The sequence below is a fragment of the Colossoma macropomum genome, unplaced genomic scaffold (assembly GCF_904425465.1).
Source record: "Colossoma macropomum unplaced genomic scaffold, Colossoma_macropomum, whole genome shotgun sequence".
In the NCBI taxonomy this organism is placed as follows: Eukaryota; Metazoa; Chordata; class Actinopteri; order Characiformes; family Serrasalmidae; genus Colossoma; species Colossoma macropomum.
In genome coordinates, this window is record NW_023494800.1 from 27,537,549 (window position 1) to 27,609,637 (window position 72,089).

The following is a 72,089-nucleotide window of genomic DNA, read 5'->3' on the forward strand; positions in this document are numbered from 1 at the left end:
ATTGAAGTGTTTTACCCCTCTCTCCAGCAGCATGTCCTTGAACTGATTGAGGCGGGCCTCCAGGGGTACCACAGCCCGATCCCGAGCCGCCTTCAGCTCGGCCTCCACGGCGGCCTCTTTTTCAGCATCAGCTTCCTTCACCTCCTCCTTTCTGTGAGGGGAGAAACAGCAGTGTGAGGTTCATAACCAAATAACAAAATGGGAAATGCCATTTTTTGGTATTGTTTAGAGTAAATGTTGGGAAGGACTTGATTCTTTTGAGTTACTCTATTTCTGTTTTTAAAAAAAGAGACTACCAAACAGAATGACTATTAGTAGCTGATGATAAATGTGCAGCATTTCAGAGCTTGCAAAGACCAGCACCACCCATCAACCCCCTCCCCCACCCACTATCCTCACTACGGAATTGCAAATATTCAGAGCAAACAAGTAGAAAATGACTTCTCAAGTGAGAGCGTTTCGATTGTTTCACTGGGGTTTTCCTAATGCAGGCTAGAGAGAGTCAAACAAGGTGTGTTACCTTGGAGGCCCATGTTGGCATCGCCAGAGCTTAGAAGCGTTCCCTGAAAAATAGTCCCCAGTGCAACACGACCACTGTTTGGGGTCAGGGAGAAGCAGGCTTGAAGGGCACTGATGGGAAACAGTGACTGATTTGACTTGGTAGACCTGGACAATATGGAGTCACCACTCATAACAGACCCAACTAAAGATCACCAAAGCTAAGACAGATCAGCATTGGGTGCATTCCGAAAAAAGAAACGTATGCCTCCGATTTCAGGACACTATCAATTAAAGTCTATAGTTTATTATGGATATTCTTTGTATGTTTAAGAATTTATCCTCTTCTTATGAACATAATGTATAATTTTCTTGTTCATGCTCTTAGTCTTTTCAACATACAGCAGAAGCTAGGTGTTCTGCAGGGGTAGGTAATTGGCCCCCTGCTGTGACTGTTGACAAAGGCAATGGTACTTACTTCCTCTTCTTAGCCTTAGAAGGCTCATCTTCTGGTACTTCTTCTGTGGCTGCTTCAAGCTCCTCTTTGCCAATGCCTATGACTAAAACACAGTAGTTGTATCACTAAATAATACAAACTTTTTAAACTCATAACCTCTCTCTAAGATCTTCCTGTTTTATTTATCTCTGCAATAAATAAACACAAAGAAATTGCATTTTTCATTCAATTACTCACAATGTCAGACTTTCTTTTATAACTGAACAAAAACCCAAAACATTAAAAATACTTGTTTGAAATATCTTGTTTAAAAACCTGAAAAAAGGTAAATTAAGATGATTAAAACCTGTTTTCTTGGCGTCATCTAGACCCCTCTTGTGTGGAGGTTCTTGGATGTATTTATCCACATCTGCCCGTCCGACCAACTCATCTGGCCGATCCCACATGGACTGTCGTGTTGTGGGATTGTAGAAGAACACACGGTCATCCCCAGTCCATACCACACACCTTTATATATATATATATATAAAAAAAAAACATTTCTCAATGTTGTGAGATGAATAAAATGAAATTATATATTTATTCATTCATTCATTCATTCTCCCAATAGCATTCCAAGTTATTTTGAAAAGGTTCACCAGGGTGTCCCAGGAATGGGGTTGGTTGCCACTGGTTTGGCCTTCTGGGCTGCTTTTTCCTCTTCGGTCATTTCTTCCTCCTTTGGTGCCTGAAAAGACAAAATAAGAAGGCCGTGAACAGACCATGAACTACAAATCCAAAACTGTGTCAAAATATTTAAATGTATGGCCTACATTTACCTCTTTGGCCAAAATGGATGCTTCAACTTTAAGATCCACATCACCAATTTCCATAGCCTCACAGTCACTGGCAGACTGGGCATCTTTTCCCTTGTCCACATCCTTATCTGCATGGCCAAATTAAAAGGTATTAAATTAGAAACATAAATTCTAAATTACCTTATCAATTGAATGTGGTTTTTGTCCTTAATGTTTTATGGTTTTTCTTTTAACAACAAATGACAAGCATACTAATGTACCTTTCTCCTTTAGCTCAGCAGGTTTGTCCCAGATGGATTCTTGAGTGCGGCTATTATAATAGTAGGTCTTGCCATCCACAGTTTTATACTCAGACCATTCCGGGAGAGGGAGGGCGCCAGCCAAAGCGGCAGGGGCAGCTGTGATGGCCAGTTGTGGGTGCATCATGGGTACTAAAGGAGGGGCCATGCCTGGCAACATACCTTGAAAATCACATTCCATGGGTTATATCACATATGAATCACAAGTCATCTACGCTACTGATGCCAACAGATTTAACATAATAAGCAGTTTATGTCCATGGGATCTTGGGATCTATCATGTATTTGACCATATGTATTTCACTGTTCTAAAAAGCCAAAAATAATCTAGGCAATGCTGCCATCTACTGATCATTAGACAACAAATCATGTTTAAAAAAAAAACAAAAAAAAAAAACACCAATATACAGCGAGAAATGTGTCAGAAATGTGTTAAGAATTGAATCATTTTCCAATTACGGTTCCATACAACACTATTTTCAGAGTGACCTGGAAGCCATGAAACAATTATGGTGGTATAAAAGTCCTGTTTAATGTACCTGGCAAGGGGATGTGCATGCCAGGTAGAGGCGCTCTGAATGGAGGCACCATGACTGGGGGGAAGGCTGGGATTGCAGCAGGTGGCTGGGCCACAGCATGAGGCAGTCCTGGCGGGAGGCTCTGGTGAAGTAATGGCACTGTCTGCACAGCTGTAACTGTAGCTGTGACTGTCGGAACACTGACCACGGCAACAGAAGCTACGCCCACGTTTGCAGGAGGAGTGGATGCCACTGGGGGCATCTCTGATACTGCTGGAGCTGGAGAGAGGAAATGAAGAGGAAGTCAAATAACTACTATTTCAAATAAAAGGTCCATATGCTACATACTGCTGTGCTTATGTTTTTCATTCAGGTTAATAAGGGTCACTTAACTTATAACGTACATATGTACCAAAAAATAGCAATAACTAATTTTTATGTGAATTACCTCTGTTCTGATGGGCTGCGCCTCATTCAGAAAGCAACCCAAGCTTAAAATGTTGCTAAACATGTTGCATTTTACATCATACATATTACATCAAACTTATTTAAAACTGACTAAATAATTGGTTTTCCAAAATACAGGTCCTTCTCTTGGAAATCCACTGTGAAACAAGTTAATCATAGTTGCATTTGTTAGGTTTTGAGAAGCTTAAAGTTGACTTAACTGAACATGCCTCGTTAGCCAGGCTCCAGTTGTCATACCATTGTTTAAGCAATTCTATAAAGAACCTCAGTACTCACAGGCCACAGGCTGGGGCACAGTAGGGACAGGACTAGTGCTGGGTTTGGGGCTGGCACTGAGGGTGTGAGTGGGGGAGTCAGGCTGGGTGGAGCCCAGGGAAGATGCCACTGTGGCTGTTGTATTGGCTGCAGTGGAGGCTGTGCTGCTGGTGGATGTGGCTGCAGATGCTGCTGCAGTGCCTGCCTGAGCACTCATCATAGGATTGAGTTCAGACTGCTGGATAATCTTTACTCCTTCTGGTTTGGTCCAGGCTGATTCACGAGTTCTGGCGTTATAGTAGTAGACCTAAGAAAAAGTACAGACTAAGGTGTGGGTAACTGGTTTTACAATCTGGACCGCAGATACTATTGTAACATTTCATAAATCATAACATATTTTTTGTACACAAAACAACACACACACACACACACACACACAACAAGAAAGGGAAGGGAAACCCCCTCCTTAAAGGAAAAAAACAGGACCTCATAATTTAGTACGTTATAATGAATTTTATTACATGTTACAACAACCCCCAGGCCAACACGCAGGCAAAATCCAGTGCTGTTCAGTACCTTTCCCTCAGGGGTGGTGTTCTCCACCCATATCTCCTCAGTGGTCAGGCTTCCAGGAGCCCCTGCTGCTGGCACCGGGGGCATTCCAGGTGGGAAGATCATGCCAGGAGGGGGAGGCATGTTGGCTATGGGAGGTGGCATGAAGGGTGGCCTCTGAAGATGCAAAAGAAAACATGAAACATGAGCCATGAATGAAACTCAATATAATGAGCCAAAAGGAAACTCTCCTAGCTTTTGACAGTCACAGGTCACTTAACCTAAACTTGAGCGCTTTACAATTCTTTGAGCACTGACAAAGAACATGTGCACATTAACACAAGCATCTTACCAATATTTTAAAAAATATAATCTGATTTTTGCGCAAAATTAAGTCTATTTCAGGAGTTGTGCCCAGCAAACATACCTGCAAATGTGGAGATCCAATTGGTGGGGGCATGGCACCAGGTGGTGGGATAGGTGGAATACTAGGATCAAAAGGTGGACGTCCAAAAGGAGGTCTTGGGGGTGGTGGCGGTCCCCTCATCATAGCAAATGGAGGTGGTGGGGGCCGTAGGAGTGGTGGAGGACCTCGCATCACTGTGGTGGGTGGAGGAGCAGGGCTACGAAAACGTAAGACTTGCTGCAGCGCCATTCTGAAGCAAAAGTGACACAGTCAATGACATGCTTAATTCAAAGGCATAGGCCTAGCCTGGCAACTTCCTCATCGGTAATTACGTTCATGTTCATTTGTTAATGCCCAGGAAGTTCAAAACTGTATAGGAAAGACGATTACAACACTTCATTGTACAGAATGTCGATTCAAAAGAAAGTGGCCTACAGTTTTTCTTTGTGAGGGGTAAAAAAATGGCATTTGAATGATTGAAAAGCGTTTGTAGTGACAATTTATTGTTTGTGTGGTATTTGCAGACTAAGTGAAGACTCTTTGCTTTAACAGCAGCAGGATCATGAAGCACCCTGGCAAGACTTCAGCTGAACCCTCTCACCCTGGCACTCACTTTTCTTTGTTAGAAGATTCAGGACCATCACAGCCAGCACAACTAAGCATGTTAACACACACCAGTATTAAGCTTCGGAAACAAGCACAGGCCTGTATATTGACAGAGAAGACAAAGATTAAACTGGACCACAGTGACAAAGTGTAGTGGAAAAAGGAACTGCTCTTTCTTTCCCTTCGGGATCAATAAAGTTCTATCTATCTATCTTTATCCAAAGCATACCAACTCATCTGTAAGACATGGTGGCACAGGTATTTGTGATGGCCAGTGGAATAATTTGTCTTAACGGATGACATGATTACCAACAGCAGTAGCAGGATGAATTCAGAAGCGGACGAACTAGAAGCAAATGTTCAACCACGTACGTCCAAACTCGAAGGGACGACAAATTCAATGGTTACGACTGTAACCTGGTTCACCCAATACAGATGTAAACACTACTGAAATTAAGCTGATGTTTTCCACACTTCAGCCTTGCAGTCATTAACTCTTCGCTGTCCGTTTACTTACAGACAGTATTGTATACAGCCTTTACTGAATATTAAAAAGTGGTTCTTCTCGTTGACTAAATAATGTTTGGACGCTTTAACCAAGGATTAACAGTTAAGTTTTTCTTTCAGGTTTTTACATCTTTGAAGGAAAATCCAGTTTGTAAAACAGTTGAAAGTGGTTCTTTTATTCTTATCATTTCATATAATGATGTCACCAGTTCACTGTAGTACAGCAAATGAATGTGTTGACATGGGCTTGGTCACTTCATCACTCGGCTAATGTAAATTATCACTCATTACAAGTCAGCTATAAGCTTTTTTACAATGTGCCTGGGTGGAACATTTTGGTGCAAACTATGTATACCAAGTTTTACATTATTCTTGATGAGGTCACTGAACAACTAGGCCTAGAACAAAAGTTAGCTAGTCTGTTACTCCATTTTGCTAACCACTAAGCTAGCTAGCTAACTTAACACTGCTGAGAGAACTAGTAGCTGCGATACGGACAGTTAAGTTAGCTAGCTAGCTAGCTAACTAGCTAACTTCACCCAACCACATGAACCCACGTTCAAGAAATCATTGCATAGCGCCAGGAAACCCTGAACACTTTTCTAGGTGACATTAATATGACCAGTATTCTTGCTAGGATGTAGCTAAACTTATCCAACGCAGACGTAAATTCACAGTACGGGTAGTTAGCCCGCCACTACCTTAACCTATAGATCTGCAACAATTTAACTTATCACTTGGGTTCAAAAGCTCACAGTAACCTTGCCATCTTCAACGTTAGGGCATCACAATATTTTCTAAAGAAAACGATCTAAAATACGTTTTAGAGTGAGATAGTGGGGCTTGTTTGGCTACCGTTAGCTTGGTCGCTAGCCAACAACAGTAACCCCCTAGCTAGCATTAGCGTTCGTGGCGTCACATAGATAGGAAGCTGGTGAAAGGGGAAATAGCCACGACGGGATACGCATTAAAAAGCCACTAACCGCTTGACTATTGTACACTTTTACGTGAATGTTTAAGTATTATATGGACTCACCTGTTGTCGCTAGATGCAGTGCTTTCTCCATCTACGTGCTCCGCCATTACTCCGAAAGTAAATCTAGCTGAATCCCTCTCTGCAGAACCTCTTTGACAGTTTCCTCTCGCGTGATTGGCTAAACTGCACGTCGATCACGTAGAGTTTTCTCAGAGACCGGTTCTTTCAAAAATCACTGGAATCTGAATCCTGGACCGAATTGAGAAGCCAACGGTGCTTCATAAATACGATTCAAGAGATTCGGAAAGAGACTAGTACATTTTGTCAGTGACTGCAAATTCAATACATTATATCACAAATTAGGCCAGTGTTAACATGAAAAATATTTATTCCAACAGGAAAGCTTCAACAGGAACTAGTGTGACTGAGAACATGTGAACTGAACACAGGCATGGCAGCAGGTACACTAAAGCACTCTCAGGGTTCGAATTTCACCACCATCGTCAACTTCAGAAATGTTGTTCTTTTGCCTACCAACAGAAATCTCTGGAGAAGGATTGTTGAATATGCTCTCCAAGGCACGTTTGTCCAGAGCTGGGACAGAATCTGGGAATTCTGCACTGGTGGAGGGACCTTGGCTGTGACTTTGCCTCCCAGACTCAGCATGGAAGGCATACTCGTGGTTTAAGGTAGAAAATAAGGCCTCATGCTTCCGCAAAAGGTTATCATAGGGGCCCATGAGGTCTGATATGCGATTACTGCATTCTGCATAAAGGAAGTTCCTATAAGGGAATTGAAACAGAATCCATTACCAGCATAACAAGCCTGGAAACTAAAGAGGGCTATTCCTTGGACAGACTGAATTACTTTATGAACAAAATGTTAATTTACCCTGCTGGGAAGAACTGTGGCCCAGGCATGAACAAAGTTGGCGGGAAAGCACAAGGTGAGGCAAAAACAGTGTTACCGGAATACAGCAGGGCTGGTGAGTACAGGTGGGCTATACCAGGCATCTGGTGGTCCCCAGAGTTCGATATCAGTACTCCTGGTCTTGGCGTGTCCAAGGCTGAACTGTGGTTTGGCTGTAGGTCAGTCCTCCTATGTGAGGTTACAGCCAACAGCTTACCTAAAACGTGGCATAAGTCATATAAAGATATTAGAAGACAGATCTTAATAAATCTAAGTGTGGGATTTGTTTATTGATCAACAGGACAGACGCATGCAGTTCAATTTAAAAACTTATGCAACTGAATCATGCCAAGTAATTAACAATCCTGGTCTATAGACGAGAGCATTTCCAAATATATTTGCAGCGAATAACAAGCAGCTTAATGAAGTTTACAATCAGAATCTGGGCTACATTTCAGTGTGAAAAGGATGTGGAGTAAGACATAGGGCTGTACAGAAAGAGTTTAAGGGTAAAAGTAACTTGGACACAATAACAAGCTTACTCACAAGGTTTCAAGTGTGAAGATAAAGTAGCAGCTGGTCACTGAATCACTGACATATTCTGGCTATGCTGGCAGGAGCCACTAATTAGGAGCCACTAATCTGAGTGACATCAATACCATTTCAATCATTTTTCAATCATGTTAACTCAATATAGTTTGTGGCTATGGCTAAATCAGAGAAGAAATGTATGATTCTTTTTCAAGTGATTGGTGCCTTGAATTTAGTACTAGTGGTATCATTCTCCTTACTTCAATTCAATTCAAATCTTTGGGCAATATCACTGTCAGTTGTGGTTATAGCTCATGTGCTTACCACGAGAGAATGACTCAGAGGGAGAGGCCTGCAGGAATACTGGAGCTGCGCTGGTTGCCTGGGACATATTAGGGACTGTAATTCTAGTCACCCTGGAGACTGATGGATTTTGTCCTGCAAAATATTGTGCATAAGTGGGAAAAAAAATCAAAAACTAAATGATGCTATTTAAATAGTTAAATGTAGAGAACAGAATGTTTTACAAATGTAGCTGGTGCACAAACAGCAGTACCAAAAGTACCTCATTCATTTTGGCAGATGAATGAAATACTACATTTGGAAAACAACATGCTCAACAAATGCGACCCTACTAATAATAATATTACTTTAGCTTAACATGAACCTCACCATGAACACAAATAATCTCCTGTAAACGTGTGGACGTCAAATCCTAGGTTCCTTGTGTCTAACATTAGACAGTGGCCTGTGGTCTAAAAGCTCTTCGTTTTAGACTGCAGGCCACTGCAGGATCTTCACATACTTTATTTTTTTAACGTGGTCTGTACCAGGTAGCATTAGGTTGGTCTTCAAAGCTGAGCTCATGCTGCTGGTGGACATGACAGTGGTGGGATTAGGGGCAGGACTCTGAGTCTGTGCTGGAACTGAGAGTGACCAGGACTGGGTGGTTGCCACTCCTGGGGTAAAACACTTCTTCTTCCCTATCCGTGGCTGATAGATCCAATCTACATTGATAACAAAAAAAGGTTTTGAAAAATACATCATCCAGGAATGACAGTTACTGATTTTAGACATCATATTGCAGTACAAACACCATTGGTAATTATACCATTTCAGTTCTCAGTCAGATAACTTCGATATTACCATCTTCTTAAAAAGTCATAGTGCACATTAAATAGCTTACTATTACAGAATAATACATGCCAGGACAATGGCTGTTTACCTAACATAACTATAAAAGGGTCATTTTTCTTCTATTTTAATGTTTCCTTGTGGTCCACTTATGACATTTGTGTGGGTTTATGTACCAGAAACAGTAATAATTCATTTACATGACCATTTTCCAACCTCTCTTTATCGCTTAGAATTAAACAGGTGTTTTTTTTTTCTGGTGCTTTAAGATTAATATATGTAAATTACCAATTTTTTAATCATCATCTGTCATGCCTTATTCAAAAACATTTTTGCAGCCTTATGTCAATATTTCTGTCCATTTTTGTTTTCCCATGATAAAGACTCTTTAACAATAGTGCTGGTAATAGTTTTATGTATTTAAACTAAAATTTATATTCCTTTTTAAATGAGTTCCAATAACATATTTTAGCAATTTTGCAATAATACCAAACACTGATTATTCTAGTTACTGATATTGTGACAGGACATGTTCATACCATACTATACCATACCATCCTACCCTAACTGCAAGACTGAACAAAAACCTTCAAAAACCTATTGTTTAAGGTATCTGAGCAATTTAAATTAATCAATATAATTTGAAAACACTAATCCTCCTTACCAGGAAACTCCTGCATGTGTCTGATTTTAAGTCGATGGGCTTCCTCATAGTAGGGCATCTTCTGTGTATCAGTCAGCTTGCTCCACTCCAGCCCGAGCTGGACACTGATGTCTGCATTGCTGGCTTTGGGGTTGGCGATGGACAAGGCAGGTCGGTGGATCCTTGCCCACAACATGAATGCATTCATGGGTCTCTTAACGCAGCCTTTCTTGTCTTTGAACTGCTTTATGCTTCTATCACCTTGGGAGACAAATAGAATAGAAACAAGAACTTGAACAACAGCTTTTTTATAAAGCAAGATTTTCAGACCAGAGGAGGCCCGAAGATGTTATTTAGTTGGACTACAAACTAACTGCATTTTAAATAAATGTTCATTTTGACAAGAAAACAGCCTATAACCTATGACCTTAGCTTCCTTACCAGCTCCTAACGGAGGCTGAGTGAGGTTCAGTCCTTTAGTTTTGACTTTGACCTTGCTAACTGGTTGTGTTGGAGGGCGCTTAAACGGCAGTATAACATCAGTTTGGACTGCCTTAGAGAGGTCAGCAATGTCATGACCCTGACGATGCTGCAGATCCTCCTGCGCTTTCAATGAGAAAAGACTGGTGATTTTTAGCGAGGAGTCGTCCGCTTCTTTAAATAACAGCACTGGGTACGAAGCAGCAGGCGTCAGCTTATGGTCTACCGTCTGAATACCGTCGTTTTCAGGTGATGACTTGATCGCCAATTTGTCGTTTTCACTATTTTCGGCACTTTTTGCTGACGTTAACGCTACTGTGTTGGACATCCCTGTGGTGCCGTTAACTTTGCTTAGCAACGGCTGTTGTTGTTCACCGTCGACTTTAGCAACGCGCGACCTCCCAAGCCGATCGGATTTCAAAATATCGTTATCTTTCGTGGTGATTTTCGTCACAAATTCCCCGGCTTTACTTCGTTCACTTCTTCCGAAAGTCAGCTGAGCCCTCCGTTTAGGGTGCCTGTCCATTGTTGCGACAGAAAACCGTTTGCGATCTCAAACCAGGCTGTTATTTTTTGACGATAAACAGTCGTGGAATTTTCAAGTTGCGCGAGCGGCTTTTGAGCTTTCCAACTGTCGCGAGAAACCCAGTTATAAACGGGAAATGCTGAAAACAGAACTGCCCTTAAAAATAATGTAAATGTAATTCTGAAAGATTTATTTATCGTTTTTATATCGACATTGCAATTTAAAGAGATTGCAATTTTTCAGATCGCAAGAGCTGCATTTTTAAATTACAGCCTACATTATCCGTTGTCTTACGTTTTAGGAGAGGAAATGAACCTTAACTCATAAAAAATAATTAGAATTTAAACCGCAGTTGCAATATTAGTCAGAAAAAATGCAATATTTTCCCCAAATCATTAAGCAGTATGTGATTGTGACTTTGGTAATGTGCCACTTTATTAAGTACAGCTACGAATAGCTTAGGCCTCCTCTAAATGCTGTGTAAAATTAGAGTTATAAATATTGCTAAAACAGTTAAAAGGCTTTTTAGTGGTTATTTTGGAACAGCAGCCTGGCTGCTATTTAGCTTAATTGTTATTCATAAGAAAGAAAAGTATGGTTAGAGGTCTACTTCTTTTATTAAAGAAAACATGGGGGCAATTGCACTGTGATTAGTTGAGCTGTAGATTAGAGTTTAACCTGAGGTTAAACCCGAGTCACGTAGGTTTTTAAACCGTGTCCTAGGAAACTGCAGTTTAAAGCGCACCTGCGGTTTAGACCCAATTGAAATGTCATTTAAAAATCATACATCTGCCACTAGATGTCGCTGTGTCTCAGGTTTAACGGATATTTGTCTAAACCTAATACAGAGGTGCTTTTGCTGAGGTTTGAGGCAAGATTTTTGTATTTAAAGCTCACATATTTTAATATCCCATACATAGAGGCCCATATACCATCGTCATAAGGTTTTGCGGACTTTAAGGTATGTTTTAATAAAATGTTAAATTGCTTAAACACACATTGAGGTACATTACCTAACTAGAGGAAGCGTTAATCCAGCGTCATTCCAAAGGGAAGCTGAAGCAGACAGGTATGTCATCTCAGCAAACATTAGATTCTTCATATTTCATTCTTCATCCTAGTACTGAGACCGCAGTACTAGGTGTTATGACCAGACTGTGTAATTTAAACATAATGTTATGCCTGATTGGTGTATATGTATGTAAATTCCTAGTGTTTATTAAATCAATGCATTGTTGATAATGTCTGTAGTAAACATGCCTAGACTCGATATAGACCTAGATTTATTTGCAGCAATCAAAAGTACTATTGTTGGCAACATGCAGTTTGGGTGTTTGAGGAGAAGGAAATGAGGCATGAGGAGGACAAGGAGAGAGCATGGGCCTAAAGACAGAAGAGCAAAGGGCATAGAATAAGCAAGACAGTGTGTCTTTGTAAAGTTTAGTGTGGTGTCATCAAGTCTGTCATTAGATTCAAGCATGTCTTTGGTTCATTAAAAATCCATGAATGTAAAAACATCAGTGACTGGAGGTGTTTTTCTGTGTGGAAATGCACCAGAAACAGGAATTTCACAAAAAAGAAAAAAACAAGTGGGGGGTCTCCCAGTAAAACCTAGTCAAACGTATTTTCACCCCTTGTGTGCAACAGAATGTGAAATAGAAAACTTACTATCACATATAGTAAAGCATGAGGGCAAATGTTAATGAGTTGCTTAGTGTAATTAATGTAAAAAATGAATTAGAAAAAGAATTTTGATGACTTGTGACGGTCTAATGTGAGTGTCCACCAGGGAGCGCCACATGACTGCTAAATTGCCTAGTTGAGCCTTGCCTTTTAGTGCTGGCTGTACAAAAACCCTGAAGAGAATTTTCTATGTATTTATATAAAACATCATTCAGGGGGATTTGATATGAAATGTACCACTCTAGAGAAACTAGAGATAAGACTAGTTTCCACTAGTGCCTCTACAGGATTATCCCAATTTTATGGCACCTGTACATTAAGCATGAACATTTGAAGTTTGTAACATGTATTTAATTGATATATTCTTTACTGTGGATGTTGCCATTTTACAGTGTGCCTTTCGGTAAAGACCCAAGCTTAAGTCATGTCTCTGAACATTACTGGGTAAGCCTTAGCCTGTTAACTAGTTGCTGACCCAGAGTATAGAATATATTCTATGATATTCTAAGGGCAATTACACAGAATCTAGAATTACAGGCTATGCATTTGTGGCTGTTGTTTACATTGCAAATTCTGTATTTTTAAAATGAATAAATTGTATGACCAGATTTTTTCCTTTTTTTCTCTGTCATATACTTATAGATGACACCAGTCCAAAGGATCACATTAGTTCGACTTTATCATGTGGTGTTAATGAAGTTTTTCAGTCACAGCCATTTTTAAAGGCCTCAATGCTTAAAAAGTCTATTTTCACTTGGTGGCAGTCTTTTATAAATGTATAATTTATAAAGCACCTATACACACTAAAAGGTTTCTTAGGCTGTTTTCACAATTAGTTTGTTTTCTGAATTCCGAACCAGAGTTCAGGTTTTAGTGACTGTATCTTTTAATATGGTTCTGTTGGTTTCACAGTGCGATGATTAAATTACTCACACAGGTGTTCAGTCATTGGTCAGAATTTTGGCTGGAATGTAAGTACTCTGTTACTTTACGCTGGGATTGGTTCCAGCAACCCCTGTGACAGGAGGAAACCCATGCAGACACAGGGAGAACAATCACACTCCACACAGAAAGTTCCCTGGTCACCCAGCCGGGGAATCAAACCCAGGCCCCTCTTGCTGTGAGGCGACAGCGCTACCCTGCAGTGGGCACATGCCAGAGTTATTATAGCATTTAAACTTTAATTAGTTTTTATTTAGTTTCAGTTAGTCTTAAAAGTGCATTCATCATTTGTTTTTTTTTTATTTTCTGAAAAGGTTTAGTTTTTAGTAGTATTATGGATGCTGTGATAGAAGGTATATGATAAGCGCACAATTAGCACAACAGCAGACTGAGCTCAGCTCATCTCCAGCTTTTCTTCTACTGTTCTTTTTTGTTTTAGTATTAGTTTTGGTTGACTATAATAACCCTGGCACAGGCTCACCAAAACTGGATAGTTGGAAGACTGGAAATATGGAGTCATGTCTGATAAATCTCAGTTTCTGCTGAGGCACACAGATGGTTGAGTCATAATTTGGCACCAGCAGCATGAATCAGTGGATCCAACCTGCCTTGTGTCAACAGTCCAGGCTGGTGGAGGTGGTGTAATGGCGGTGCAAGGAGTGTTTTTTTTTGGCACATTTTGGGCTTGTTAATACCATTCAGTCATCAGCTAAATGCCACAGCCTATCAGAGTACTGTTGTTGATCATGTGTATCCCTTCATGGCTACAATGTACTCATCTTCTAATGGCTACGTCCAGCATGATAATGCACTGTCCCAAAGCAAAAGTCATTTCAAATTGGTTTCATGAACATGACTATAGTGCTCTTCAGTGGCCTTTCCAGTCACTGGATCTGAATCCAATAGAACACATTTGGGATGTGGTAGAACGTGAGATTAGCAGCATGATGCTCCTGAAAAATCTGCAGGAACAGTAAAATGCAATCATGTCAACATGGACAAGAATCTCAAAGGAATGTTTTCAACATCTTGTGGAATCCATGCCAGAAAGAAATGAGGCTGTTTTGAGAGCAAAAGGACACTCTACCCAGTATTAGTATATATGTTCCTAATGAAGTGCTTGGTGAGTGTATAAAGCAATAAGTAATTTCACCTCCACATTTAACCCATCAGTGCAGTGAAACACCACAATATTATAGATCAAATAGCCAGTGTTTTAGGATAATGATCACAATGATCACATCATTCTATCATCTACAATAAAATTAAGACACTTTATTCTTTTCTGTGGTTTCTGTGGCTGGCTCCTTCTAGTAGGGGTAGCAGTGCAGCCAAAATTTACATAGTGCTCTATTTGTAAAACACATCGCTTACCAACAGTTGGCTATAAATGAACTGTGAAAATTGAAACTAAGAAGCTGAGGAGTGCCTGAGTGCAGTAATATTTAGATTTACATTTATGTATTTATCTCATGATTTATCTCATGCTTAAAAGCAGTGATGGGATCCCACTGATCACAGAGTAGCTCAAGTACAATCAACATGTACTTCACATTATCATGTTCCTAAACATTCATGTGAAACTAACTAACATAAAATTCCAATTCAAATACATACCAGATGTAAAGTGCAACATTAAGTCCAGCAGTACAGCTGTAGAAATGACTACAAAGTACTAAGCAGATTTCTTTGACAGTTTGCTTACATGTATGTTCTGGAATACTGAAAATAAATAAATTTAAAGAACACATAGGTAGTTAGGTTGCATGGATGTCTGACATTTTTGTCAGTTGCTTTTTTCCCTATTTTATAAATAAAGTTGTGCAGGCAGCTAGCTTAACGTATTAAGTCTGTGTTTAGCACGAGCTCCTTTAGAAACAGTCACACATCAGCATACCAGTGTGTGAAGTACTTCCAAGCTTCATGCACATACAAACATCATACACCATATAAAACTCCCAAAACACAGTCAGAAGGAGCTAATCTGAGGTAAATATTTAGTATGGATTAAGAGATGGCTGGAGTTACAGTGTACAGTTACTACAGTCATAGTAAATAAAATTGTCCAACTACAGTTCACACGTTAGTTATACCGAGGAGTTACCTGTGCTTCACTAACCATGGCTACATCTATGCATAAACATCACACAAACCTACAAACCTCTTTATATAATGATGTCCAACCTGTGCTCTCTCTTCTTTAAACAGTGTAAATCTGGATGTTACCTTTCTTAAACTGCTGCTCTGTAATTGTACTGATCACCCCAAGATGGCAGCACTGTTAACGTTCCTACTGAACATAATGTGCCGTCTATGTGTGTAGGCCTGTATCTATGTGCTGAATGCTTTCCTTTTATAGTCTCACTATGGAAACATCTGCATGGTCATTCATCTACATATTACAATTTAAAGAGGTCAGTAATTTTCTTAAGCTGCATTACAACACACTGATATTTGGTTATTTGGTTATCTGAGAGTTAAAGGGGAACGCCACCAATGTTTCACATTTTCTCCACAATTAAATGGTTCATATGTAAACAGTCATTCAATGTAGTTTTGTGTGAAATGCTTCGTTCTAGAGAAACTTACCGAGTCAGAAATGTTCACAGTGGTAGTGATGGGAACCAGACATCTAAACCGTTTAACGCCTCTAAAAGCTCCATCACAGAAAATTATGACATGAAATATTTATAAATATGCTGCCTGACGACTGAGACATTGTTTTACAGTAGTTTTGTGATAGTGTTTGGTCTAAAATTTATTTTAATCAGTTTATTTTAATCTATTCGTGTCGAAGGGGCACACGCAGGGTGTCGTAAGGCAAAATAGTCCCCAAAGACGACTTAGTTTTTTTTTTTTTTCAGATTTTATGACTATCCACCATCCTTACATATAAAAACATAAGATGTATAGCTTTACTGGTGCTTTGGATAAAAATGGCTATACTTGTGTTGTAGACATCGTGACCCTGGTTCCTATGACCATCACTGTAATGAAAATGAAAGTCTGTATCTTTTCTACAATGAACCATTTCATTTCAGAACACTCTGAGAGACTCTGTTTACATTTCAAGGACTGAAATTTTGAAGAAAAAAAAACAAAAATGGTGCAATTCCACTTTAAGCCAATACCACTGCCCCCAGCACTCCTGATCTAACTCATCATGTAATTATCAAGTTGAGTCACGTGTGTAGGGGCAGGGGAATTTTTAAACAGAGCTGTGGGTCTCCAGGACTAGAGTTAGAATGCCAGTAACCAGTGTTACTCACCTGTTGGTTGTTTTTGACTGCCTGGTTGCTTGATCTTAAAACGTACAGCCTGTCGTCTCACTCTTACACCCAGAATTCACAATTGGTAACCTGATGGCAGAGTTCTGTCACAAAATCACGCCTAATCATTTACACCAGTGGTTCCCACCCTTGCACCTCTGCTCTAACACACCTGATCCATCTTATCAGCTAATTACCAAGCTCTTCATGGGTGTTAGAGCAGAGAAAACACTAAAATTTGCAGAACCAGGATTGGGGACTTGTGATTTACTGCAAGCAGGCCAAATTTTGTACTGCTAGCTGGACTGACTAGCATCTAGCTTTACATTACAGTGGCACTGGTCTTGGGTGGGTTGGTCTGCTCCAGAGCCAGGGGTGGGAACCACTGGGTTACTTCATTGTGCTCCCTGTAACAGCAGCTCGGCCGCCACTTAACCAAATTTATGATGCTTAATATAGAGGTTTAAATATTGCATGGTGCCACTGATTTTATTTCCTTAAAACCACTTCACTTACTTTGCTATAATTCCTGGGGACAGCAAGAACTAACGAAGCTTATTTGATGAATGGCAAAACCTTTTTTCTAAATTATAATCACAAGCTCAGTCTCCACGACTTACTTATTCAATAGACTTACTTATTCACCTTGACTACTAAAATATAACAAACAGTATTACATAAAGCATAAAAGCAAGTGTTAATGAAGTTTAATGTCATACATAAAATTTTTTTATTGAATACAATCAAAACAAAAAGTTAAATTTGAAAAGAACTATTTCATGAAAGAGGCGCTTGATCTTTTTCTCTCTCTCTCTTTTACAGGCGCATAAACTAGTAAGAGTTTTCTCAACAACTGGCCCATGCCTAAACCATAATATGCACAGGTTCTGTATAATGTTAAAGTATTAAAATAGGAAACTAAACCCCTATACAATAATCTCAAGAGTAATAAAATAAAGATTTGGTCATTTTGAATGTGATAGTGAGGAATGGAGGGCCGTCTGTTCATTTTACCTGTGTACAGCAGCGTATGAAAAAGAGTAAATGAAAACAATGACAAGAACTTAAAATGTGACAGACTTCATTTGGAGTTCACAATGCCTTCATTGACCCTATAGTTGTCGTAGCATCCCATGACAGACATGGCAAGTGTAACACTGATTTGAGGCGATGCATGAAAAGATGCACTTTTAAACACTTGAGTTCGTTTCATGCATTGTAACATGTTAGTTGTGACAGTTATGAGGCATTATAAACACCAATTCAAGTAGTTACCCATTATATTTGCAACACCACTTCCGCTACTGTGACAGCTTGCGCAACTTGAGACATAACCTTCAACTTGAACAGTATAAGAACCTTCTGTAATGGAGAGAGGTCACAAAACATCATGTTCGCTCTTTTCTCTCAAGAAATTCACAGTAAAGTCTATCCCATCCTTCCCTGTTCAGCATTCCAACAAATTAAAGTTCTACATGTAACCTATGATCATTGACCCGCCCAAACAAGGACTTGTTTTGGAAAGCCATACCTGTTGACCAAAACGTTATGTTTCAGGCCTTTGGAGTGATCGATTTCATCATTAAAAGGCAACCTCTTCAACGACAGGCACTCTTTACTGGACAGGGCAGCTTAGATTCTTAGAACAGAATGCCACTAGAGACACAGATAAGTCAAGCTATACTGGCCTTTATGCTCTATCTCCTCAAGCCAAAGACGCTGTTGAACGGAGTGTCCAATGTCTGTATTTGACGGATTTAAAATAACGCTATGCGGAATGTGACAGTAAAAAAAAAGACTAATGAAATGAGGACCTGTTGTACTCCTGTGTCTTTCAAAGCTTATTGTTCCTCTCATACCATCTGAGAACTCTGAGTAAAACAGCGCAATAATTTATAGTTATTTTCTTCTTCACAAACCAAAAAAGGAAACAAAAAATATTTACAAAATAAACCACTTGCATCGTTTTAGTCACAGCATGAACAATGGACGTTGAGGTAATTCCTGAATTCATATAGATTTGAAAATGGTGAGAGGGGGGTTTGTGAAAATTGATGCAAAAACACATCTTTAAGTGATGCCTGTGTTGAAACAACCATTGGCAAACATACCAAACTGCAAAGGGCACCTTTTTTAGTATATAACTTCTGCTTTCAACCACTACCAAATCACCCACCCTTTGACCAACCCCACCCCCCCAGCAGGAAAACGGATTCTAGGTTTCTTCCCACCTGTTTATCTGTTAACGTATAACGAGAAATGACTGAAGGGTCAATCAATCAGACAATGGCTAGCTTTGTCAGTGTTGTCCATTTTACTGGATGCAGCTCCTTCTTTTAAGAAGGTGTATTTGGACCAGTTACTCTTTTCAGAGGATCCTCACTTTCCTTCATTTTCCAAAGTTGCCAAAGTTTGCGAAGGCATCTTGTTTGGGTTGCAACATGGTAGGGGTCATGCCTTGGCCCATGCCCATGACGGGCATACCAAGGCCACCTGAGAGGCCCAAGCCAACAGGTGCCATGTTCATGTTCATTCCCATTAGTCCCTGACCAGTGGGCACTCCACCTATGCCCACGGAGCCCATTCCCACGGTGCCTGTCGCCATAGTGGGGGGCATTCCCATGCCTGTGCCCCCACTGCCCATCACGGGGTTTATGGGCGGTCTGACAGCCACTCCTGTAGGTGTGTTGAGCGTCATTCCAGCAAAGTTCTGGGTGACCATGTTTATGGGTGGTTGAATGCCTGTAAGGGGGACAAAGTAAAAGGAACTGATCTGAGACATGAAATGGTAGGCAGTAAATTAAGTAACTAAACCAACATTACTTGTCTTAGTTGATATCTACAGCCAGTCAACATACCAATACATTTCAAGAACAAATAATGCCTACTACGCATATTGGTGCCTCACCTTGCTGCATCATGGTGTTGAGAGTGGGTTGTGATGGTTTTGGAGGGTTCATGCCCATGGACAGAAAGTCCAGACTGATGTTAACGCTTGGGTCAGACCACGTGGCAGGCATTGAGACTTTCCCCCCTGGTTTCTGACCACTCATCTGCTGTGGCAGCAAAGGACTTCCTAAACTGTGCATGGGCCCCCCTAGAGTCTGTAAACCAGGAAAAAGCAGACTGAGACTATGAACAATCTACTTTTAACTAAATTAAGACATAAAATGTATGTTAAAAAAAACAAACAAACAAACAAACAAAAAAAAACAACAACAACAACAACAACAACAACAACAACAACATCATCATCATCATCATCAGGAAGGATGTGAAAAGACCGAAAAGACTAAAAGGAGGGATGCACCGATATGGGAATTGTGGGCCGATGCATGTATAAATCTGTCAATTCCAATACACAGATTTGGGCAATATAATTTGTTTAACATATTTTATTGCTATATTTTATTCTTCTGCTTGGATGAAAAAGTAATGTGACATGTTAGTAAAACATAGTAAATAAACAGATGCACTTTTATCAGGGAACCTTTGCTCAACAGTCTACTCTAATGGACAGAACCTCTTTTTGGAGGATCTTCAAGTGACTCGCTTCAAATAAATTACATCTTGACCATCAATGTCCCAAAATAAAACCTACCTGTGATCTAGACATGGGTAGCCCCGAGCTCTGGGAGCACATGTTGAAAGTCATGCTTTGGGAGGAGCTGAGATTGCTATTGTTGGGGCCCATCAGGTCAAAGAGGTCAGCGGAGGGAGGCTGAGTGGATGATGGAGCAGGGTTGGAGGTGAGTGGGGGCACGTCACTAAAGAGGTCCGGGACAGTAGAGGAGCTGGTAGAGACAGGCGGGCTTGCTGAGGAGAAAGCGTTCCAGTCACCAAACTCTCCATTCCCAGATACTGATCCTAAAACCACATAATTTTCCATGTGTAACAAAACAATGCCAAAAAAATACAGTGTTTCTCTAACTCTCAAGAGCAGTAGAGTACTGATTTGCAAGTGGCAAAACTGAAGCAACATTACAATAGCCTCAGACATCAGGCCAGAGCAGGTCACATTTACTGCCTCAAGCTACTCACCCACGCAAAAAGTACACAGCTCACGACTGCACACCAGAAAGATGCCAAGATGTCAGCATTCATACATCTCCCCAGACAAAATGCCTTTAGAATGATGGCTCAGGGCTCCTCACTAATAACTATGTGCTTGTTCATTACAGACAGACTTCCCACTGTTCAGTTTATACTCATGATTTTACTACTTTTACAGTGGCTGCTGTTTGGTTAGATCCTATAACATAAACACATACAATAAGTAGGACTCTCCACCTCTACTCAGAGTTTGGCACCGTCACAGCAGACGAGGCGTGTGTGATGGGAGCTGACGGGTGTCTGTCCCCATAACGCTCAGCAGGTAGCTGCTCCATCTGGAGTCCCCCATCACTCATCAATATTTTACCCTGACCTGTGTCTGTGTGTGCATGCAGCCTCTCCGATCACACACTTCAGAGAAGCTAAAGGGGCTGTCATCTTACCACCCCACAGCCATATGCAGCCTACTCTGCACTGAGCCCAGGCCCATAGAGCATGATGGAAAAAAACAAACAAACAAAAATAATAATAATAATAATAATAATAGGACGGTCCATCAGTTTTGCACAGAATTCCTTTTTGGAGCTGCAGCCCTCTACAGACCCATTTAATCTAAGTAAAGGCCCCAGAGTCAGCAGTCAGGAAAAGCAGAAAGGGACATGTAAACTTAACAAGTACAAATCTGAGCTTGGTCTACATCAGTGGTCCAAATGATGTTTTACAGTGGGCACAACCGTAACCTCATCCAGTAAGCAAGGGCTTTTAAATCATTTGTTGTCTAATAGACGCCAATCTATTACTTTTAACTAATATTGAATTCTGAAGGTCATGTCTGCCAGTGCTAATTGCTACACTGCTATTGTTATTTTTATGATAGCAAAATAAGGCTAATACAAATAATCAAGCTAACTTCAGACAGCTTGCATAGCAGCATATGTAAAGACAAATGTTACCTCTGTAAAGTTCTGGCTCCCCTGTTTTTTTTATTTTAAATGATTAAATGAATATTAACTGATTATGTGTTAATGTTTATTAAAATGTAATTTAATAAAAAAAAAATTAATTAATTTTTGACCAGACACCACAGGCACAGCAAGCACTAAAATGCCCATATACATATACTTGTGGACCACCGGTCTAGAAGAAGCTAAGCATTTTGCTGAGAAACATGCAGAGCATGTGGATTAGAGATGACACGATATTGATACCAATATTAAACCATTCAGTACTGGCTGATTGATCCTGATCCAATATGTTTTTCTTTAAAAACTACTATGCTTTAATTAAAATGTGCTAATTTAAATCAAAGCATTTCACTTAAGATGAGCATCTAACTGTGGGCTTTTGCTTTAAAGGAAGCAATAAAAAAAGATCTTTTTTAACAAGGCTAATGTCACAAATTTGCTTGAATTTGAATAGAAACCTAGAAATAGTAGAGAATCTTGATTATTTCCAGGTTTGAATGGAATCACACAATTACAGGAGTGGATCAGATTCATTCTTGTTTTTCTCCACTATCCAATCCAGCATTTTCTGCTGATATCGGCCCAATACCGATACCTAGTATCAGATCTGTGCCATCTGTAGTATGGATAGTCAAAGCTTCACACGTACCAGAAGCTGAAGGGAGACTAGCAGAAGCAGCCGGGGAGGAGAAATCAGCAAAGCCAGCAATGAGGTCAGAGCTGCCACCTATGGAGAATCAATATTAAATTGACAGCTACAAATGTGATCGCAAGACAATAAATCACAAGAATAGCGTAGTGCACAACAGTAAGGAATCAGATACTGGTGAAGACAACTGTGTACATGCACAAGACACTTTTTACAACACAAAATAAATAATAAGCCTGTCTGTGAACACACACATACACACCCCTCATCGTAAGCCTGTGTCTTTTTGAGTGATGCTGGGGGACAGGGCACAGCTGTTGGGCTGCTGACAAGATAAAGAGGGACAGCAGCATCTGTGCAATGCACACATACCCACTCACTCCCAGACAGACTACAGCCCCCATCTGGGCCACTTGGACCATGCTGTGTCTACAGCTCTAAATAACTTTCTCTGGAAGGTCTTGATCTTGGTACCCTGTCTAAGCAAAGAGTTGCACCAACTTTCAGAGTAAAGTTTTCTTGTGAGAATGAGGCCAGGAGATGGACTGGACTTCAAGACCTGCTTACTAGCTAAAAAAATTCAATTCACACAAATTTGAGAGTTCTCAGAAAACAAATAATTTCCTTGTTCCCGAACGACTAGACCCGTGCCAGAACTGCATGTGATACACAACTCATAGTAGTCCATCCCCATGGTATGAAATCTGGACTACAACTGTTTGATCATAGCATATCACTCACTGTATCAGCTGGACTCACAGGTTTGAAAAGTACCATTTAGGTTAGGCATAATCCTGGAGTGCAGTTAAATGAGCAGAAAACACTTACTAGCTTGCACAGCTTTACCTGTAGGTGCAGACTGATTTGCTCCAGAGTCCACCAAGAACAAATCTGAAAGTCCTGTGTTGGATGATTGACTACCAGATGTCTGAAGGGGTTAAGAGAGAGAAAGCATATATTTTCTTGTTGCCACAAGAGGGCAGCAAAGACTTAATTTTGCAACAGCAATTGACATTCAGCTCCAAATATGACTCCAATTATCTTCATTTGAAATACACTACTTGGTCTAGAAAATACACATAATTTTACAACATATGATTTTTGTTAAGATCATAAATGTTACAATAATCAAATTCTTTGTAATAGAAGAGCAGATAACACAGCAGCCTTATTCTGGTTTTATGGCCATGAGAAACTTGAGGAAGGGTGGTGTTAAACAAATGGAAGTTACCTTTGCATTGTCTGCATCTGGACTGTTCTTGTCGCCTGTGTAATGTGCGGCTGCACCCAAATCCACCGTTTTGGAGGGCACTCCCCCACGTTTGCGTGTGGTAGTGGTTGTGGCAGTGGTCTCCGTGGCCTGCGTGACACCCTTGGTTGTCACTGTTTCTTCCTCATCCTTGAACTCGGATTTGGCCGGCCGACCGTTCTGCGATACTCTGTCCTCCTCGTTATCACTAGAGAAAAGAGAGGAAATAAAATTTTACTTTTATCTTACAATGGGCAAGTTGCACTTGTGCCATACCTAAAATGCTCCTCTGAATAAGAGAACTGAACCATCACTTCTGCCAACAAAAGTCAAAAACCGATCTTATGCAGTTGATTTTATGTAGATTCTACATAAACGTAAGCCTGGGGTACTCAACTCCAGTCATAAAGGGCACAGTTTGGGAATTTCCTTCCTTGAATTCATCAGTTAATTGCCAGGTTTAGTGGGTTTGTTTGAGAAGGGGAATTATCAAATTGCGCTCTCTCTCCAGGACCGTAGTTAACTCCCTCTGATGTAAGCAAAATATAACAGTAATTGCTGTCAAATAAAAATAAAATTTGAATTTTATTCAGCTCAGAGTGCAGCATTCTGGTGCAAAGAACAGTTCCAAACCTGATTCGGTCAGGTGAGTCGTCTCTTTCTTTCTTGCGGAACTTGTTAATGGTGTCGTCAATGGTACTGCCAATTTTATCACTGATCTCGCCTAGCTTCTCGCTGAAGGGGAAGCCACCTTTGCTCTTATCCCAGTCTTCATCCCACTTGCTTTTGGATTCAGAGTCGAACCGTTCTCCCGCTAAGGACACAAAGATTGATATCACATGGCTCTTGGCAACTAGTTACAATTTATTCAATCAGAGATGAACTGTGTAGCTGTCTATAGTTTACAACAATGAATGCACATTTTTCTCCTAATAGGACTCCAAAACCAGAAAAAGTCATAAAGCATAACTAGCCATCACATCTCATGCAATGCTATAGAACAGCTGAAGACATTTTGCGAAGAGCACTAGCTACTCAATACTGCATGTGATCTAATAGACACCTGCACCTGGCTAATGTAGCTCTGTACTGACAATGAAAGAGAAAGCGACCACAGACAGATGTGGCATCACAACAAGAGGATGCAACCTTTTTAGCCAACTGTGCCACCTGGGACACTCATTATGCATGCAAGGTTGCGAGAATTGGGGAGGGGGGGGATATGCACATTGTTTAACTTACCAAAAATAAAGTTAATCAAAGTATACAAAGCCTGAAATTTGTGCAAAAACATACTGCAAGTGTAATTATGTGAAACACTACTCAAAACGACTACTACTCTGTCAATAGCAGTTTGTTCCTAAGAGACTAAAACAAATTCTGATGTGGCATCATTAACTGACAAATTGAGACTCTGGTTCGACTAATGAAGTGAAAAATCAATGCACCAAATCAAAGGTGTCAGAAATCAAAAGGAGGAAATCAGGCAAGAAAACAAAGTGCAAACTCCTGAGTAGTGTAACTTTCAATGCTAATGACATGACAGGGGACACAGTATCCCAACTTGATTAGACAGATCTAAGAGTAAACATATTCCATTACAAAGAGGAGAGATATGATTATTTTTACAGCAACATGATCACAAGCCTTACAAATGACGCACTGAGTCAACATTAAACAAGTGATTGCCCTGAAATCAAAACAATTCTAATAAAAAGATCAATCATGTGTAGGAAGGAGTCCAATGGGAATTTGTGAGATTGCAGAGTGCTATGTGGAAAATCTTCAGAGGACCGAATGCAAATCCTTGTGGAACTCCTACAGCGCTGGGCCAGCGGGTAACACTTGATTCCAGGTTAATCCTCAAAGTATCTGCAGTAATTGGCAAATAACACCTTTAAAGATTTTCAGTCATGACAGTCAATGTTTGCTCTTTCCTTATCACTTACAGTTACTCTGTCTGAAGCCTCCCATGCTTTCTGATGACACTCCAATGTATTTATCCTTGTTCTTCTTTGCTTTTTTCCTTTCCTCCCGTAACCGGTCATCATCCTGGACAAACTCTACCATTTCCTTGACCTTCTGCCGTACATTAATCCCCTGGTCTTTCCCATTTTCATCTAGACATACAGAAAAAACACAATGCTAAATGAAATGAATTGGTTTCTCATTTCTGTTTAAATGAAAAGTACCCTACATAATGTGTGTATTACAATGATGTCTGTAGTTTTATCTTTTACAAAAATGCACTTCATACGATGAAGTCAAAATATAATTTCATATTTTAAAAGATGATCAGCTGTTAGAAATGTGTAAGAGAACTAATTATAGTATCATTTCATCTGGTGGTGCACAGAACATCTGTGCACTGCTGGAGCTACAGTTGCTAAGTGAAGCTTATGTGAGAGCGAATCTCCTTGAAGAACAATCACTGCAGTCATTGCTGTGGTCTAAAAAGAGTCACTGGGCTCTTTTTTGTCTCATTTATAAACCTACTACAACACTAACAATTCACTAAATGCATTTATAGAAAATTACCACATTTGAATGACCCATTCTGGGTATACATGGTATTCATTAAGTACTGGATATAACTTCCTTAAGTTAAACAAAGGCAAAACAGAGGTTCTGGTTGAAGGCTATAAACAGTATTTCTAGGGATTTGCAGCTTGGTTCACTAGTATCAAAAGGTAAACCTTTTCCTAAAAACTCAACCCTGTCAATTCCAGGCAATATGTCCAAAAATAAATGCACCTTGTTCTTTCAGGACACAAAGGGGTTATTCATGCTTCATGCCATCATTTTTTGACTATTGTAATGCCTTATTTACCTGTCTTGGTCAAAGACTAAAGGTACAGCAGGGCATAAACCCAGGGCTTTCTTCTCTTTACTGGCTACTAGTTTCAGAAATTAAGAATTGGTTTTAAATTACTGGTGCTTACCCATCAGGCTTTGCAGAAATACATTTGTGATCATAAGCTCCATATAACAGTGCCAGGTCCTTGAGGTCCTCTAATCAAGGCTTTTTTGCTGCTCCAAGGACAAAAATGAATTATCTAATACCCTAAACTTTGGAACAGTCTTTTTAAACCCATTTTACTATTTGGCTTTACATGTAGCTTATTTCTAAGTCTTATTTTTTCTAGTGTTTTATGGTTTCTGATTATTTGAAGTATTTTAGTGTGCCATGATGTTGCTTATTGTGTTTTATCTTTGATATGCTTTTAATATTTTATTGGGAGGCATTTTGTAAACTTGGTTTAGAAAACTACTGTATAAAAAGTTGACCTACTATTCTGCCTAATTAATAGATTAACTAATTAATTAATTAACTGGAATAACAACACAATTTCATCCCAAATGTTTCAACCAAAAAAAAAACCAAAACAAAACAAAAAAAAACAAACAATGCACATTTTTAGAGATCCTTGCATTCTCCAGATGCCATCAGATGCATAACCATGTGTTTCTTTTTGAAAACATCTGGTTAACACTGCAGGCTACAACAAACTGACTGCTGTTGCTCAGGAAAAAAATAAATAGATAAATAATACATAGATAAATAAATAAATAAAACAAAACCTGTGCATCCTAGTGAAATTGAATTCTAATTTACAGAAATATCATAGAATACTGAATCCTACTCCTGGTACAAATATGTATGTAGTTCCTTTTTCAGTAATAGCTTCTGTGGTTATGTTTGTATCTATGAACACTGTATATAGCAGACTTTGTAACAGCACATTCTTTAAAAGGTAATCTATATATAAAATGTACCCATTTGTTCATGTGACCAGCTGGATGTCTTGAGTTGCTGGGACCCCCTCATTAGCTTATTCTCTTGGGTGTTTCCAAGAAAATAAGCTAGAATGACTGCCAACCTTTCTTAATACACGCCAGTATCTACCTGTTTCTGCCTAGCCTTATGCATCACTTTAAAACTCCACTTACCTACAAAATGGTAATTTTCCAATGAGCGCAGATCATAGATGTGCTCTCTGGCACTTGTGACAACTCGCTCAGATCCATTTCTGATGAGGTACGCTAGTAGTAGTAAGGCCTGAGCAGAGAAGGAAAAACAGGATGACAATTAACAAAATAAAACATGCAGAAAACTTCTGCGACAATGGCTTTCAATTTGTTTAAAACAAGACAATACATTTACAGTACTATTCAGTTACATCTTTAAGACAAGTAAGTGTATTCAAACACTGATCATATGATCAAACATACAGAACAATGGGTCACTGGCACCTTTCCATGACTTTTCCAGGACATAAAATGAAATTTCAATGCAAAACATTTAGCACAGGGCTGTACAATATGCCATTTATACCTACTGATACCTAATGATACTGACATACCACTTCCGGTTTTAGTGATATAACTGACAGATAAGGACCATTTAATTTTGTGCACTTTACTCATGGCATGCAGTCCTTGATGGTTCATATTTAACTCATTTGCTTAAAATCCATAAAAATAAGGAAATTCAAGAAAAATGATTAATTTTATTAATGTTAAACTTGAACCTAACCTGACGGCATGATACTGTGATATGTTTGAAAATACCATGATACTGAATTTTATCAGTAACCACCCAGCACTAATTTAACTTATAGACAGCTGCTCCAGGAGGACATTATCTAAATATTAATCTAAATATTAATTTAAATAAATCTAAATATTAATTTAACATTTAAATATTATTAGCCAAAATTATTAGTCAAAATGCAGTTTAAATAGAATGACTGCAAGTGAAACTGAAAACTGACCTATGTAAAGATATCTGCACCAGGTTTAACACTCTATCCTCGGAGAACGGATCTGTCATTATGCTTAACACATCAATGTTCCATAATTTCATAGCCTATATATTTTATTTTGACTCCTCCATCATCCCATATTCTCATGTGCAAACAAGTCCATCTGTTTTATTTGTAAAGAGTGGTTTAACACATAATACATACGCGTTGTGCATGGACACACATTATGATTAGGTGGATCGTTCTCCATTTCATTACGTTTATCTCAAAATCAAATGAGTTACCAATAAGAAAGACATGTTTATTTAGCTAGCAAAATGAGTTACCTAACTGAAGTTCAATTAGAGAGGGATTAGATTTTACATGGTGTGACGAGTTAACGTATTTGTCAGGTATCCAAAGTTTCTCAGTGATTTCAGTCCCATCCAATTCAGCAATATTTCTGAGTTTTGACACAATTTTTTTTTTTTTCACTATTTAGGAGAGGGTTTTAGGAGAGACTCTTCAGTGCTTCAAATGTGATGAGATGATGAACATGAAGATGGGATTTTTACAGCACTTATTATTTTCATGACTTTTTCAGGCCTGGAAAACCAAATTTCTATATTCCATGACCCTTCCAGGATTTTCATGACCATCCAAACCCTGTATTTATTTATTTTTAAGACAGGTGAAAAACATTGGACAATGTACCTTGTAAACTCTCCTCCAGTTCTTTTTGTTATCTTTCAGCATTCTGGTCCATAACATGTTCATCACTTCAGGGAACTGCTCATACATGAATGTGGACCTGTATGGTGTGAGGAAACAACCATATATTAATCAGCAGACTGAATTTCTGGTGAGCCCAAGCAAATGCTTATCATTCCGGAAAGTCAAACAATACAAGAAGTAATTAAGGAATCTACAAGTAATTACACAAATTTAAGCAAAGATGCTCAAAAACAAGTGTCCAACATGTCAAAGACAACTCTTTGGTGAAATTTAGTAAATCCCATCGAGGGAACTCTTAGACAGGTCAATCAATGTCTGAGAGCTCTGTGGTGTTCTGCCCAGTAACCACCACTTACTTGGCAATCTCGCCCATAAGCTGACCCGAAGGGCCCCAAGGGTCATCGTTGGTGGCTTCTCGAACCTTGGACTCTATTTCTGAGTAGTTCATCACCACGTTGGTACTGGAAGATGAGGAGAAAGGAAAACCACATGAGCGTCTCAACATCTTAATTCAATCAAAACCACAGACAAAAACAATCACCACAATTAAGATTACGATTAAATGCATGAATCTTTCACTTGGCACATGGTTATCTATGGGGGTGGTAAGACTTGTGAACAGGTCATTCTCAATTTGCCTCATGATTGTGGAATTGAGAAGAGTGAATGGTCTGCCAAGGTTTAATCACATTCAGATGCATCCCTTAATGAAAACCTTAGTGATGGTTCTGTTTTGTGTAGAATGTACCAAGCAATCATAAGATTAACAATTTCTGCCAAAGGATGTAGTCTTTCCCAGGCTCAATCTGCCAATCAGAGACAAAATGGCAGGAAACAGCTGGAAAGGGCAAGACAAGACCATAGAGTTGGTGTGGGAATGATAACCCATGATGAGAACTTGCTCATTTACAAAGCAATCTGAAAAGGTCATAAGAGTAGATTTACAGCATAACCACCCACAGACACCCAAATAAATAGTAATTTAAAAAAAGGTAGTGTAAGGCATGGAAGGAAGACGAGTTGGTGCCTCTGATTTGATTTCCTTAACTAAAAAAAGGTGAATGCAAAAGATAGTCTATTACTCTGGTCAGGACAAAGAAGAAAGTAGAAATAGTACATTAGAGACTTTAGTCCTATGATAATGTGACTTACAACAAAAGAAAACCATAATTACAAGATTATTATGAATAAAAACAAAACATGAAACATTAAATGTTCGTGTACAGATGTAGTAAAAGATGATCCATATCCAAGAATTCAACTGATTTAGCTTTATTTTGCATTTTACATGTATATAATTTAACAAAATACCAGCTTCTATTATACATATACAAATTTGTCTTTGTTTGAAATATTACACCTCCACTTTCTTTTAATGTAAAGTCAGCCATGTCCTGACGTTCTCTGTGGTTTTACACAGCAAACTCAGTGGAACACAAATTTTGAACTTTTTTTGGGTAACTATTACAGGTGATAATGTGGCTGAATTAAAACTATGTGAGTTCAAACTTGGGTATTTTCCTTCATGACTATATAGGCCACACTGCAGACGGTATTTGTTCAAGCCAAGAAAGTCCACCCAAATGCTTCTCTAAAATTTGGTGTTAATACAGTCATCTGTCTCAGTTATATAATTAATTTGACACTATTGTCAAGGACTAAAACCCCATAGAATGAAACACTAAACGAGTGAAGGAATGACCCAGCAATCTGGCTCAACGGAAATCTGAAGTGAAACACTGAACATTGAAGGGCCACCACATAAGTGTAGGGATACAGTCCAAGCGAGATAGTAGCAGGACACTCAAAAGTACTAAAAGGGTTGCCACAGTGTACGTTAGTCATGGCATATATTTCCAGATCCCATCACACTGACATTCCCACTATGACGAAAATGCCTGAACCAGAGCAAGGACTTGCAGATTTAGAATACACAGTAAAAATCTTCATATACTACCAATCACTACACACGATGGTAATAACAGGTAAATAACTAAATCAATTACAAAGAAAAAAAATAGGTACATAAAATAAATCACACCACCATACACAGCTGTCTGACACCACCCTGGAGCTGAGATGAGTACTTAAGAATGCTAGCTTTCCCAACAGCTGCTAGCACTTTCCACTAATCATCACTAATGTCATTTAGATCAAAAACATGAATTCTTCCTCCACTTTTCCCATCCCTTGGGTAAAAAATGGGGTGGAAGAGGAAATCAAACCTCTGGAAGTCATTATATGACCTCGTGGTGCTGGATGGTGTGTGGAAGACAGCCATCAGATGGAAAGCAAGCAGCTTTCTAGAAAATGACTGCAATAGCAGGTGGCTCAATTGGTAAGTGCTGCTCATTTCAGAAAGATTTATCTTTCAGCCGTGGTCAGAGTGAGGTGGTCTGATTTTAGCATACAAAGGAAAGTCAGCAATGGTTCAAAATTCCTGAGAACCCAAACGCTGAAGTGATTAGAGGCTGCCTTTCACAGAGAGAGGGGAGCTGCAAGTTGCTAACTAAAGATCATGGCCAAGGAAAGGAAGTCCATGCATCAGACCTGAAGAAACTTTGAACTTGGCAGGGACTTTCCCAAGGATATAGCTAAGAGAAGAGCAAATTTGATATGTAAATGCTTTCATAAGCAAAAACCACAAAATTGCAAAGCAAATCAGATGGAGGCCAAAGCTGCACACATGGTCTTCATGTCTGAAAGTTTAATCCAATTCTGTGGCAGCTGGCAAACAACAACAGCCAGCTTAAACAAGCCTGTTCCGGTAAGAGCATATTTACTGCTCTAACTAGATGAAAACTTCTTCACAGTTCACATTTTTGTGTCATGAAACACAACACTTTAAACAACCATACTACTTTATTGCTCCAACATTTACAACATGGAAGATCTCCGGTGGAGCTAGTCAGTGCAGTTTAGGACTGGCAATCCACAACCTTCTACAGGCAAGAGAAGATTTACTAGACACTAGAGTTTAGCTAGTCCCTTCTCAAGTACCTTAAAAAGCCTAAGGCAGACCGGCACTAACCTCAGACAGAATCAGGGCTGTGAGGTTTTGTTCCACTGAAGAATGGTCATTTAAAAAGCATTACTCTTACATATGAAGTCTTGATAATAGTCCTTGTCTGACAGATTGGCTGGAAAATATCCTCTCACTATATATTGCAATATGACTGTAGTGACTGCACACTAGAGCTCCACTTCATTACAATTTTACATCCATTACCCAATAGTTTACCAATTCTGAACACTTTTTTTTTTTGAAACTACCAAAAGTTTCATGACTAAAATACAAGTGTGCCAAATTTTCCAAATATTCTGGAGCCACTCTTGCAATATAAATAAGATAGTTAAAAGCATGCTGGACTCAGCCTGAACATAAACAAACCTTTGTGGTTCCGTGGGGCTGAGGGTATTCAATGGCAGTGGATTACCATAACAGTGAGGTTTTACAGTAAAACAGCGCATGGAGGGGTGGCAGACGACGTGGTTCAGAAACTGAGTGAGAGGGGAGAGCAGCAAAGCAGGCCCAAGATTACAAGGGAAATCTCAGGCAACTGAATAATGAATGATGGCGGTTTATGAAAGCAGGCGGCCCGAATAGCAGCCACACCGAAACACATTCCACACACTCCCTCACACTCTCGCACACACTGAACTGTGCACTGCACATTGCGCAGCGTATTCTACTAGAATATTCAATGTGCAGGAGAGACAAAAGGAAGAGAGTGAGCTTTCTTTCTTGCAAAGAGAAAGGGACACAGACAGGTGTAGGGGCATCTTGCCAACCTTTATATCCTCTGCCTCTTTGTTCCATGGGCCTGCTGTGCTATACTCGCCATTTCTCCTCCTTACTTTGCTGTATTTTTCCCCCCACTAGCAGTGGTGGGTAAGCTTGCTTACACATTCACTACAGACCAGAGGCCTACAAAAGAACCCTATATGGAACACTTAAAAGCTCTCGGAGTGGCTTCAGCTTCCCTGCTCCACCACTGCTGACTAAAAAAAGACTACCTGCAACTTCTGAGGAAAAGCACGTGAAGCTTCCAGATGCAGACAAGAATACGAATGGTGAAGGAGGTGGTCGTTCTGATGGAGACAGAACAAAAGTAGTTGCTAACACAGATGAAAACCAAATGGTCAGGACATGTTTGTGGGGGAAGCAAGCCCCAAGGAAAGGGAGATGGTCAATTTGAAGAGTTCAGTACTTTGAACCTTTAAAACTCCTTGGGACCACCGGTGGTTCCAAAATGCACTGTCATATTCTTCACAACTTTCATATTTCATAAGCTACATTCAAAAGGTGGGGGGTCATATGAGAACTGTAATCGTCTTCTTTCCAGTCAAATAGATGGGTAATGTAATTTTAAACCCTTATAATAAAAGAAGCTGAACTCACAATTTTTTGTCTACTGAAAGCCGACCCATTTTTCCACAAAACTGGGCTATAAACTATAAACAGATGGCGTCTCTTCAGTGATCTGCTCTGTAAAAAGTATTTTTATAAAAAAATAAAAAGAGTGTCTAAGATTTTTGGATTTCAGCAGTAAATTGTAAGCATATAGCAATATGTGCATGATCATAAAACACATGTTCTGTTAATTTGAGGGGAGCTTTTACAAAAAATAAAATAAATAAATAATATAAAAATCTGCATTTATTTCATGCACTTACTGAATAATTTGCCTTACTATAATTTGCCTTGGTCATGTAAATTCAAAAAAATGGACAAACCAAAATATACCCTGGAGAATAAGAGGTTAAATTTGCATAAAAGGCATTGTAAACATAAATCTCAATCAACACACAAGCAAGCACACTATCAATGTCTTTTAAAGATTCAAAATAGCCAAACCTTGACATAAATCTCTCAATTAATTTATTAAGAATGTATATATTAATTAATCCCTATATATTAAGGATCCCTGGTTTAACAGTGTAACGCAATTTGCTATGAAAATAATTATCAGTGATTTTTTTCTCTACCATATGGTATTTTTAAAATTAAATTTCATTAAAAAGCAAAAAGAATACATAGAAAGTGCATAATAATAATAATAATAATAATAATAATAATACTAGTTTTTCAAAAAAAGTTTTTCTTCAATTATTAAAGTGAAACATGTCTTGAGCCTGTCTTCTATTCCAATATTTGAGATAATATTCAATAAAACATTTGAAAATGATAACAGTTAACAGTTGCAGTTGAAAGTTTTCCTTAGGGTCTATTAGGCCATGTATGATTAAAAAATACATTTTAGGCCACAATCTTAGCACAAAATTGTCATAACACAATAAAACAATATTTTTAGACAACATTTTGGAACCAGTTATCACCACTGCTGTGAACAATTCTGACTTTGCAAGTTCTGGAGAATAGTGCACTTGATGTTAACATGTTAATGAGTTATGCCGAATTATGTGGAATTCACCTTTAACATTACAAACTGAGTGAACTGCAACTGCACTTGCTGGTGAAATCATAGTTCAAAGTAATTGTGTTTTAGTAGTGTTTAATAAACAGATATTCCTGCAATTTTATTATCTACTTTCATTAAATTTTAAACCATTGCAAAATTCAGCAAATAATATGATGAACTCATAACTAAAATCAGGATAAAAGGCAGTTTTCTAAAGAAAAATCAGCTAACAAGATTATAACTAATAAAGGACAAGGAAAAAAGCCTCTACCCTGAGCATCCTGCATGAGTATCAGCCAGCTGTACGAATAACAACATTCAGCTGATTTCATGCATGTCTAACAGGTGCCATCAGCCACGTTATCCATTCCAGTGACCTGACAAAAGGACTTGTCCCGTGCAACAGGCATCCACCAAAAAAAAAAGAGCAAGAAATCTGTGATAAGGAACGCTGAGCAATTGCAATGAATGCCCTGAAAGAATTTATATTGCCAAGCTAAACTGCATAGTCAGTGAAAAGTTCTTCCTCAGGACAGTGATTAACGTGTGCAGAGTAGATAATCGGGAGAATCTCAACTTTCCTTTAAAAAAATAGCCTGTTTCATTTCCTGCGAAACATCATGCAGTGCAAACTGCCTTAGAAATGGCTTTCTGTTAAATTGGGGCAAAACTATTCATGGATTCTGCAGAGATTCTGCACAAGGTAAGCAGTTTACACAAAGATAAAAAGTCACTCTGAACTTCAACAAACTGAAATTTCACAACATGACATGTTCGATTTTTCAACATTGTCTCACTTTTAAAAATCTTTCAAACAGGTATAAGTCAACAGAAAAGTTACAAATGGTTAAAGCTGAAGGCTCTGGCTGGCATAACTGCATGTAGCTTTTCCTCACACCTAATTCCTTTATTACAAAATCCAATAAAGTTCTTTGCATGACCAGGTTGTATTTTCAAGGTGTCACACTTCTGCTCTTAGACCCCCCTGCAGCAGTGTATTGCACCAAGTCCCGACAGAGTTTACTTTGCTTATTAACTTTTCAAATTCGAGTAGCGCATTCTTAAAAATGAATCTTAGCGTACACTTGTATTGATCTATTGAGAATTCCAAGCTTCCCAAAAAGTTCCATAAGCAAAAGCATATCCATTAATGAGGTTTTACACAAGGAAACTGAATACCCTTGGAAACATAAGAGATTGGTATTATACACCTAAATCGAATCATAGTTCAAGAGATTACTCCAAGGTCCTTTTTGTCCATGCTTTTTGTCCATTTTTGTCCTTGCTTTGCTGTAAATTCAGAAAAAAGGAATAAAGCTATGCTCAGATAGCAGGCAAATCAGATATGTTTTTTTTAATTGGGTCTTTTGAGACGATTGTCTGCCCTGTTTTTTGCAAGAAATCAGATCGGATTTTTGTGTCCAGACATCACCAACATAACTGCATGGGTTGCTGTGGCAACAACAAAGTTGTCAGTAACTATATAGCTACACTGGTGAAGCAGATTTTAAATGTGGATGCAGGAGAGATAGAGGTGCATCATCTCATCCTCCAAACACTTTAAAATTCTCTGGCATAAGCATGAATATTTGGCAGAGAGATACTGACTTTCCTCCGTTTCACTAAAGACCTGTGACTATAGAATTTAGTTGCAGCAAATTGTAGACAGACAGCAGAATGCACAGAGAACAGACTGCACTGTTTAAATTTAACATTTAAATTTAGATTGATTTTTTTATTTACTTGATTAAAGGAAAACTGATTTAGTTTTGTTATTTTGCTACTTTGCACATCCTTGGTTATAAATTTGGACAGGAAAAATTTATTGGAGTTTTATTCTTTTATCTTTTGTATTAGCAGGAAAGTTCATTAAAACAGTGAATTTCTAAATGTTATTCATCTTCATTGTCTTCACTGTTAGTTAGCAAATGCATAAAACAACTTCTAGCTAAATTTAAAATTTGGTAATGTAGTGATTCATAATCCGAATAATCAATTATTCGTTTCAGTAATCGATAAGATAATTCGACTATCAAATTAGTCCTTTGTTGCAGCCCTAGACCATCAAAAATCAATGTAGATTCAATCTGGATATGCCATAAATTGATTTGGGCAGTCTGATCCAGGCCTAAGTGTATCATCAACCCATAATTACAAAGGAAAGCATAGATTATTCAAATGACATAACTGACTAGTTAGATGAGGAAGCTAACAAGCTAAAACCTGAAGTTAGCAAAGTGGCTGGCTCTAGATACCTTAGAGCAGTTTGGCTTCTTTTCACTGGCTGAAAGGGTAAAAACTTGTCTCTGGTGTCCTTTTTGTGCTGAATAAAGACAGAATGGCTATACACTAATGCTAGCTTCGTTGCATTTATTAAAAATCACAGATCAGCAGCTAGGTTAATAATTAGGACTGGTTGATATTGTATGATGAATTTACATTATGCATGCTTGAACTGGGAACTGTAGTGCGAGAACACTAATGAAAGAATTAGAATTAGAAATCAGAACTACTGACCAATTGAGCTTGCAGATTTAACCCATCCGTGCAGTGATACACACACATACACGCACACTAGTGAACGCACACATAGGGGGCAGTGAGCAGCCCTATCCACAGCACCCAGGAAGCAGTTGGGGGTTACTCAAAGGCACTTCAGCCATGTCCTGTCAGCTTAGGAAATCGACCCAGCAACTTTCTGGTCACAAGGCTGGTACCCTAACCTCCAGCCCACGACTGAAATGACCTAAAACTGTAAATTCTGAGAAACTGATACAGCTGAAGGATATATTGCTGTGCTACAGAATACGGCACAAATTAAATTTTAAACTTTAGGTTGAGGCCAGAATGCCCCTTTAAGACAGAAATGCTATTCAATATCAGCACACTGATACAAAGATCTCTGTGCTTAGTGGTTTTCAGGAAGTGTCTTCACAGCTGTATGATGTGGTGTTGTACTGTGCCAACTAGCTCAACTTTTAATAGGCCCAGCATATTTAATATGCTAAGCAGCACGCAATGTGGGCTTAAACTGGTAAAATACTACCACTGATGAAACACTAATTCCATATTTTATATATTTATGTCCTCCTCAGTTCCTAGTACAATACACTACAGTGCAATTCAAATTAAGGGCGGATCATTTAACAATGAACAGGGCCTCTGTGCTCAATGCAGGGCCTACCCTCACATGGTATAGTACTCTTTCAATAGGCTGGCAGCCTATTGTGTGTTCATTACGCCCTCTGTAGTAAATGTAGACAGAAGGTTAGCGCTGTGCAACCTGGTCATATGATCAGCACTTGGAAACGCTGATCGACCATTTTAACTTTTTTCCCCCCATTAAAAATATTAATAAATTCAGGGAGCTCATGTCCACTCTCCCTGTTGCTCATACAGAGGAAACTCACTGTCCCCTCTCTGTTCAGTTCCATTGAGCTGCTTTATGTTACAATTTGAGCTAGCTATCGGATGAAAAGCAAGCTCACCAAGTTTTCAAAATATTAAAACAACATCCATAATCACATCTCATTTTTTGGATTTTATATAGTATTTTCAACAAAAGTGTAACAGTACAATAACTGAACAAAATGACAATACATAGAGTACTGTTAGTCAGAGAACAATTTCCAGTCAAAGCTACCACCAAGTACATTTGATTCATTTCTCAGTGTCAAAATCCAAAAAGCAGAAAACATATTTAATAGAAAACTTCACAGAGGCCTCCAACACTAAATATAATAATCAAACGTATCAGTATGTAATTTGCTTACTCTTTACTTTTGTGCACTTTGTATGGCCACTTTAATAAAAGGTGTTCCCAAAGGTCTCACTAACATTGTTCCCCTTCAAAGAGACACATTCACACAAGTAGCCTAATTACCCAATCATATCTTAGCTCCCCTTAAAATTTATTTTCCCATGTGCCTCTAAAATGCATAGAGAGGATTAAAAATAAGATAATGCACTTGCGTAAGGAATGATAAGGTTAAATAAAATTAAATGAAAAAACAAAACAGCAGTATCCAAAGCTGGAGGAAATACTAAAAGATATAACAAAAATGGGACACCTACAAACCATGCAAGACCTGGTAGATCACCATCAGATAAAGAGAGCAGGACAAAATCAAGCTCTACTCTTTTGTCAGATCTTAAAATATCCACAGGCGTTTCTGTTCATTCTTCCACTGAGAAACAACACCACCACTATGGGAGTGAAAGGATGTGTAGCTGTCAAGAAGCCTTTAAACAGACAAAAAAGGAGCAACTTTGGGCTAGAATACCAAATCCGGACATCTGGGATGTGGAGTAAGGTTTCGCAGACTGATGAGTCTAAATCTGTAATTGACTTACTTGGACTGTGAGAAGCAGAGGATGCAACTGAAACTTTGTATGGATATGTAGAAACAATGTTTGTGTTAATGTGGTTTTTTTTTCTCTGACACTGGAAAATGAATTGCTGATGTAAATGGAAATTAAATAAACGAAAGGGTGGGCTCTGATTTTTGCACAGTAACTACTGTATGATCCATTGCGTTCAGGATTCGTTGGAATTTTCTGTGCTGCAGGTTTTTCGCTGGAACCCCAAAATGTACAAAAAAGGACTAGGAAGACCCTCCAAACTGGAAAAGGGGCTACTGTATTACTTTTATGTTAAGGTACAAGCAATCACTGATAATCGATATCAGAGCAAAAACACAGGTGACAGTCACTCACGGTATCAGACACGACATACAGAGTACTTCAGCGGTAGCTAGCATGATGGAGCACAAGGCAACAAGGCCCACCACTTAATGCAGCTACCATGGCCAGGGCAAGTAGGTGAAAACAGCCGGGTGCTACGATTACTGATTTTACCATTTCTGGTTGCCATCAAAAGACAGCTGGAGATACAAGCGATGCCAGCAGTAACCATCACTCATGTCATATACACACCCTTTTGCTGTGACTAAGCTAGCCGGCTACCTAGCTACCAGCCAAAAATAGCGGTTCAAAACATGGGCCTGATGTGGCTAGCCAAAGTAGGCTGCTCATATTCAGCGCGCAATGCGGATGCTACCGCGGTTTCTAGACGATAGTTATAACTTAATCTAACGTCAACCTAAAGCCTTATTAAAGAAAAGTATAGATACACCGCTGGGGTTTGCACATGGAGTGTACATGATTTCAGTGGACTACACCAAGTGTTAGCTTGCAGCCAGGTCGCCACCAAGGCTGTAAGTAGCTTAGCTAGCTGGATACTACTGGTCGCATGAGCAACAAAGCTGTCTAACGTTAATTAGGAAAACGTGGTTTGACGTTTCCAGTTCCATAAGTGAAAAAAAAACTATAATGTTCATGCAAAAATAGGGCATGGAGCCTTGAAACGACGTACTAGGCTAATTTAATATTTAATTTGTGCTAGCGAAACCATGATAAGCGACTATCAGCTGAGACCGTGACGTCACGACCCAGCTTCTCGAGCGCCTTGTCTGCACAAGTTACAACTACGGGCCCTGTAAAAAAAAAAAATATACCGGCGCTCTGGAAGAGAAAACCACGGGCGTACTCACGCTTTATCCATCAACTCCCTCACTTTCCACATGTTCAACATCTTGGCGCTTTAGCAGGGGCTCTCCGCCTCAGTGCCGCGTGGTCCAGTCCGTACAAAACACGGATATCTGTTACCGACAGCAGAAACCCCCAACCCCCTTTTTTTGCCTTCTCCACAGCGCTAAGCGGAGCACAGCGAGGCCAGTTACCTCGGAGACATGCGTCATGCGTCATAGAGGACGCGGGAGACGCGACGTACGTTGCGCTGGAACCCTTGGAAATGTAGTTTTCAGTCGCCCACGTACTCATACAGACACTATAGCAGAAAGTAAGACAGAAAGCTCATTTAGTACTTTACCGATCTGGGAAAGTACTTCCAAAAAAGTAGTGATGGCTGAATACTAAATATACTGTCAGAAACGTATTCTGTAATAATATATAATAAGATAATGTATTCAGAATACATTAAGAAGGCACTTAGGAAAAACTCTGCTGTTTTAATTTTCAGTTCATTCACATTGTTCCTTATTGTTTGGATTTTTTCCCCATATAATTCTTCTGATAATATGCTGCACGAAAAAATCATTTATCCTTTTTAAATTAAGTTTCAAAATTCTCCTGCTTCCACAATCCCCCAAGCAGGACCACCACCTGTCTCACTAAAATAAACTGGGACACCTCTTGGTATACGCACCAGGGCACCCTATTTAAAACTATATACTCATATCTCTCATATTTTGTATTTAGTATATAAAACCAATATAATCAAATCATTTAAAAATGTTGACAATATGTACAGTACTGTGCAAAAGTCAGAGACCTCCTTATGTTTATTTAATTCCCAGTTGAAACAGCCTTTATGTTCAAGTCATTCATTTTTTCAGGCCCCCCCAGAAAACCAGGAAATATTTAACTGAAAACAGCACAAAAGCCTCAACAACTAAAGTATTTGATTTGTCCACTCTTTTGTACCCTCTACTGCCGCTTTAAATCTTCCGTCCTTCCATTCTTAACGCTTGTGTGGTGTTCAGGTCTGTATGACCGGTTTTCAATGCTTACCAAAAGAAAAAATAGGTGATTTTTTACTATTTCAACCTCAGATTCTATGGCCTTTGTTCATTTTTTGTGACGAACATATAAAAACACATTTTCATTTTCTACACATTTATATTACACATGTGGTGTTAGGGAATAAAATCCACAGAGAATAAAAGTGTAGAGGTGCTGTGTCCCTTCACTATGTTTTCCTACTACATGCACTGCTGTTAGTGTGTGTGTGTGTGTCTGTGTGTGTATGTGTTCGTATATATATATGTGTGTGTGTGTGCGTGAGGGTGGACAACATGAACAGGCTGCTGACTAGCTACAATTGCAAAAGGAGAACCCTACACTGGCCATTTGTGATATTTTAAACATCTGGTATTTTTATATAATTGTTATGGCTGTATTGATTTAAAAAAAAAAAACAATAATGCGGTGCGTCCACCAGACCACTAAGTAACAAAAACATGAACACCACACAAGTGTTAAAACCAGCGAGTGTCCTCCCAACATAAGCTGTTCCCAAGGCTCTTACTGACATATGCTGCATCCAAACACATACTACTACACTATGCTTACTATACTAATGAATGGACTTTTAATGGTGGTGTAGTTTTGACATACTAATTAATATGGTAGCATGTGGTTTTGGATGCAGCAATAATGTTCCTCTTCATAGAGACAATAACATTCACACAAGCAACTACCCAATCACACCACAGCTGCCTAAAGATCTCTTTCTCATGTGCATCTACAATGGATAAGGAAGATAAGAGAGATGACATATTCCACTTGCATAAGGAAGTTGCAAGGCAAAATACACAAAATAAGGATAAAACCAAAACTAAAGGTCAAAAACCTATTAAAGATATAGAGAAAATAGGAGTCGTCACAACAATGGAAAACCCAGTGGGCCACCAAAACTGTCACCATCAGGTGTTTCTGTTTAACCCTCCAGTGTGAGAAGAAAACTGTTCGATTATTGGTCTGAAAGGATGTGTAGCTGTCAAGATGCTGTTACTGAGAAAAGGAAACAGACAACAAGAAGAAAATTTGCTCTAGAACACAGAAACTGAGACTGAATGTTGGAGGTATGGAAAAATACTCCTGCAGAATTGAAAAACAGAAAGCAAGTCTCTCAAAAAGAAGGGAAGTTCTACTAAGGGTAAAGGACAGCCACGCTAAATACTGATAAATAAGATTATTAGTTGTTTAGGTTTCTGTGTAATTTTTTGTTAAAATGTTTCTTGCCTCTTTTCTGACACTGAAAACGTAATGGCCATTCTGACTGGAAATTAAATAAATGTGAGTGGTCTCTGACTTTTGCACACTATACATGTTGTGGCAAACTAGATATTCCATTGTTCCATGAACGAAAATTCAGCCAGTGCGAGTATCATCATTCTGCACACCACAGCAATAACTGAAATGTTCCATCAAGAGTTCAGTTTTCCCGACCTTTACTGTTGACCGCAGCAGTGAAATAAACCGGATGTTGATGTTTTTGGGAGCCATGGATGCCAAACGTCTTATTGTTGAATCCAGATGAACCCAGTATTATTTGACAAAAACAAAAAAAGAACAGATTATCCTCCTGTCTCATATAAAAAACCTACACTGCTAAAGCAGTCCGGTGATAATCATCCATTTTTGCAGGTAAACACTGTCACCGTTTGTGTGGCTTCATGCCGTTTATTCAGTGCAAACATGTAGACACAGCCTCAGGATTTAGCAGAGCTCAATAACCTTGAGATTAATAACTGCTCGTCACATTGATTTATTAGTCTACCCAGGCCTCAGTAACACTGAGATTAATAACTGACTAATCACAGTGATTATCAGTCTACTCAGGCTTTAGAAGACCTCAGTAACACTGGGATTAATAACTGACTAATCACACTGATTTATTAGTCTACTCAGGCTTTAGAAGACCTCAGTAACACTGAGATTAATAACTGACTAATCACACTGATTTATTAGTCTACTCAGGCTTTAGAAGACATCAGTAACACTGAGATTAATAACTGACTAATCACACTGATTTATTAGTCTACTCAGGCTTTAGAAGACATCAGTAACACTGAGATTAATAACTGACTAATCATGCTGATTTATTAGTCTACTCAGGCTTTAGAAGACATCAGTAACACTGAGATTAATAACTGACTAATCACACTGATTTATTAGTCTACTCAGGCTTTAGAAGACCTCAGTAACACTGAGATTAATAACTGACTAATCACAGTGATTATCAGTCTATTCAGGCTTTAATAGAGCTCAGCAACACTGTGATAAATAACTGGCTGTTCACAGTGACTTAGCGGTCTACTGAGACTTTAGCAGAGCTCAGTAATATTAATATTAATAATTGACTCACTGCATTTATTTATTAGCCTACACAGGCTTTAGCAGAGCGCAGTAATGCAGTAATGTAAACCATTTGTTGAGTTCTTTTTTTAGAGTATATCTAATGAGCATGTATATACACACTGTTCATTGATTTTAAAACAGTTAATAAACAAGCATCTCAGTGTTCTCTTAAATATTGTATGTGTGTTTGTGTGTGCGTTTAATTTTGTGGGTAAGTAATTGTGTATTCATAAGTAAAAGTGTATTCTACGTACTGACTTTTCAACATGGACTGAATGCACACATTTAAAGGGGAATTCACCTGATATTTGAAAATGTCAACATAATTAAATGATTAAGGTGTGAATAAGGTAGTTCATGTAAAGAAAGTGGTCAGATGTAAAAAATGTGGTTTCATGTAAAATGCTCCATTCTCAAAAAACTTACCGAAGTTAGAACGCAGCTCCATCACCGAAAGCTATTACATGAAAGACACTACCTAAAGCCTGAAATATTGTTTTGCGATAGTTTTGAGGTAAGATTTTGGCCTAAAACACATTTTCTAAGAATGCATTCATGGCGGGTGAGGTACACTGATATGTGTAGATTCACTGGTGGTTTCGGATAGTGAATAAAATGGTTATATTTGTGTTGTAGACACCACAAGCCCTGGTTCCTATCACAACCATTGTGAAGAAAATTTGGTTTGTCTAGAATGATGCATTTCACATCAAACCACATTTAAAAGAATTTGTTAACGTATCATCAACTCACTTGTGCAGAAATTGGAATTCCGCTATAATTTCTATATTCTGAATACACATTTATAATACCAATCCAGTTATTATAAAAAGTGATTTTGGCAGGAATAATTAGCTTGACTGTTGTGAATAGCAACTGTCTCACTGAAAAAACACTAACCATTTCATAGAACCTATCAACAACGAATATCAAACAATATAATTTCATCAGGCTGACCTCTCTCCACTGCTCTATACCTGTGAGTTATGTGGCCCTTAATGGCGTATGGAACCAAGAAAAAGCTCCCTGAAGTCCCTGTCAAAAAATAATGTGCATTTCCACTTTTCCCTTCAACAAGAACACAACAAAAAGCCTTACTACTGCAGTCAAAAACAACACAAAAGACCTCAAACAACATTGTGATCCTAGGGAGCCTAAATACAAAATGGCAGAAAGGAGCCTCTCTCCTCTTTGCGAGTGTGTCATTCGTACAGCACTTTGGCATCTTGATCCCATCATGCTTGTCTTGGTGACGGACAGAGCACATCAACACAGGATGTGGTGATGGTTTCCTGATGTCAGCTCCAATTCAGGGCCCATTTCTCAAGAGCCCTGTGTCATGTTACCTCCATGTGTGAATCCAAGAAAATGCTGAGATTTTTCAGATGGAATCAGGAGGAAGAAGAAGGCAGCCTTTTGCGTAAACACACGTGATAAATAATAGAGTAGCTGGATGACAATTGAACAAACAATAAAGAAAGGCAAGGTTGCTTTGAGTGAAGACAAAGCATGACAAGAGTCAGCACTTAATGTCCTTGCGATCGCTGTACCCGAGGGAGACCGGCAACCATCACCGATGTGGGCCAGCAGATTCCTGAGCCTGGAGGAGAAGAACAGACCACTCAGGAGCCATCTGATCTGCTTGACGCCAGGAATGGCAGAGATTGACAGCTGAGCATTCCTTTTTTTCCTGTGGCTTGCTGATAAAGTATTCAGGAGTAGTGCAGCCATTGGGAGGGGGTTAAGTGGTAAACAATGTCCCCCTGAAGCACTTAGACTGAGGGCCACTGACTGAGAGAGTGCTGAGCCATGTCGGAGTGTGCTGTGATCAGACTGGAGATGGACACCCCGCCTGACACACCTCTCCATCATCCTTCCACCACTCCAGCCTTGAGGTCTTTTTGGGGCCACATCTTCCTATATAATGGGGTAGTTTTCAAGCATAGATTAAGTTTACATTAGTAAATGATGCTGTCTATGGAGGTTAAGCTTGAACTAGTCTTGTGTTCCATAATAAATATTTACAACATGTAAATATATTGGGCCAAATTTATAAAACTTGGCAGTAACAGTGCTACGCCATCCAAAATGTGCAGCACAGTAAATAAGAGATATTCACCAAGACACTGTGGTGATGATTAGCGCACCTGTGTCTTTTTAACGCTGCAATATTTTCATCAGTGTCCTATGCAAGAGCCAATCAAAATCAACATGTAAATAAGGTCATACATATTAAAACCCACTCCAAGTGAAGCTACAGTTGGCAAAGAATGAAAAAGAAATTCTCAGATACAGAGCTATGAATTTTAAGAGAAGAAATGCTGAAAAATAATTGTAAATTATTTGTTAAAGATGCAGTAAAATGGCATTTGGCAGCAATGGTAGAATAAAAACGTTTATTTCTTATTTTTCTTGACATCAGGAATTCAATATGCACTTTAAAAAAATCCACCAGTAAAAAAATTTCAACCAGTAAAAATTCATTTTTTACTAGTATGAAATTCCTTTTCACTAAGAATGTCACGCTTACATGTGTAAATTGAAATTTTTTGTAAAATCCATTGTAAACTGAAAAACAGGATCAAAAGCTAAATCAGTCCGCTATAGAATCAATTCAAACATGTAATTAGAAGCACAACTTGTCAAATGACTCTTCACTTATTTGGACTACAAGCTAAACCTACTTTCCAAACACAGGAGGGGGATTCGCTAAACATTAAATGTGAAGGAGCGACCGTGCATAATTTGCTAATTACTTGCATGTGTGACCAAATATGTTTGAAAACATTGTTGAAAATATGATTTAATCCACGTTGGCTTCTTGCTGGTAAAAATTTACCACCAGAGTGGTTCAAGCATTATTTTTTTTGTGGGACTGTGTCAGACTGTGCTCATGAATGAGCAAATATGTTACCACCACATTATTTGCTCTTAACACCATGGTAAATTTGATTATGCATTTTATGAATCTGGCCTGTTGTGTCTCAGCTTGTTATATGAGCATAAATACATTCTTTAAAAAATGGCTCTTCACAGGTTCCACATACAAACCCAATTCCAAAAAAAGTTGTGACAGAAGGGAAAATGCAAATAAAAAAGAAAGCAGTGATTTTACCTTTTATAGGTATTTAATTGAAAACAACAGAAAGAACAGATATTTAATATTTTACCTCATGAAGTTGATTTTTGTAAATATGCAAAATAATTTGATGCCTGCAATGTAAGACTGGGAGGTTTGTGGAATGACCAGCTGTTCTAGAACTTTCCATAAGTAAACGGCTGAACAGGTGACAGGTGATGCTATCATGACTGGATACAAAAGAAGTATTCATGAAAGGCTCAGCAGCCACTGCATGAACAAATGCATGAAAACTGCATAAAGGAATAGTCCAACAGTTTAAGAACAATGTTTCCCAATGCACGATTGCAAGTAGTTTAGGGACTACACCATCTACAATCCATAACATCGTAAAAAGATTCAGATAATCCAGAGAAAAGTCTGAAAAACAATATTACTGGTGACCTTCGGCACTGCAATTAAAAACTAAAATTTTTCTGTAGTGAATATAAACACATGAGCTCAGGAATACTTCAGAAGACCTTTATCAGTAAACAACATCAAATTAAATTAAACATGCTGTGGTTTGGCAAGCCCACCTTTCAAACTGTTTTTGGAAATAATGGACGAGATGTTGTATGAGCCTAAGTGGAAAGGATCACCCTGATTGCTACCAATGCAAGTTCAGTGTCTGTTATGGTATGGGAGTGTGTCATTGACCATGGCATGAGTAACTTACACATCTGTGAAGGCACCATTAATGCATTTTGGAGACAACATCTTTTTCCAAGTCATTTTCTGCATGTGCTCCAACAGCGTGGCTTCATAGTAAGAGACTGAAGGTGCTAGATTAGCTCAAAGAACCATTTAAATTAATAAATTATTCTTTGTGTGGTTAAAGGGTGCTATGATCAGTTTATGATGGAAAACCAATTGTATAACGTGCACCAAAAAAAGGTTTCACTAGTGTAATGAGTCAAAGAACCCTTTTCACCATCACATAGATTTTTTTTAGCTAAGATTGTAGAACTGGCTAATTTCAACTAATTGTACAGGATAAGAAGAGTCATTTTTTTTCTGGACAAACAGTCCTGGACTACATTTACGTTTCAAAGGAGAATCTCCATTCAGAATTCTACTTAGTCCAGGACTAGGTTTCAACGGGAATTCCACTGATTTGTTTAATGTTCTGCTTAATTACATAGTTTAGATGTAAACAAACTCAAAATTTAACGACTGAATTATGCAGATATTTTGAAAAAATTGGTGAAATTCCTCTTTAATCCCTGTCAAGGAAACTGACCTGAAATGCTTAAACTAGAGTGTTAATACATAACAGAGACAGTTGTCAACATAAACAGTCATTGAAATTTCATGAGATATTACTAAATTAAAGTTGACTAAACATTAAACCTTTTCTAAGTCCAAATGTATATCTGTTTCATATTAAGACTATGTATATCAATTTAATATATAAACATTAATTTTAAGTAAAATACGATGACGTTACATAGATAGATAGATAGATAGATAGATAGATAGATAGATACACTGATCAGGCATAACATTATGACCACCTCCTTGTTTCTACGATCATTGTCCATTTTATCAGCTCCACTTACTTTATAGGTGCACTTTGTAGTTGTACAATTACAGACTGTAGTCCATCTGTTTCTCTGCATACTTTGTGAGCCTCCTTTTACCCTGTTCTTCAGTGGTCAGGACCCCCATGGACCCTCTGTATAGTTAAAAAATGGCTGCAGTGGGGCACAGCATTGTGAGGCAGTATAGCGTCTTGTAGCAGAGCAGTGCTATAGAACGAATATCCACAAGTTCAAGTTAATTTTCACACTCTATTATTTAAATTTAGGGAAATGGAGCTTTCGGCATCATTTATCATGCTTGGAATCAGTTTACTACCTCTTCACAAATTTGCTGATTTTGAGCTGAAAGATGCGAGATGAAAAAGAAAGACTAGGCCATTAGTGGAGGTAGCAGACCATTAGCATTTGTCCGTTCATCTAAAAGAATGAGTGCTTTTCTCTATGCTTATAGCTGCAGAGTACCGCTAGACATCAATGACAGTGCACACCATACATGTCGGACAGTTTCTCAAACCGTGGGCAAAATTGAGTAGGCATTGCTCAGCATTTGACAGAGAGGGGCAGTTCAAAATGTATTAGCCTCACAACCCCAAACTTAGCCTGTAAGTAGCGAGCCATGCTTGTGTGATTTTATCCACTTTTTGACAGTGGAAGACAAATCATCTGATATTGAAAGCTTCACAGTGAGCTAACAACTTTAATTTTATTTTTTGTTGTTGTCGAGACTGAAAGCAAGTAACTAGTGTAGGTAAAATTAGCTATTAGCAAGCTCCAAGTGACTAGAATAGCTAACTAAATAGTATGCACCCTAGCTTATTACACAAAGGCTAATTTTATAATTTTTTGTGTCTATTTCGACATGTTACTTCTGTGTGAGCTATCAGAACGGCTCACTGTAAACCAGCAAATCAGAGAAGAGCTCAAATAAATTGTTTATGAACGCACCAAACAAGGGAAAACAGCTTGTTTCATTCTAGGGCCAAATCATAGGGCTGTACATGGGCACGTAAAACTGCATCTAGGCATTTTTTACCTTAAACAAAGTCACATACCTTCTATGTAGGCATCAATTTAAAATTTTGAATAAATGCATTCTATGGCAACTTTAAAGGCACAGTAACAGGAACAGCATGATTACTTCTAAGGAATAAACCGAGGTTGGAAAATTGTCATGTAAAAATGAATTATGGTTGTTGTTGGTACATAAAACCACACAAATATCATAAGTGGACTTCAGGGAAAAATAAAATACAGTGAGATAAAGCCTTAACAGGAGTAATGTTGAAAAACTGGTTAATATTACTTGACAACATTGAGCTTTTGGTGTATCGTCCATCTTCCATCAAGCATAATGTTTATATCGTCAAACAAAACTATAAGGAAAATGCTTTTTTTGCAATATTCTCAGAAAAGAAATTTATGGTCCTAAAAAACAGACATTGAAAAATCTAACCCTAAAAACAGCAAGCAAGGCAGTGATTTAAGCCTGAAGTGTTCCATCCTATTACATTCCCCTCCTTCACAAGCTCAGCATGGCCAGGTTGTACTTTTCTATGTTATTTGACACAAAAAATACTGAGGTTGGAAAATCTTTTTTTTTTTTGTAAGCGTAACATATAATTGTAACTACGGAGGAGGAAAAAAATATTTTTTTTGAACATGAAACATTCAAATGAGTCTGTCCATTTGGCACCGATCTAATGGAATAACTGACATTAGCACTTTTTAAATATTAGGTTCAGGTCACTTCTATTACTGTATCACAATGCTGTCCCCCTCTCCACTCTACCATTCACCAGAATTACTCACAATTATAATGCAGCATCATAATAGTATTGAAAATGGGAACAACCATGAAAACCCAGGAATGTTTTTCAGAAGATAGGGGAGATCAAAAATAAATTTCAGTCACAAGTCAGTAATCTGAGAGATGTCAATGGTCAAATCATCACAGATTAAACAACATCAAATGAAGATGGAAGGAATACACAGAAGACTTCTACAAAAAAGATGTCAATTGCAACAACACTTTCATTGATGTCGGCTACACAGAAGATCCTTTAGTGCTGGAAGACAAAGTCAGACAGGGACTGAGATCATTGCCAAAGAAGAAAGCCACAGGAATCTATAACACACACACACACACACACACACACATCTCATTGTTCTAATAAGGAATCTCTGATCAACAAGCCACGGTCAGGACAGAGTTTGACAAGGCTACATACTATCACCATAACTGTTCAACCTGTATGCAGAACATATAATGAGAAAAGCAGGACTGGAGGAAGACAATCAAGCATTTGAGATTGGTGGAAGAAACATCAATAACCTCCGATATGTGCGGATAATACCACACTCATAGTGGAAAATTTGGAAGACTGGATGGTAGAGCTTGAAAATATCTTTAAATGCAACGATTTGTCAAGTCAAGGTTTAATTATACAGTCGTTGACATAACAGACGTTGTTGCAAAGCAGTTTTACAGAAAAATCTGGGTCCAAGCCACCATGAGCGTCGCCAATGGTGACAGTGTCAAGGAAAAAGAGCAAGAGGAAGAAACCATGAGAGGAACCAAGACTCAAAGGGGGAACCCATCCTCCTCATTAATACGGGATAGCAGAACAATAATAAAAGAACAGTATGAACAGAGGATAAGGTTTTACCATTAATTCAAAATATTAAAATACAGAAAAGAGGAAAAGCAGGTGAACCAATGGCTATGATCAAATAGTCGAGTCTATGCAGCAGCAGCAGCATTGGTCTTTATAAGCAATAATCAGAATTATCCAGACTATGATTTTCTCTGTGGTTCTTTACGGATGTAAAAGCTGGACAATAAACAAGTGAGACTGGAAAAATATAGCTGCTTAGAACTTGGCAAAAACTTAGCGGCAATACTTTGTGCTTTGCAGTACTTGGATGGCAAAGAAAGCAAACAAATGGATTCTAGGCCAAATCAAGCCTCACTTCTCACTCGAAGCCCAGATAACCAAACTGACTTGACGTTTTACTTTGGACATATTCTTAGAAGAACCAATTCATTGGAAAAGACCATTATCAGTGGAAGAGCTGAAGATAAAACAGGAAGAGGACTACAAGCTACAAGATAGATGAATGCGATCAGAGGAATCCTGAACCACCCATTGAGAAGCCTGAAGACCCAAACAAAAGATAGGGTATTCTGGAGAAACACTATCAATATGGTCGCCATGAGTCGGAAATGACTTGATGGCACTGAATAATAAAAATAATCATGATATTGTTGCAATTATATTCTTTATTAACTTCATCAACATTAATTTTTATATAAATGGTTTGCCAGCCTTGGCAAACTTAGGAAACTTAGGATTCATTATATGCATTTCATTGTCATAAAGATTTGTATTTATTTAATATACAATATACTTCTAACCAACAAGCTTTTTATCACAATTTATATATAACAGAGTATCGCTGCAATGTGTCTATCTATCTGTAATAATTGATCTATCTATAACCTACATATGAGTGAAGTAATAAGCATTTGAAACGTATGCAAATGCTGTGCAGCATAATCTACTGCATGTTTTGAAAATGTGCTTAACTGCTTTATTTTCAAGTCTATTAGAACACTACAGTTGGTTTATCAAGATAAGCATCTTACTGACTTTCTGCATGTTAAAACACTTCCTTACACTCAAACTTTGCCTTTCATGCTAAAAAAAGTTCTATTGTCAGGCTTTCTTTCCATTATGGCCATTTACAAACCCAGGCTATGATTTAGCGCTGCTTGATGTCGCCCAGACACATGAGTACACTTTATATGTAGAAGCTTTGCTCTTGGTGTAACAAAAAACATAATATGTTAAATGAGAGATCCACTAGACCTACACTCTTAAAAAAGATGGTTCTTCAAGGAGTCTTTAGTAAAGACAATGGCTCTATATAGAACCATGCACACTCAAAGAAATATTTGCGTGGTCAGTCCATAGTTAGGCTTGTTACTGGCTGGTGCTGGCACTGAGAAACTCTGGAGGTGTGGCTAGGCAGATGACCACAGGCTCATGGTATGCACGCACACTCGAACAAAGTGACTTTTTTTGTGTTTATTGTTATAGTTTGTTGGTTGTTGTTTGGAGTATGTGTTACTTGTGTTGTTCTGTTGTTGGGAGTTGTGAGTTTTGTCTTGAGGGTTGGTCACCATCAGGTTCAAGCATATGACTTGTGATGACCTGCACCTGGCTGTAGTCCTCTTTATAGTTATTGCCAATGTTTTCTTCTTTGTAAGAATTAAAAAAGGAAGTTCAATACTAGAATTATGGCAAATGTAGTATATAATGAGCTTGAGGTTTAAAGGATCTGTATAGAAGTTATGTATGACAATATTGTAATCTGCTCAGTCACATAAATATTCCTAGGCAAATAATAATTCGTTCTATATGATTGTTTGAACACTTGTATGTATGTAGTTGAAGCTCATTGATACCATTACATAAATCTTTTAAAGACAAAAACTGCATTTTTGTATGTATGCTGCAATGTCTGTGTTCCCTAAGTACTCTGTAGTGTCTCTAAAAATATTTAGATATAAATATTTTAAAATAAAAAACTTTGATCAGCTTGAGCAGAAACTACAAATGTGAGAAAAGGTTACACATGATTGAAAACTGTTCAGTTAGTTTCTGTTTGTGTAAGACCAATTGTAAAATGAATATGCTAAGAAGCAGAAACTGGGCTATTTTTGTAAGCAAACACTGAACGTGACAGTGTTAATGAAATTGGTTAGCTAGAGTCTGATTATCAGTAACAGAGATCTCGGTCGGTGGTGAATTAATCTGATATTTCCTGACAGATGTAAGCCTACAGCAGGCCTAGCAGCTAGCTATGTGATCAGGTGAGTAGAGGAGGCAAAAGACTGATCTGTTGTTGTCTTCTATCCTGTTTTTATTAAATTTACAAAATTCTGAACTCAAACTGATGCTGTAGGCTATTTAACTAACTAATCTAGCTAGCCAGCTTGTACTGCACGTCTCTGATTTAATACTATTTATTACACAGCATAAGAAGACACATAAGAGGACCAGTCATGTAAGAGATCACTGGGCTGAGGGGTGCAGCCGTTTTTTTTTACATATTAATGGATCTGGCTGCGCTGTGCTAGTTCATCTTTTGTGCTAATGTTACTGACAAGTCAAACTACTCGACAGAAAATCGTCCAGTACCCCTCAATTGCAGTCTGAGCATGGAGGGGCCCAGTAAAAAAAAATAAATAAATTGGGAGGCTTTTAATCAAGGAAAAACTGAAAAAACCTGAAATGAATACATCTCTTAGCTGTTAGCAATGACCTCTTATGCAAATAAGCACATACTCTGATTGACTTAACACTGGAAGTATATGGTAACATGAAATGTGTGGAGTTGTGAAAAACTGAGTTTGAAAGTCTTTATCCTAGGTGTATGTAAACTTTTGGCCCTGTATTTACGGTAGCATTTATTTTATGAGTAAGACCATTTTTTTTTATCATGTTTAATTAACAAAACAATTGAATCAATGTTGTTATTGTAACCCCCCCACTCCCTCAACCACACGAAAAATTACGTCTATGACTATACATGATGCGCATAGCCCCAAAGCTCTCCATAATCCCAGCTTCTGATTTGAAAAGGATATTTCACCCAACAGAGGGCACTGTGACTCTTCATAATGCATGAGACTCCGAGATACACAGAACTTTCATCTGACTTTAAGAAGAAACAGTATCAACCAAATGCCAGAGAAATATGAATGAAATACGAATCAGACATTATGTACTGGTAATGTCAACAAGGTATAACTAAACCATATATCATAGCAGTAAGGTCTACACAGTGGCCTTGTTACTATATATATGCTACTATATACACAAGGATTTATATACACTTGTTCCACATCTAGCCATTGTTTTGCTGTTGGCCTTCTTTTGCACAAATAAATAAACCAACTGAAGTAAAAGTGCAAGCGACTTGCCATGTCAGCTCGGGTCACATAATTTATGTCATGTTAGGGGGTATGATGTGTGTGCCTTGGGAAAAGGACCCAAGGTCCACTTGTGGGCTGAGCAGCAGCCAGGAATAACATTTCTAAATGAATTGGCATAGAAAGAAACAGAGACATGTATGCACGATCAACAACCTGAGAACTGAGCTGTGGGCATGAATCTCTAATACAGCTGAATTTCAGCTTAGCTCCTAGAGACAAAAAGTATTGTATTTCTAATGGGAGGATAAAAAAAGAAAAACAGATACAAAAATCCCCCCACGCACTATTTCACAGTGCTTAAGCTAATTGCATCCATATGACATTCACACACACAGACACACACACACAATAGAATAATGGGAAATTTGGATTGTTTTATTTATGTCAGTGTTTTTTACTGAGTTTTGTTTTGATAAAGTTAGAGAGCGGGGGAAAAAAGCTGGAGCGCGTCCATGACCGCGGACGATGATTTTGACCGCATCTGCCATGGGAAAGTCAGCTGAGTAAACAGGTCTGGTCCATTAGCGCTCATGCAAGTTGACAAATGGCTCTTGACCACCATCTTGTCCTGTCTTCAGGTTTGTAACTCCCCGCCAGTACCCCCGTCTTGCAGCTTTTTCCAACGAATCAGCAGAGTTTCTCATGCGTTTTGAAGCGCCATGTTTGTGCGCGACCACATACAGTTTATTCTGACCTCCATAAAGACCAATGCAGTCTCGGGACAAAAAAGCTGTTTCTTGATCAGCTTTTTCACATAACACAGGCTGACTAAGACTCAAACTGACAGGAGGAAACCTGATCTGAGAGCAGCACTTCAACTCTAGGACACTTCATGAATATAGTAGGCCTTGGTACCGTTGGGCTGACTGCCCACTAGCTCACACAGCAGCCGTGCTGGGCCCTCTGCCAGGGAGGGTTGTTATAGTACCTCCAAGCTGGAAACAACTGGCACTGTTACGGGCAGTTTATACAGTCTTCCATTTGTTGCGACGTTCTTCGAGCCTCCTTTCTGTCTGAACCACTGGGTTGGGTTGCCACAAGAAAGCCAAGGCCCATTCTAAAGAACCAGTGTCTCTCTTTATGTGGGAACTGGTCATTGAAGATTGGAAATGAGATGTTGAGAACATGTGTCTAACTTCAATCCATCATCAAACAGATTTACAAAACTAGAAAAGATTTGTCTTGCACTTCCAACTACTACTAGTCTTGAAAAAGTCTTGGAGAGACTTGGTTCCCCTGGTTGCAGGAAGGTCATTCGTTAGCAACGTTCTAATGAAGGGTCTTCTTTTGTATAACATGATATGCCAAGACTGAATCTCACTTCAATAAACCGTGACACAAATTCCCAAAACCAAAGAAGATCTGTCTTGGGTTTCCAACTTCTACAGATTCTTCAAATGCAAGAAGGTCTTGAACAAGTCTTGAAAAACTGGGCATCTTAAATAAAGCAGATAAGAACTGTCTTCTCTTCAGATTCCATAGCTGTATTCCAAAAACTAGGCTGCAGCTGAGAAACCTTTCAGGTCATTCGTAGTAGCACTGCTATGAAGGCTCTACGAGTGTATTGCATCACGTAAAATGGAATGGTCGTCCAAGATATGGCTTTGTCACGTCATTGGAAAAGAGTAGGAAATTTTGAGGGAAAAAAGTGTTGATTCGACTGATAATATGTTGGCAAATATCAATGTGAATAATGTGATGTGGCAGGCAAAATATTTGTTTCTAATTATTTATTTTTAAATAAATGCTGTCCTGCAAGCTAGAAAGTGGTCAACCCACTGAAAGCAGAGGCCTTTCATACCTTGCATTCAATTTACAACCTCTTTAACAGAATCTAAAGAAATAGGGTATTGTATACTTTACTATTCATTTTAGTTCCGTGTATTAGTTGGTTGACATTTCTCTTAAACATTCTTCAGGTCAAATACTTATACAAAGGATTAAGGCTGACAGAAGACTTGGGCAGCATTCCCAGAAAACGGTCAGCTGCGTTCTCTGGAGTTTTCGAAAGATCCTTCTGATTGCAACAGTCTTTGATGACATTGGAGTCTAGAAATACAGCCCACCTGGACAGCAACCTAGCTTTTGGTAGGCAGCTCATAAGTAGCATTAACACTATTACCACCCAGGACCTCTAAGGACTTTTAATAAAATGGTGTTGTGCTGAGATGCCTGCCCAAAATTGCCATATTTCATTCAGTCAGGCACACAAGGGCAGCTTCTCGCTCTTTGTTGACTGTGGCAGCATTTACCGAGATGCAAACATATTTATTTCGGGCACAGGCAAATGGGGGTGGGGGGAGTGGGGCTGCATTCCAGATCTCCCAAAATAAACTGGCGAGTAATGAATAAAAGGAGCTGTTTTGGAGTCACAGTACTAATCTGGGGTGCACTGGGACCTATGCCCATGGGAGAGGAGAACTCCTGTGCGTTTACTGACTCGGATTGCTCCTCTTATCGCAGATGTAAAAGAGGCTGCGTGTGTGTGGTTGGTTTGTGCATCTATATACTGTATATGGCTTTGTGTGCAAGTGTCTGAGTGGGTGAGTTAATGTGTAAGGAGTGGGGGCATCTGCAAAAGTGGAAAAAAACATCTTTTGTCTGGGAAACAGACATCACATGAGGGTATGAACCTGGTGAGTCAGTGTTGCCTTCTTTTTCTCCACACGCAACTTCAATCCATCCTCAAACGGGTTCACGAAACTAGAGAAGATCCGTCTCGCGCTTCCAACCTCCTCAGAACCTTCAAACGCAAGAACAGAAGGTCTTAAAACAAGTCTTGAAATGGCACACATAAAAACAAAAAACGGACTCTTCTGGAGTTGAGGAACGACCTTCTATAACCTTCTTCGGCCTCTCCATCTGAAGACCCACCGGTGTCCACAAGCATCTGCTGTTTTATTGCCTGATTCGATTAACAATTTAGTTGGGAGGGGGGGAAAAAAAGAAACATCTGGAGTCATTAACAGTTAATGCGCAGAATGAAACGGAAGGTAAGCGGGTGACTTTCAAGGACAGAGGCGTGCTGAGCATCTTAAAGTTAGGACCTGTCAATCAAACAGTTTTGTTGAAACAAAGACAGCAGAAGATGAGGCCACTGATATGTGACATGTTTCTCTTATAGAGCTAGAGCCTGGACTTGAAATCATTCTCAAAAGATTTCTTTTAGTCCAAGTGTAGTCGTTATAGCAGCCAAGAAACTGGCCCAAGATGTTTATCTTGGAATACGTGTTCGGAAGGTTCTTTTTGGAGAGGCTATGGTAAAAAATAAAGAAAAGAAAAATATTGACATATTGAGCAATACTTTAAAGCTTTTTTGAAGCATCACCTCATCAAATTTAGATGCAAGAATGAGGGGAGAGAAATGTGAAAAACCTAAGAAAGCTAGGCAACTTTTGCTTGTGTTCTTCTTTTCTTGGAATCAAGCCTTTTCTCAGCCTTCTCCACTCTAATTAGTCATTTACTGTAACAGTGTACAACAAGCTTAAACATAAAACCTGAATCACGCTTCCAATCTTGGTAGAATCTTCAAACACAAGAACAAAAGGCCTTAAACAAGTCTTGAAACACCATGCATGACAGCAAAGTGGACTGGAATTTGGAAATAACTTTCCTTAACCTTCTTCAGCCTCGCTTTCTGAAGACCCATCGGTGTCATCTGCGGTTTTATATCCTTTAACGTTACTGAAATGTAATGTTCTTTATACATTGAGGCATCTAAGTACATACTTCCATACAAAGAGAAAAGGCACACATGACATTCCGGTTCTTCCACTGTTACATACACACTCGCTGGCCACTTTATTAAGTACACCTGCTTTGTATCTACAGCAGTCATCGCCAATTTTATCAGGTTTCTTTTACCATATATGTACACTGTATAGTTCTTCAGTTACAGATTTCAGTCCATCTATTTCCCTGTCCATTGAATGGAGAGTAATGTACACACTCTGTATACAAACAGTTAGTTCTGACAGTTTAATCTGATTGGTCAGAAGCATTTTACCCATGCTGTTATTTGTGATAACAACAACTGAGCACCAGTTGTTAAGTAACAACTACCTTTATGCTACTGATAACCATTACTACATATTGCTGTCGTCAGAAGAAAACCTCGTATCCCCAATTTTGGCATTTTTCAGTTTTTGACATAATTTGAAATTATCTGTTACTCTTTACATTGTATGTAAATTTCATGAAGAATGGACTAAAAGAAATGACCCAAAATGACTGGTTCCATTGACTTACATTAAAAGTAAAGTAGTTTTTTTTCCTTTTCCTGTAAAGTTACCGTTTTGGAGATACAAGGTTTTCTTCCGACAACAGCGATATACTACATTCAGATAGTATCTGACCTGCAGCCTGTTTGGTCAGATTCTGAATAAGAACATGACAGCAGGCCTACATCAAATTGAGAATCTGTTGTTGCCCCTAAACAAGCTTCTTGGTCAGCAGCTGTGACGTGGAACGACTAAACAAACTGGAATTGATGGAACCCATGGCTGAATGATTTGGGGAAAATATCTAATTGCAATTTTTCTGACTAATATTACGATTGAAATGTGATTATTTAAGAAAAAATAACCTTGTTTTTTCCAAGAAGATCAACATATCAATTTGTTTGGGCCTGAAAACTGAATGCTGAATGGAGTGTGCCAGACCGTCACTTCACTTGCTCTACATTATTAGGAAACTTAAAACAACATTAAATAATGTAGAATATAATTCAAACTGCAGCTCCTGCAACTTAAAAATTGCACTACTTCAAACTGCGATTTCGATATAAAAATGAATAACTGTTCAGCCCTAAACTAGCCAAAATGAACTGAGTACAATTTGATAAGCAATATGGGCTGTGATGCTTTACAGACTGGCTGGAACAAAACAACATTCAGGTTTATCTGGCAAGAATTAAAAAAGCAGATCTAAACCTGATATTGCAAGCTTTATGGCTCTATCCATTATGCAAGGCTACTTTTTGGCAGAAGGGGTTGCCAATATTAAAGCATTTTAGATACAATGTTGAGGCAATGTTAAGTGATCCATCACTCAAATAATACCTGCTCAGAGGGGGCCATGTGGAGGTTCTGACAGATGAAGTACGATTTGTAATGGTAAAACTCTGATGGACCTACATGCTAACTGTACCTGGTGAAATGGACAGTGAATGTAGATAAAAAGTACCTAATATAGTGGCCAAGGAGTGAGATATTGTCACTGTCGTAACAAAACAAAACTTCGCATCTCTGAAATGGTAATTCTACAGGAGAAGGAAACTGTTCTAAATTTATACATTAATGTAATTAGACTTTTCATTAAGCCATTTTGTACTTTTCTATTGGTGCATTCAAATTTTGGTCCATTGATATTGTCAATTACATTAGATATAACAACGCTAACATATAGTTTAGAGAATATACAAAAAAGTAAACACCACTGGCCACTGGCATCTGCTAATTCAACAGCGTTTATGAGCGCATTTATTGCCAGGTGCTGTTTAAACAGAAATTGTTAATTTGTTTGAGAAAATACTCTATATTTCAGCAAGTTTTAGTTCAAATGGAATGCTGTACTTAGACAAAGCTCTAATATCCATATGACCGATAACACTTCGGATAGATTGCGGTGGTCCAAGGGCCCCCATGGTAGAATTTCACGGCGCAAAATGAATAGGTGCCAACAAAAGCTTTCCAACAGCAGGCTCACACAAAACCCAATCCGTCCCAAGCCTCGCAAAATGACATTTCCAGTTGTAAAAAGGATCGATTACTGCATAAATATTGACACCTGAACATTTCCGTCACACTAATTCAAAGGCAATGAAGGGAAACATTAAACTTATTTCAAAACTTGTGCCGGTGAGGTCATAGGAAAAGTATTCCTTAATGCCTTGTGTATTTGTGTGTCATTAGCTGGTTAGTTTGGAGAGCCTGTGATTTTTCCCCTGTCGTCTTTGGCATGCATTATATCAAACACATTACACCCTGGGAATCAAGTAAGAGAAGTTAAGTGGCATGCTTGAGTGTGTATATGAGGGACACTGGCTATGTCATAAACGAGTGAGGGAGCGAGAGAGAAAGAGAAATGAGCAAGCGAAAGAAACAAACCTAGAGGAGTATTCATTCTTAAAACAACAGCGCCTTGTCAAAGCTGCTCTCTCGCCAGCTGTACAGGGTGTTGAAATCTCCATTTGCAAACACAGTAAAAACCCAACGAGCTGACGTGATCCGTGACACTGCCGGTGAAAACAAATATTATTCTTTGGCCAGCCAGCCCGAGAGCCCGCCGCATCAGAGAAAAGGTGTTAATTGTTTTCAGGCTGTCGTATTTAAGAGCTGTTGAGATCAATTAAAGTCATCGCTGCGTGGCGGCTTTAAATCAAAGCACGCTCTCAGAAAGGAAATCCAGTGTGTATATCATTTATGGAATGCGGGTGAGCTGACATAGAGTAATCGTGTGAAAAAGGGTGGCGAGAAAGCACTTAAACCAAGAATGTAGCCCCATTCACTCATCGTGGAGGGAGAGAAAGAGAAACAGTTTATTGAAATTTGTGCCGTTCTGCATGAACAATTAAGAATGAGTCACAAGCAGAAAAACAGATTTGTTCAACCCAGGATGTTTTCACCTCTCTCACACGGGGCAGAGAGCCTTATACGGTCTTATGGAAAAGTTCATTTTTTACGTTTTACATTTTTTACCCTCAAAATGCATCAACAGTGTGAATGTGTGTGCATGAGAGAGGATAAATACTCAAAATGCCAACACATTTCATCATAAAGCACCACCTACTGAGCGTGTAATAGTGAAACACGAGTAACCAAGAAGAGGACTTTTGTTGAACTTTGGTGGAGTTAACTTCCAGGCAGCACTGAAATCCTACTCAGAACCTTCTCTAATTTCTGGACAGAGTGGGTCAGTCCCCTGAGTTCAGCCCCTTAAAAACAGACAGAGATTGGTGAAGGAAAGCCATAGATGAGGGTTGTAATGATGGTAGTGTTACGCTGACCAAAACTTTAAGATAGTAGAAACTTGGGTAAAGTAGAAAACCTGAGGGCACAGCTAGCTTTTGAGTTGCTAACCTACCGCATTTAATAAATGTTGGATTTAATCAGCTCCAGTGACAAAGTCAACATGAATCAGAAATCACAATACATTCTCATACTCTGATGTATTTCTAATCAGGGATGGTCTCTGAACTAGCTTTCTTGACAGTGGTGGTGATAGGGACCAGTCCTGAATGAGTTTTTGACTCAAATCTTTACTCAAAGCTATTGTAAAGCAATGTCTCAGGCATCAGACAGCATATTCATAACCTTTTCCTGTAAAAGCTTTCTGTGACGGAGATTTTACTGGCATTAAACTCTTCAGATGTCTGGTTCTTATCACCCCCACTGTGAACAGTTCTTTCTCTGGGAGTTACTCTAGAACAGAACATTTCACATCAAAACACTCAGAATGACTTTGCTTACATTTTAACCATTTAAGTGGGCAGAAATTCTGGATCTCCCCTTTAATGGATCTGATATGTGTATGTGAGAGAGATATACTCATTTTGGCTGTTATTTATTTAATTAAAAAATGTCAGCTGTCCTTTACACTATATTAACATTTCATGGGGAATAGACCAATAGAAATTGTCCAGCATGAAATAAAATCTCTTAACATTAATGTACAGAGATGATAAATTAACGGGTCAAGATTGGATCAAGATGGCAATAGGAAAAGATCTAAGTGACACTGAAATTATTTACTATTGAAGCACGGATGGCAGATGCTTCAGTCACAAAGACTGCTCAACTGACTGAAGTTTCAATGAGAACATTGACTGAAGTGACATCTGTATTTAGATCTAAGGGAAGGACGTGACACTTACAGAGCTCCAAGATTAACTATCTGTATATTTAAGTGACAGAGGAATCAACCGACCAAACCAATTGATTTCCAGTAGGCGAAATAAATTCTGTAATAAGAACATCTGAGTTTTGACATTTATGGTTCCAAAAGAAAGTCTATATTCATGATTCGCTATTGAATATCATAGTAGGGTTGCATCGTATAAACCACTCATTACAGAATTGAGAGTTGAGGTGGTGGCCCAAAAACTTACTAAGACTCTTTATATTGGTTTTATAGCGCTTCAGTGCTTGTCCTATGAAGTTTTGTGGATAGTGAGTGCTTCTAAGCCTGCTTACGTAACTGCTCATTAGCTAAATTTGTACTTTTACTTACTGCTACTTGTTAAAAAAGCGCCATGTGTTTACAGGGTTCTTCTGCCAAAAACGTAACATCTTGTATTACTGCGACTACCGATTGACTGGTATACAGAGATCTATAGTTGTATGCAAACACATGGGTGCCCCGATCAAATGACATGTTTTGTTGATTTTCTAAGCAAAAATAAGTACACATCATCTACAGAGTACACATATTTTACAGTGTACAATTACTGGTTACTTGCTAAATTTAATGTGTTGTGGAAAATGTGGCCTGTGCAAAAGTTATGCCAAATTTTATACTGTATGTTTATTTTTTCCCAACATCTTAATCTCAGCAAATAAGTAAAAACTGTGCACTACAATTTGCAGAACAATGACATATTTAAATTTGTTCCCTGTAGAGGATGCAATAACTTATTTATGAGCTGGATTTGTTTTACCAGACGAGTTTCAGTAATGTGATGTGCATGATTTGTCTGGCCAATTGGTATGGGATAAATGATCTGTGTAATTTCCCCAAATTACCCCAAACAGCCCGGATTGAAACATCATCGTGTGGATGTTTATCTCAGCATTATGTGACACATCACACTTCCAAACAACAACGCACGTTGTGTGGCTAAATGTTGAATATGGCGCCAAAAAAGGGTGGAGAGTTTACATCTCATTTCAATGTGGGTTGATGCTCATTATCAGCGGCAATTTCAAATGATGATGCATTATCATAGCCGATGTGAGGGAATATACACTGAATTGTTGTGGATTTTAGCAGTCTTGTCATGAACTTGAGTATAAAGTAATTGGGTCAAATCAAGCTCCACGTAGATGTTAGCCTTGTCTTTAGGTCGTAAAAAAGAAAAAAAAGTGAAGGAACCGTTTGCTGTTACTCGGTTTTGTTATTACATTCTTGTGAGGTCAGTCAGATCAACCTAATGTTATGGAGTGAGCTCCGATATCAGTGAATTACAGACATGGCAGATTCATACTTTTTCATACCCAATTAAATTTTGGGAACTTGCTGGTAATCATTCAAATTACAGCACTTTCCTAGGTTAAACTAATCAAGCTTGAATAGGGCTTCAAAAAATCAATGAAACGTGTAATTTGAACAAAGCTTTTCAAGCTTTTTTATACAACTGTATGCAGAAACCAAGTTATACATGTGCAATCAAAGTTTTGAATCAAACACATACAATGTACTGCATCCAACCAAACTAGGTTTGACCAATCAGGACTGTTTGTAGGAAAGTTGCTTCTGACCACCAGTTGAAGCTGACCACATGACAAAGTGAATGCTGAAGGATCCATAAGGAAGCTGTCAGTTCAAACACCAACTCAACGCTCAAAGCTCAGGCACCAGGAGTTACACACTGCAGATATGAACACCTGGCACTCCATGTTCAGTGAAGTCATCCTGACCAAGAGAGCATCAGACACACAGCTGTGCAGAAGAGGAAAAAAGTGAAGAACTTCTCATTCCAGGCCCACAGAGCATTTCGATGTCCTAAGTGAAAAATGGTCAACAAATCATTAACTGGAGTATTCACTCATTTGTTAACAGTGTAAGCATGCAAAGAACCAGCCATTGTAGTGCTCTGCACACATCTGTCATTATGATTTTTACACAAGATTGAAATAAACATGATAATTGGTGACATCCTCTTATGTAAATCTCCTCAAACAATAATAAACATGTTAGTGCCGGCTATGACAGCATAATACAGGAAACTTTGACAGTGAAATGAGAGAGGAATTTAAAACACATTTTTATGCAATCAGTTATAGTGCATCTCAAAGTGTAGTAATGGCAGATGTGGTTTGGAGTCTGAACTGAGGGTGACATAAACTCAGACATGGCCAAAGTCTTTCAAACAACTAATCCCACCCTGGACAATAAAGGGGAATTTGCAAAATGTCTGCACAATGAAATTATTAAGGTGTAAACAAAGACATTCAGAGTGATGGTAAAAGTGCCATTCTAGAGAAACATACTGAATTTGTAGTGGTGGTGATAAGAACCAGATGTCTGAAGCACTTCATGCTTCTAAAAGACACATCACAGATGTATTTGTAACCATTTTTTACACGAAATTGTTACAAATATATTGCCTGATTCGAGAGATTCTGTTTTACAGTAGATTTGAGATAAGGTTTTGGCTTTAAATATTGTTTTTTTTAAATACAGTCATGGCATAGAGGTACAAGCAGGGTGTTGTAGGGGAAAATAGTATGCAAAGAAAACATATTTTCTCAGATTTACTGGTATTTTACTATGATCTGCATTACATATAAAATTCAAAAGGCATGTGAGTGTTCACTAGTTGTTTTGGATAGTAAACAAAATGTTCATATGTGTGTTGTTGGCATCCTGATCCCTGGTTTCTATCACCACCATTGAAAAGAAATCTGAGTCAGTAAGTACCTCTACAATGAACTATTTCACATAAATATGGTGGAATTCTCCTTTATGCAATGAATTAAGTTGTATAATGTCACATTTGCAACTAAGATCTTGCAACTACAAGCAGGAAAGTTATGCGTTTGAGTTGGCATTTGTTCATTTAGGCTTGTTCAAGTCAGCTTTATAAATTCATCCCAATTATCATAACTTTCTACCATTGTTTTGTGAGACCAGAGCCAATATTCATCAAAAATCTGGGATCAGCTTATGCCTTTGTACAGCAATGAATGTGTTTGCATGGACTGATGTTAGATCAGCGTTCTTACTCTGAGATGCTTATTAAATACAGGCCCAGGTCATGATCCTTGGGTGGCTTCTAAAGGTACTTTAAGTTTTGTTTACTGTAGTTTCGGGTGAAATATTTCTGGCCCTATATAAACTTCAACATCCCAAACCACACAACATGAATATTTCATTTCGCATTTGCATGATTCTGTCTCAACCAATCAAGCACCTCGTTCGTTATCTGCCGCCCACTCTTTGCCATGGCGACAAGCGTGGCCTTCTCTTGCGGGGGAGGAACCATCTCCATGCTCCATCAACAGTAATTATCAGCAATCGTGAGAAGGAAAAACCATTACTGCTAATGCTGGGAGAAAGTTGTATTGGCACAGATGGCTCCATGCTCTTTCTCCTCCTAGCTCTGCAGAAGTCCTGAGAGAGTTCTCCTCAGCAGATTAACGCTGTCAACTGACAAAGACAGGCAGCTGGTGCTCCTCCCCTGTTTCTTGTCTTCCAGACTCATGTGATGCAATTGTTCCCACTGATGCGCTTTGGGAGGACAAGCTGTGAAGTTCTGAATGGCTCACTTTCATCAACAGAGTCTGATATTGACAATGCCATCAGATCTGTGGCGGTTGTAAATTGGACGCTCTTGGGCTTTTTAATGAGGTTCATGTTTGTGATGGAGGAAGCAGCACACACAAACAGACGATTTGGCGCATCTTTGAAAAAATTCAGTACAAGTTGGTTGCATCTGACAGTCCTCTACAGCTACTAGCCACTTTATTAGACATACCTACCTTTTTCACAGTTCGTGATGTAGACATTGTGCGAAATACTCCCTGGTATTTGGAGGGTCCCATGTTAGCTGGCTACTCCAGCATTGGCTAGCTGCTAAATCACTCAACATAGTGGCACTGATGCTAGCTTAAAAGGCAACAAAATGTTTTGTTCAAAAATTCCTCTTTTGGAAAAGCTCTTTTCTAGTTTGGTAATGTAGTCTTCCTCACATTGAGATCTTACACATCTCTTAAGTGTCTTTAGTTTGAGAATCGAGTAACAATTTAATCTGCCCACCAATCTGGGAAATTGGGCAATATTTCAGCTTCATAAATATGCTGTGGCATATTACATAAAAGTTTTTCAAAGATATCTTAAGTGTAGTTACAGTTGGCTGTGAAAGACCAACTGAATGAACCAGTTTGCTACAGCTCCACCCTGAGGCAGACCAGTGCTGCTCGCTGCTCGTGGGTGAAGCAGCTAAACAATGACCTTTCTCTGAATTTGTATGTGAGTGTCTATTTTTCCTTAATGGACAGCATGACATCATAATAAGTTTATGTTCAGGGACCTCGCCAGAATTTAGATTTTTGAGACATTCAGGTGGTCCAAGAGGTTAATAAGGAGGTCCCACACCCCCAAGGACCCCCTGTATTTTGCACCTTGCATATGTTCATCCAATAGCCCTGGAATCATCAGATCATAGGACAATTGTTTTCTATGGCCCCAACCCATTCTATAAAACATTAAAATTGTGCAAAGTGTGCCAAAGGGTAAACCACTGAACAAAGTTCCACCACAAACAACTATTTAAATTGATCATCACATATAGGGGATGGCTAATACAGAGAAATACACCGATGAGCTAAAACATCATGACCACTCACAGATTCAACTGGACCTCAGAGCGATGGAAGAATGTTAAATCTTTAGTGAGTCAATTTTTCTCATTTTGGTAACCACAAAGATAAAGTTTCATCTACTGATCCATCTACAAATTTCCAGCTACTACCATGATTTTATTTATAACTAAAGTAAAGTTATGTAGAGTTTAAAGTAGGCTATCACATACAAGCCAGATACACCACTGATGTGCAATATCTGTAATATCAGTAACATCAGCACTGGAGGACGCCTTCAGGGGACTACACTGGACAGTGCTCGTGGGTGAACTATGGATGAATTAGCAGCCCACGATCTAACAAAAGCAAAGGCAAAGTGGAAAGCTACAGTTCTCTATGAAACAAGATGTAGCATAGTGGTATGAGAAGGCTACAATCACAGAGGAGCTGAGAACATGCAGCCACTGTTGCTCTCGCAGGGCCCTGGTAATGAAAAGTAGAAACTGTGTTCACTCTATTGTCTTTCTCACCCTGTGTGTCATCTTATTTCATGTTCAGGTTTAAAGTGAATTACTGAAAGTCAAAATGCACTCTGAAGCGTATTTTGACCACAACATACAGAATCCACTGTCTTTTAAATGGAAATATCTTACTTTAGGCTCAAAATAGAGCAAATAAGACAAATGCAATTGATTCAGATTAATTTACACAAAATAAGTGTATGAAGGGGATGTGTTTGGTGGCGGGGTGCATTTTATACACTTGTACCAGCTCAACATACACTACCATGCCACTACCAGGTTGATGTCACTGATGAAACATGTTGAGATTAGTCCTATCATGATCTTTTTCCATTGATGGGCAGGGTAGATGGTGGCTGATGAACTGTACAGAAAACAGTGAGTAACTGTATACTTACAAAGTGGCACCCATATGGTAGAATTGCCTGATATTGAAAATGGCCAGTGAGTGGACATTAGAAGTATAGGAGTACCCAATAAACTGGCAATTCAGTGTATATGTGTGAATACCCTATAAATTAAAGCTTTGAGGTAAGACATACTCAGGAAACTCCACTAATAGATTTACAGTTCTAACAGAGTACGCATTGAGTCAATAACTACATGGCTATCACTGTGATAAATATTATAGAAGCTCCTTGCAGGCTAAAAAGACATAAAGGCCAAGCACTAGAGCCACTTCAGTTAAGGCCGCAATAGTGAGACATGGAGATTAAAGATGGTTCCAAACCACATCGACTGGTGAAAGGAAACATCCCTAAAAGGTATTGATATGAAAAAGGTAACAGAAGGATTTGGTAATCAGGTGATCAGAAGAATTTCATGTGCATTTAAGGAATATCTAAGAAGGAATTTCTTGTAGACAAAGACGATTAAATAAGGAACACGTAAGGCAACGGTTTGCTTTTGCAGCCAAATAATATGTACTATATCAATCATTTTAGCATTCAACTGATCTAGATTTTCACTTTCCTGACACTGAAAAGCAGCAGTTCATTTTGATTCTGCCTGCATTATCCACAGACCTTACATAAATGTTCCCAGTGGTACCCTTCATTTATCCTGTAACATCTCCGGCCAGCAAAACCCATCACTTGATGCACCCAGTATATGTGAGCCTTATTAATAACTCAAAGCGATGATTTTTCTTATACATTATTCAGATTACTTGGTATCACAAGGGGCTTGGGTGAAGAGTTAACAGCATTGTATTATCAAGGGAAGACCACGATTTTGGCATCTCAGTGCCTTTCGCTAACCCCAGCTGCCAAGGAGGCGTGCTATTTGCCAAAGGACAAAATTGATGGTATGTCATAAGCGAGTCTCCAGGTAGTGATTTGAGAGACACATCATTTTTACATTCACACTTGGGCAGAATTATTAATGACAACGCATCCTTTTCTCTCTCTTTTTTGGTACTTTAGTTGGCACTGGATGCAATGCATTTGGTATACTATACTTTTACATAGTTAGATAGATACCTAAATAGACTGACAGATAGATAGATGCATACACACATACTAGATATATACATACATGCAGTCAGGTCCATATATTTGGATATTGACAAACTTATTGTTATTTTAGTTGTGTACCAGAGAGTATCAGAGTTGAAATTAAGTTATGAATATGAGCTCAATGTGCACACTTTCAGCTTTAATTGCAACTATTTTCATGCAAATCAAGTGAATAGTGTAAGTATAACAACCATTTTCATGGTTGTACCAAATAGTTAACTTGGCCACACCTAATGTTTTTATTAACTCTCTGATGGGTGTGCTTTGATTTTTCAGTTTAATGATGACTTGCTTTACTGGCAGTAATAGCTCTTTGGCATTTATATTGAGAGTTAACAGCGGCAGATTCCAAATGCAAATGCCACACTTGAAACCAACTCTACACCTTTTATCTGTTCACTTGTAAGTGAAATAATAAGGTAATAACACATACCTCGCCATGGAACAGCTGAGCAGCCAATTGTCCAATTACTTTTGAGCCCCTAAAAATATAAATACCCTAAAATTAAAGCTGAAGGTCGTGCACATTGAGCACATATTTATTATTCCACTTCAACTTCAACATGCTGTGATAGAGAGCTACAACAACAATAACTTTGCCGATCTCAAAATATTTATGGGCCTGACTGTACCTACATCCATACTTACATAGATAGATGGCGTTTATTGATTCCCAGAGCAAAATATGGGATTTTGTTTCATAAGATCAGAGCTGTTTCTGAGGATTAAGCAATTAAATACATAAATACATAAATTAACTATATGAAGGAAGGGGATCAAATATGAAACCAACTAAAATGTCTATATACCTAAAGTAAATAAATAGGTAAAAAATTAAATAAATAAACATAAATAATGTCTTAATGTCACATTTGATATAAACAGTATTATTGAAAAAAAAATATACAAACAAAAAAACAACACACTTGCAGGGCCCCTAAGCTCATAGCAAGAACTGGCCCTTTATAAAATTCAATGATGTCAAAGTTGACACATTAATAATTATTAATAGAACCAATTTTTAAATGCCGTTAATGCATTTATCCAGTTTGACTCTTTGACCTTCTGTAGTAGTGCAGACTGAAGCCTAGTTGCTGCCCCACCTGTGATAGAATGAGTGATTGTAGCTGATTATAGCTCTCTGGTTCAAATACAGTTTTTTGAAGCTTTTAAAGCGAGACCTTCAGCAGACTACACTGCACAGTTCTGGCAGGAGATTTATGGTCACTGCAGTGCTGAGAATGATCCACCACCCAAATAATACATGCTCTGTGGTGGTCATGTGGGGGTCCTGACCACTGAAGAACTGGGTAAACAGGGGGCTAACAAAGTATGTAGAGAAACAGATGGTCTGTAATTTTAGAACTACAAAGTGCACCTGTATGGTAGGCAGAGCTGATAAAATGGACAATGAGTGTAGATACAATGAAGTGTACATGAAGTTGTATATGATATAGATGATAGATACACTCAATGGTGAGAACATGCAACCACTGTTGCTCTAATGAATGCGGGTGATTAAAACTGAAAATTGCATTGACTCAATGGAAATCACATGATTTTCATGTCCAGGTTCATGTTGACATGATAGATAATGTTGTTGAATTACTGAAAGTCATGAATACAGTCTGATGAAGCTTATTTTGTCCAGTCAAAAAAAGCTCTAACAAAATGCTTTACTATTTTAAATGGAAAACATAGAAAAGATCTTTCTTTAGGGTCAAAGTAGAGAAAATATGGTAAATGAAATGAATTAACTACACAAACCAATACTTAATAATGATTAAATATTTTGATTGTTTGACAGCCCTAATAAAATCATGTAAAATATATTATTTGTTGTTATAAGAATGTTTTAACAGCATAATATTTCATATACAGAACACTGAAAGTGTAAGAAAGCGATATAATGAGGAAAATAAATAATTAAATAAAGTAATGTAAAAAGTCAGTCATGTAAAAGTTTGGGGCGCCCTGGTGAAATGACATGTTTATGATGATTGTGGAAATAAGTACACATCCTGTACAGAGAGCACACACTAATAAACAATTTTTGTTTATTTGCTGAATTTAACATTGGGAAAATATAAAGCATAAAATGTGGCATGTACAAATTTTAGGACACATTATAATTTTTATGTTTTGTTTTTTTTTCTGTTTTGCTTTTTTCTGTTTTGTTCTGTAGTAAATAAATAGAAATTGTGCACTAAAATTTGCAAGTTTGCTTTCTCTATTTTACTTAGATTACCAAAAGAAGTCATTTAACCGGGGGTGTTCAAACGTCTGCATACGGCTGTAAAAACATAAGAATGTAGCTAGCCTCATGAGTCCGTACACTAGATATGGGAGTTCCATGTTGCCTTTTGAGTAACGTAACAGACGTTTCACATGTGAGAGAGAACAGTGTGTATTTAGAACACCATGTTCTGCCAAAAATGAGGAGCATGAGAGCATTAGTGCAAATGTAAATGCGTGGTTTCTCTCACGTCTTCTGCACTGTGTAATGCATTGGGTGGGCTGGCGGATGTGCAGACAGGGCAGAAAGAACGTAAATGTCTCTGTAAGTCTCAGACATGTGTTGTCAATTGCCAATATGCCTCTCTCGCCCTCACCTTCTCTCTCTCTCTCTGTCATAGCGAAGTACTCTGTGGTCAAAGGCTTCTGTCTCTTGGCTTTTCGGTCAGATCATCCTGTCAGCTCGTGTATGCAGTGTAGAAAGAGGAAAAAGCAATCATGTACTGCTCTTTCGTTCTCTCTCTCTCATTCTCGCCCAGGGGGAAAGACCAGCTGTCATCCCCCTGTGCACTTGGGATCTCCGGGGGCACCTGGGGACCGCCAGCAAGGCCATCAGAGCCTTGTGAATCCAGTCAGTCAAAAAGCTTCCACCCCGGACCTCTCAGAGACAGCAGTTACCCCCTCCTCCCTGTTTCTATCCTTCTCTCTCTCTCTATCTCACTGTCTGTGACAGATGAGCTTGGACAGTGTGAAGATGTGCATCTGTCCATACAGCAAACATGCATTAGAGCTTTGACTGTCTGTCAAAGACACTGCACTGATCTTCTCTAAGTTAGAAAAAGATAAACTGGGCTAAAATAGGCAAGTAAATGGAGGTGATATTCAATTTACTGTCATTACACAAATACTCAAGTGTACAGCATAACAAAATGCGTTTGGTCAGTTCCCAAGTATGTGCATATGTATGCAATTAGAGCATATGCATATTTCTGAGCATATCATGGATATCATGAGTATTTAAAGAACACTAACTGCATGTTTCATTACAAAGTGAGCATACTTCAGTCCTGTTTAATTGGATTTGGTGCAGTGCGGTGTAGAACACTGATTAAAAATCACTGTAGTTTCACGTTTATTATAGTATTTTATGTGTGGCACTACAGGTTCTATTTTGTCTGTTTCAACTCATTAAATCTCGAAAAAACTAACTATTGTGATGCATATTGTGTACTGTGAAAATGTCTAGTATTTTTGCCATATTGTCCAGCTCTATATGCAGTTTCACAGTTGTATTCTTGCAGTGTGCAGTTATTTTTAGAGAACACTGAAGTAACAATACAGATTGTGCAACACTTGTGATGATACGTTATCATTATGCTGCTGACAATTAATTTTTCTGATTGAATCGCGACCA

The 72,089-nt window shown here is 38.6% G+C and overlaps 2 protein-coding genes across 3 annotated transcripts in view; both read right to left on the reverse strand.

Moving 5' to 3' along the window:
- The window catches only part of tcerg1b (transcription elongation regulator 1b (CA150)), a 13,190-nt gene extending 6,684 nt beyond the window's left edge, over nt 1-6,506 (reverse strand). The window contains exons 1-11 of the mRNA XM_036587616.1: nt 6,400-6,506; nt 4,272-4,500; nt 3,869-4,021; nt 3,314-3,599; nt 2,591-2,848; nt 2,013-2,213; nt 1,774-1,880; nt 1,594-1,682; nt 1,302-1,462; nt 977-1,058; nt 16-151 (exon numbers count right to left, since the gene is read on the reverse strand). Coding sequence (XP_036443509.1) covers nt 16-151; nt 977-1,058; nt 1,302-1,462; nt 1,594-1,682; nt 1,774-1,880; nt 2,013-2,213; nt 2,591-2,848; nt 3,314-3,599; nt 3,869-4,021; nt 4,272-4,500; nt 6,400-6,446 — 1,749 coding nt within the window. The 5' untranslated portion in view covers nt 6,447-6,506. The remainder of the gene's footprint in view (nt 1-15; nt 152-976; nt 1,059-1,301; nt 1,463-1,593; nt 1,683-1,773; nt 1,881-2,012; nt 2,214-2,590; nt 2,849-3,313; nt 3,600-3,868; nt 4,022-4,271; nt 4,501-6,399) is intronic.
- A 10,642-nt stretch (nt 6,507-17,148) lies between these two features.
- clint1b (clathrin interactor 1b) lies at nt 17,149-40,017 on the reverse strand. 2 transcript variants are annotated; one of them, XM_036588160.1, is made up of 12 exons: nt 39,828-40,017; nt 29,209-29,313; nt 28,832-28,928; nt 27,324-27,432; nt 25,322-25,492; nt 24,006-24,186; nt 23,355-23,580; nt 22,970-23,051; nt 22,124-22,201; nt 20,058-20,323; nt 19,365-19,560; nt 17,149-19,198 (listed from the first exon to the last, which is right to left on the reverse strand). In XM_036588160.1, exons 1-12 carry the CDS (start codon nt 39,866-39,868, stop codon nt 18,846-18,848), a joined length of 1,905 nt encoding a protein of 634 aa, XP_036444053.1. In that variant the 5' UTR covers nt 39,869-40,017; the 3' UTR covers nt 17,149-18,845. The 2 variants fall into 2 exon arrangements, with proteins under 2 accessions (XP_036444053.1, XP_036444054.1); XM_036588161.1 differs by lacking the exon at nt 22,124-22,201 and having other exon boundaries at nt 18,846-19,198.
- Nucleotides 40,018-72,089: the final 32,072 nt, after the last annotated feature.

Bases quoted from the DNA above. Each gene is read 5' to 3' on its own strand.
- clint1b (XM_036588160.1), bottom strand. From the start codon at position 39,868: ATGTTGAACATGTGGAAAGTGAGGGAGTTGATGGATAAAGC. The intron at 28,929-29,208 runs GTAAGTGGTGGT...CACACCATACAG, and splicing joins CTTATGGGCGAGATTGCCAA to GTCCACATTCATGTATGAGC. The intron at 25,493-27,323 runs GTAAGTGGAGTT...CTGTATGTCTAG, and splicing joins GGAAAATTACCATTTTGTAG to ATGAAAATGGGAAAGACCAG.